The sequence below is a fragment of the Clytia hemisphaerica genome, unplaced genomic scaffold (assembly GCF_902728285.1).
Source record: "Clytia hemisphaerica strain Z4C2 unplaced genomic scaffold, Clytia hemisphaerica genome assembly, whole genome shotgun sequence".
Classification (NCBI taxonomy): Eukaryota; Metazoa; Cnidaria; class Hydrozoa; order Leptothecata; family Clytiidae; genus Clytia; species Clytia hemisphaerica.
The window spans coordinates 618,953-679,824 of NW_027104380.1; the positions used below are offsets into that span (position 1 = coordinate 618,953).

Consider the following 60,872-nt stretch of genomic DNA (forward strand, 5'->3'; position numbering starts at 1 on the left):
AACTTTACTTTCACTACTTGGAAACTTAGGACATAGGTCAACTAATTTTTATGAGGGAGAGGAGACGCGGAGAGGAGAAAGAAAAACAAAAGTTTTTTTGGATAAGGTATTTCAGCCTCTGTATATGAAAATAAATTATTACTTACAATACTTATTGGTGTGGGCTATTCAAAAATGCCAAAACAATCGTATCACATATTAGCAGCTTTCAAAGAATTGATTCGTTATCTAAGAATAGGCCTAATTTGATGAAATATCAGACGGATGAAAGAGTTCACTAGAACAATTTTATAAGAATGAGAGGCCCAGTTCGGGCTGAAACCTAAAAATGAGAACGATTGCAATTAACTAGTTGAAATTTAAGATTGCAGAACCAAATCTCAGAAAACTGCTAATTTCACTTTCACTCCTTACATACACAAAAAAGTAATGTATTAAATACGTAGATCTAATCTAATGAAAAATAACTACTGTTTTTATAGAATTTCGAAAAGGACTAGGACGTGCAAGGACAGTGTAATCTACAAAAAGTAAATGTCATGAGATTAAAGATCTCTTTTCATTAGCATCCATAACTTTGCGCTGAAAATAAAGACTTCATAGAATCCATAGAACGGGTTTCGCCACCTAATAAAATAAAATAATCATTACAAAAATTAATTCTACAAAAAATGATATAAATAATAAGAACGTGTAATAAGAAGTAAATATATCCCTATGCACCCCTTGCAAATTTGATCAACAACAATTCAAGAGGAGTACCTTAATCAGGGTCAAGTAAGTATGAGAAATAACCCCTTCACGTATTTTTGTAATAATTTTTTCAACTTTTATTGGGGAAATATTTCGTCGCGGAAAAGACTGGCCATCCTATCCAAATTCATTCCTCCCGACTACATTTCCCCGTTAAGGTAAGTCGTCCGAATATCCCTACATTAACTTCAGTGTATTTGAAAATGTATCAGTGTAGAAGGGCCATATGCTATACTACGAATCCTAAGGGTTAGCCCCTATTTGCATGGAAAAGATTATGATGTATTCAAAAACCATAAGAGGCGAAGCCCCCCCCCCGGGCACTTAGGTAAAATTGGGTAAAGGGTCCACGTGCCACTGGTCAGGGTCCCTTTCTTAGACTCTGGAGATATCTGACAGGGTCCCAAATTTACTAATTGTGAAAATGCGGACCTGACGGGGTCGATTTTTGGTCATTTTGGACAATATTCAGTGTGGAAATTAGAATAATTTTCAATTTTTTCGTCCACTTTTAGTCATTTTTGCCATTTCTCAGGGTTTAAATGGAAAAATATTTCGATTACTAAACATTCATATCTGATAGGGTCCACTTTTGAAACTCAAGCGGCACGTCCCCTCGGTCGTCAAGGTCAGAGCCCCCCCCCCTCCGGGGGGGGGGGGAGAAGAGTGAATAATTCCATCATTTGTCCAGCTCCTCTCTCCGTCAAAAAAGTGTTTCGTGTCCATATCCACAGTTCAAGTATATGATAAGTGTATTCAACGTTTAAAACATAAATTTTCAAAGTGTATATGCATTCGATTTACATTTCTCATTTTTTAGACATCAATCGGAGATTGCTTGTATCCACAATATAAAGTTTTGATTCTTTGTTTGGTTTATCTTCATATGAATAAAATGTTCCAGAGTGTATTGCAGTTGGACGTTTCCCAGAAATAAAATGTGGATCGTGAATACATATAACAAGAAGCCGGCTGTTTTTATATTCCCATGTTGTTGAATTCTAGAAAGATATTGTACACCATAAAACCTGAAAACGAGAACGGTAATCTAATAAATACTTGTCACAGTGCACCCTTGATAAAGTAAATTGGGGTTTTGCAGAAGGGAGAATATCGAGGGAACAATTTTGGGGTATCAAAACCTGAAAGGAATTTTATGTGATAGTGGCATATCACTTTTTCTAGCGGTAAAATCTCGTGTAGTAATAGAAAATCCAAATATTCGAGTCCACTGTGGTCGTTGTTTATAAAAGGAAAATTTATGCTTTTTGATAAGCTAAAGAATGTTTCGGCATACCTTCAGCATTGATTCGACCTCCACACCTTCCACAGTGCTACCTCAGCACAACGTCTGTTTTCAATGGTCGTCTCTTTTTCTGAAAATAAATCAAAATGTCCACATGGTTTGGCTTCTGCAAGTTGTAAAGAAAAGAAATGAGGAACACAAAAAATATGAGTAAGACGACGTGAGAATTCTCTGAAGTTGAAAAATAAATTCATTGTATAGAGTTCAACCGATATACTAAACATTCTTACCACTTCAGGGTCTGAAGGTACTCTGGATAAGAAATCCAACAATTCGTTATTAGGTATGGCATTTGGTTTACGTATTCTTTTGGTGAATTTGTTGACACCCCATGCCAGCAGAAGGTATCGTATGGGAACAATGTAGAGGACGACTGTACCAAGAAGCAGGATGACCATCAATAGATATGAAAGGAAAGGTACTGACCAATTGAACGTGCTAAAAACAAACAAAATAATTACACATGAAAGCAATTACCTTATGAAAATTATTCAAAATTTGATACATCCTACTAAACCTGAATAAAGCCTTGTTATGGAAAGAGTCAGAGCACTTATTTTGCGATAAAACTAGACAAAAATGTAAACGCCAGCAATTTAAGCAAGAGAAAGGAGAACTACCGTATTACTACGAATATTTATTAATTTTTTTGGATTTCAGGAGGGGTGTTTATTCGAGGGGGGGGGGGCGTTTGAAAGAATGGGGTGTTTATTAAACAATTTATAAAGAAGGTCACTTTAGTAACATGAATTGGAACCTTTTTTTGCCTTCTCGTTATTATTTGAGTACAAATATGTCAGGGAAGTAAAAATGGTCAAAACCAGTTCGAATACAAAAAGAATACAATTATTGTTGCATATCTAAGCTTTTCTTCATATTATAATTCTTTACTGCCACCTGTTTCGAATAAACGCCCCTTACGCCCCTTCTAAGGGGAGGCGTTTATTCAAAGGGGGCGTTTATTGAAAATTTTTCCATAAAGAAGGGAAGTTTATTCGAATTAATACGGTATTTACTTTTTGATTCGTTCACCGAAAGAAGCGACGTCGTCCATCTTATTTTGTACCAGTGTACAAATATTGTTGATGGCTTCCAACTTCTCACGAAACGTCTTTGAACGGCCCTAAAGCAAGTCAAGAAGAAAATAACATATAATAAACATAAAAAGGGTTGCGGAACGAAAAAAGAAATTTCGACATGAACAAACGATTGTCAAACTTTCATTGGTAATGTTTCCCAACAGCAAAGTTAGTGGCCTTTAGGCTGGTAGTTCATCTGAATAAATTTATGAATATTTCTTATCCTATCTTTTCTGTGACTTTTTGAAATAATTATCTAGCCCTTTATATAACATAAGACAAATTTATTAACAATTCAAAAAATGTATTATATATTTCCCTTCAAAATGTAAAAGAAAATAGTGTGGAGTTTGAAAGATGATCTTGAGCTTTTCAGCCATCAGAACCTTTATCTTTGGGTGACAGATGATTAATATGATATAAAGATATACAGATTTTTTACGCAGACCTGCGTTAACCAAATGGAAGGGAGAGATACCTTTTTATTTTTTTCATCATCGTCATCGTCATCATCATCTTCGTCTAATTCTTCCTGAAATGGAAACAACAAACTCCATTCAATCAAACCTCCATCGGAGAGACTTTCTCTTACTTAAAATTGATCAAACCCGTTCGACCCCGGGGGGGGGGGGGTACTAGGTTTGCGAGGTGACGGGTATGTCCGAGCCGAAAATCGAAAATCGAAAATCGACCCTTTGAGAGACAAAATTTTGGTGATTTTGGGACCCTTTGAGAGACTTTTTCCTAAATTTCGGTCCACTTTTTCCAAATTTTGGTTTAATTTTCACCAAATTTTGGTCAAAATTCTTGGAAATCGTGACCCTTTGAGAGAGAAATTTTTGATTTTTGTGATTTTGGGACCCTTTCAGAGACTAACTTTTGAATTTGTACCCCTTTGAGAGACTTTTGAGGAATGAGAAAAGGTACCCTTATGGCTCGCACATACCCGGCACCCATTTTGCCTAAGTACCCCCCCCCCCCGGGCGTTCGACACTCTATGGCTTCACAATCCTTACTGCACATCAAGGAACTTTCTTCAATTGTTTTTTTCATTGTTTGGAAATCTTTGCCTATTTTGCGTGAGATTGATTGCTCGTTAAATTAAATCCAAGCTGGATATATTAAGGCTCACTCACAAAACCACAAATCCAAAAGTTTTTAGGATATTTATCTCGCAATTTTTAACCTCGTGACAATTTATATACACAAAATGTAGCTAACATTTAAGCATAAGCATAAGAAATAGATGGAGAATTAACTCCTTTTGTTTCATTGTACCTAATCATCGGAAGCAAACTGTTCCTTGCAATGGGAACAAGTGATTAATTTTGTGTGCACTCATGGGAATATTAAAGTTCATAAAAAAACTGAATAAAAAGATGTCGGATTTTCAACAACTCAATTGTGAGATAATAGCTTTGTTGATCAAAATAAGAAAAAGCTTTCCGTAACAAGCACAAAATCCTATATTTCTAAGGGTCCCATAAAATCATCAATAAATTTCAAAAAGAATTCTATATTACGATTAGGTAACCTTTCAATTAATCATCCATCAGAATTTGAAAGCCCCCTCCCTTTTAGACGTAAAGATTTCTAATGAAGAGATTTTCAAGGAAAATGTGCTGAAACTCTCAAAATTAGCACAGTGTTCGCCCAAAAATACATCGATACACCTAAATCATAGAACCTTATTTATTGTAACCTTAATTATTTTTGTATCGCGTTTGAAAATTTACATTTCAGTTTTTTGCTTCCAATTATAGGCCAATCAAAGAAAACCGATTTGAATTTAACGATCACTATTTTTATTACCTTCATGATTTTAAGGAAAGGCAGTAAAACTGCAAAAGTTTCTTACCTCTTCTTGGCTTTGTTTGTTGGGTGCGAGCATAAAAACAATATAATTTTTCAGCAAGACCAAAAACAAAATCAAAGGTAACATAAATGCATCGAAATTCATCACTAGTAATATGTAGATCTGAAATAACAACAAAAAAAAAACAAAAAATTGTGTATCAGTCTAAATTAAAATTGGAATAGATGGGCACAATCCGTCCTACCCAATGAATCATATACTAAGAGTGTTTACACGAAAAAAGCCCAACGACCACAATTTAATAGCGACCTAACTCTGAAGTGGTTTTCTAAAGCCAAAATTGAATGCAAAACTGAAAGGGAATGCAGTAATCTTACAAAATTTGTTGATACACAGTCCAAAGACTTACAGTGAAAGCGAAAGCACTCCGTAGCCTGAATTTCCAAGTGAAAAGACTTTGTATGAATTCGCCCGTTGCTATGATACTTCGTATGAGGTTCGTTATTCGATCTACGTTCTTTTGTAACAGCTGAAAGGAGAACAAAGAAAATAGATCGTAAAATCCGGGCATGCGTTGATTTACTGAAGTTGCACATCAACCAAGATTATTTTAGCTCGCTTCGTTTTTTATTTGGTTATCAAGAAATAAGAATGTAAATAATTGATTTCAAAAGAAACGGACATACCTGCCGCCTAAACCTGGGCGCTTCATCGAGAACACGTTCTTCGCGCGGGTTGACCGTTCGAAGACTGGCACGAATAGGATTGTAGACCACGCCTAATGTCATGATAAGATGCCCCTTGGCTTGTGCTTGTAAACGTTTGTCTTTCAGTTGAAACAAACGTCTTTCCCACGAAGAAATCTAGACATGAAGGAGAGTTTTCCTTTCAAGCTCTTACATATGTAATGTAAATTACAATTACATAAAGAATTAAAATCACTCGAATAAGTCGATTATAAAATATACAGGTTGCAGAATTAAAGTCTGAAGACAAATCACGCTTTTACTTGAAATTTTTATGTGCTTGTTACAAGACATTTATTTCTGATTGACACTAATAAAGTTATCAGCGGTAAGTTGTAAGGCAAGTAACATGGGAATAAAATCACGTGAACTTTTACGAGTAATCACATGTTTTGACTGCATTGACATGATTTTGCAGCCCGTGTAGTATGAATTAAATTTTCAAATTTTGAGGCAAATTCAACTTAATCCATAATAGATAAAGAGAATCAGACAAAGAACTCACCGATAACAAAGGAATTTGAACGCGTCCTAAGAACTCTGGTGCACCGCGTTTATCTTCGTCAAAAACCGTGATCTCCAACACCTCGTGAATATCATATACCGGTCTGTAAAATAAGATAAAGAGGAGGCGGGGTTAACAATCAATTAAGACCGACCAAATTACCTCAAACCAAAAACTTGGTGACATATTGTTGATCTTTGTGTGTGGAAAGTGTTCGATATAAAAAGAAAGAGAAATTCATACAATTCATAAACTTTGTCCCATTGCGGGTTGAGTGTTTTATATATGGTGGGCGTGACAAGACGTTGATTTCCCAGTTCTATGACTGCAAATGGATCACTTTGTCCACCGATGTCTTTAGCAGCCAAATTACTTGCTCGATGTAGCTTCAACTAAAATGCAAACGATCCTATTGAACATCTTTCGTCAAATGTTTTTTAATGGTAGCTTCTCAGATTAATTGACTGATTTCTAGCCACGGTAGTGCAGTGGAAGAGCATACACCTACGGTGCGCAAGGTTGATGGTTTAACCCTCGAACGGGTCATACAATAGACTTAGTACAAAAATGATACTTGATACTTCTCAGCTTAGTGCTTGGTAATTAAGAGAAGAATCATGAGTATATGGGGCAATCCAGGGAGAAATAGTGGCGCTCTCCCCTACCTCCTGGTAGAGAGCTATCGAAAGAGGAGCCTTCTGGTCGCCTTACAGACGTACTTACTAATTGACTGAATACTTGAAAGGTTCCACGAAATATAAGAAGTGAACAAACCTGCATCCACCCTACTTGAGACATTGCTTTCGTCGTTTTGAGTAACGAGAAATCGTTTTCAATCTCTTTGACACGTAATGAGTCATCATTGTGGATCTTGATATCTGATGCACTTCCTGAAAATATAAAGAATAATTTCCGTGTGAAAAAAAAACCCTTTGAATACATGTTCATTAAGCAACATTTGAGCTCTGTAATCGTGCAACGAAAAAAGGTTAATGTCGTTCAACCAAGTTGTAGTTGATGCATAGTTAAAGTACAAAGTAAATAACAAAATTGTGATGAAGATACCTTCGTTATTGAGAGCAGTAATGGAAATGTGCAGGCACAAGACACCAGGTTGATCTTCCAAATTCAATTCAACATAATGTGATTTCTCTTTCTCCAAAGAGTCCAGGTCCAAGCTTGTCCTGTTGAAAAGTTAGTGATATCTCGTTTAGTATGGTTTCAGATCAGAGGACACCTTAAAAACGGAAAACTGAAGGTTTCAATAATCTGAAACTGAAATACTAAAGACTCAGATTTGGACTCTTTTCAACAAATCAGGAAATATTAATCGTACAAAATCTTTAAAGAAATACAAAAAGATGAGCCAATAAAGAACACAGACCTTCCCATGAACTCATCTTTACAAAATCATCCATCAACTTCACCAACGTTCATGCAACCGGTACAATATTTTCAAGTAATCAATATTTCATCATTTAATTTTGATTCAGGAAATCATCCAACAAGTACCTGAGAGATTTAGATCTACAAAAATCAGAAAATTAACTTTCCATAAGTGGAGATAATAACAAGTTCTCAAGGCAGGTAGGAAATTTTTCAAATACTTCGACAAACCAAGCTATATCTTAGGCGGTGAATGTTAGAAATAAAATAACCTTACCTTTGATTTGTACTTATCATTTCCAAGTTTGAAGCGTACGTATGGATCACTTTTACCTGAGATAATAATTGAATGATGAAATAATACTCGGAGGGAATAAAACGCTATTTTGATAGAAATTACCACAGAGACCACAGAAAGAAGACTACATAACTCTGAATCGAAAGAGTGACAAGATACCTGTGTGATCCATTGGTCGTAAATTGGTCCCTTTGACCAGGATTACAGAGAGAAGCGAGTCCCATATTTGACTCCTGCTGCTGTGCTTGGAGACGCGTTTGGCGGAACTCAACAATTGTGCCAGCTTTAAAGGAGAAAAAAAAAGAAAACAATTTCACGGAAGAATCCTGAAGAAATCTTGTCGATCTTTTTTGTTGAACTGTAAACTGGTGTCACATAGTTACTCATAGAAACTTTCTGAAAATTCTGAGCATAAACTATTAAAGGAAATCCAAATAAAGATAGAAATGTCTAGATTTAATGGATAGGGATTATCAATTAATTCTGTGAAAAATACCGAAGCATTCGCATCATCACATGGGGTCTTTAATGTAGTCGAGAGGTAAGCTTGTCAGCCTTCGGACAAATCAATTTATCAAATTATCATTGAGGTTTTACAAAACATCCGAAATTACCTCTTTCATGGAAGCCTGTTTTTCAGGCGAATAAAACCGATTCTTTTCTTTAGCCGGATTTCGTAAATAAATTGTGTCTTCAACTTTCTTTAAAGGACTGTTTGAAAAGTACGATGGAAATTTCAAAGCTCCTAAACCCGTTGCATCAACCGACAGAGTAGAGGCCTTCCGACTTGTTAATACTGGGGTTAACGGTTTAGGCTTGGTGAAACTATTCCCTGTAGTTATGACATCAACTTCCTGAAAGATGTCTCTTTTGCTCAGGTCAGTCTCACTTAAGCAACGTCTCTGTGCTAACGGGATTGCGTTCTCGTTGCCAGGTATCTTCAAAGAATGAAAGTCTCTTTTGACTTTCTTTTTAAACAGTTTTGTAACAGAGAATTTCTTTTTGGTAGAAGCTGGTTTTTCAAGCAATTGCATCTCCTGATACGGAAAATTGTCAACATCTTGTAAAACAGAATCATGGTCGCCTTCATTTTCATTGCACAAAGCTTCAGAACGGTAAATTTTATCTTCTCCAGGATCAAAAGCATTTTCCTCGTCAAGGAGAGATGGTTCGATAGCAAGCTCTACATCAAAGTCATCAACTTTCGTTTCTAGGGTATCACTGGCCACCGAACCATATTGGCTAGTTGAATCATCCTCGTCAATCTTTTGTGATATAATATCAACAGACACCGCATTAACATTGTCAATGATTGAATCTTGGCTAGAGCTCAATGAATCCATTATTCTTTCCAGCGTTTCAATATTTGGTGAAGTAATATCAGTATTTTCGACTTTGATATTAATGATGGAATCTTTGTAGGAGGGTTCGATTTCGATGGAATTACATTCACTAAGGTTTGTCAGAGATGAGGCTAGAGTGTAGTTGGAACAAAAATCATCTGCCCTAGATCCCATTAGCATGGCTTCGTGTTTGTCTTTGGTGTCCTCAGGCCCGGATTGGGCCTCTGATCCTTTGTGTATTTTGCTTTGTGAATCACTCAAAGTTTCAAAACCTGCACCGACAGCAGATTTTCTTTCAGTATGGGCAAACTCGCTGGCATCTAATACCCCTTCAAAATGTCTTGAAATACTGAGTTTTGATCTAACATTTTCCTCAACCTTGGTAAAGATAGGCTCCCCTCTTTTTTCTATAAGGTCCGCATAGACCATATCAAAAGAAGCAGCGTTTGGAACCTTTCCTTGAAAGGGAGCGGTAGGGAGAGGTGTCAGATTCTCTTGCAAGTCAACATTGCTCTCTGTTTTGTCTTTCAGTCTTGAGGAAGGTTGAATTTCGTACATGTGTACATTCCTCACTTTATCAAGTTTTTTGGTTCTCATTTCCGATTGATTATGAAGAACAAATTCTTGTTCACAAGATGCACTTTTAGTGACTGGTGAGGATCCAATGACGTAATATGCAGTATTAGATTCTGTCCAGCTTTCTTCGATTCGATTTCGTTTACTCATCCGTAGCAATGGTAAAGTCAGTAATGGAAAATCTATCTATCAATCTACCAATCATTCAAATTGAGAATGACAATGATCAGTCTGCGCCACTAACTCGATCGGGAAGATTCTTCCACAATTGGAAGATTCTTCCGAAATGGGAAGTATCCTCCCGAACGGGAAATTAACTTAACACCCAAACGGGTTAACGGACTTCCAGATCGGGAAGAAGCGAGAAACTAAGGAAAACTCGATCGGGTTGGAACTTCCCGTTTGGGAAGTTTACGCAGTTTTTTCACAATTTAACAAGATTTCTACGGTAAAGTCTACTTTTCTTTCGGTGAAAAACCTTAAAATTTGATGCTTCTTCACCTCCAAAAAGTTTCAACTCTCGCCGGTCATCGTACAGCTTCGCCGAGATTCAGTCAATTTTCAACTTCCCAAAGAGGAAGAATCTTCCAAAACGGGCAGAAAAAAATAGAGTAAGTTCTTCCCGTTCGGGAAGGTTCTTCCCATTTCGGAAGAATCTTCCCGATCGAGTTAGTGGCACAGACTGATGATAGTATTTATCAATTTTCATCTCACTCTACAAAGTTTGCAAAATATTACATCGTATTATACCATTACTGTACGACCCAGATTTCATTTTAAGTTACATTGATGTTATTTTAGTTGACCAAGTAAAATTCAAAACACTTATGAAGTCAAGTTCTTCTTTTTCTGAAGAGGTAAAATGAAGCTGCAGCCGCAAGTAATTTAAAACATCATTTCTTTTCCTTTTGTGTACCTTTGATGTGAAATTACGAAGAAAAAAATCAAATTTTTCAATATTTGAAAAAAAACTCTTGATAAAATACAGCTGCAAAGAAAAGTGAAGGAAACGAAGCAAAAATATTAAAACATTGAAAATGGAAAGAGGAAATTAGCAAAAAAACCGGCAATTTCTATAAATACAACAAGACAAGAACACTCGAGAAATGTATACTACCACATCAGAGGCGAACAAAATTCAACCTTTACTTCAAAATGTCGACAAACTCATTAAACTTATTCGATCAATTTTTCTGTAATAAATACACTTTATAACAAAATCTTCTAGAAAAACACCTCAACATTTCTGATAACTTGTTAGATATAGCATATCAATACTAACGCGCTTAAATTAAAAGGGAACCTAAACACCATTTTACTAGCATACAAATATATTTCCCAGATCATTCAGGGTGCCTGAATTTCGAGGGAAACTCAAGATAAGAAAAATAAAGAATAAGCCAAAGGTATCCTTGTTACCACAGAATGGGCAGAAATCAGGGGTCAGACACATATTTGGCTATAACTTTTGATCTAGATGAATTGGAATTCATCGAATTGGAAAAAAAGTTTGACCACTCATTTTAAAGCATTTTACGTACAAAATCAGGAAAATTGAATTTAAGTTTTTTGAAAACAATTCAAAAATTGTCAATTTTCAAGTATTCCATGGACTTCAAATTTGCCTTCAAATTAGACAAAAAAACAAAAAATCACTAACTAACTAACTCAAAACTTTATGCTGATTATGAAAACAAATCATTTCAGACGATTTTTGCAAAATTTGGGTTTTCCCAAATGTGCCCCCTGATTTCCCACAGCGTACCAGCGCTACTATTTCGGGGATTTCGAGTTCGGATAAACCACAGTATCGAGGTACTCCTTTTTATCACAACTTGAACAAACCTTATAAAAAGTGAAGTGAGTCTATAATTTATATTTTATTATATTTATAATTAAATATTTTACTCACTTCTATCGTTTCATTGGTTGATTTTGGTTTGATGGCTAACTTGAGCACTATTTTGCCCAAATCTTCTTGGAAACCATGTTTATTGATGAGTGGCAGTGATAATTCATGTTCCCTGTTCAAAAAAACGGTGAGAATATCAAGTGCATAACATTTCGAAGGAGTACTAACCCAGCTGGCACACAACGTTGTTTCAACGTTCGTCTAACGTTTAATGGTCGTTGTGAACGTTTGATAAACGTTGAAACAACGTTGTGTGCCAGCTGGGAAACTAAAATTAATACTTCCTGCTTTATATAAATGGTAGCAAAAATAACTATTTCAAGATTAAGAAAAGGAAGAGGTTTTACTTCAGAATCCTGCTACATTTCTTTGCCAGTTAAAGACTGAAAATTAACGTTAATCCCAAGTGGGGCCTATTTTTGAAATCTATAAACCCCATGCTAATTCACAAAGACATAACAACAAGTTCAAGGAATTCGTTTGAAATGAATTGACAAGGAAAACATTAGACACGATGAATTTACTTGTTGACTTCGATGTTGCCAAGAGACACACTAGCTTCTCCCATATCATCATCGTGTGATAGACGATCGAAATCATATACTTTAAAGACCAGATCGGTGTTGACGTCATCGATAGCCAATTGAAATTGCTCGTTCCATGATGGGTTCAAGTTACGGTAGACGATTTTGGTTTTGAAAACACATTTCGAGCGGAGCTTGATTTTGACATAAGGGTCGCTTGTTCCTAAAGATTGAAGCTCGTTATATGTAAAAAAATACATTGGCAAATTTATCAAGTATGACAGTGGAATGATACCTCTGCGAAATACACAGCTCATTTGTCACACATTGAGGTCCAATACACTTAACGTGATGGACAATGACCTAACGTGAAAGGAGGAAGAGCAGTATAATTTTCACCCACCTGTTTTATCTCTTGCGATGAGTCCTTGACCAGCAATGATCTCACCTTCCACTGAGAAATAAGAACAAACGCCACTCTTCCATATCGTGCTCGCCTAAATAACAACAAGAAAGATGGAACTCGATAAAAAAGATTTGTATTGATCGGGTTAGACGCGTAGAATAAAAGGTACAAATTTCAAACGTATCCAAAATATAGTTCCAGGCATCTTTACCGCGACCTGTGTTGGTAAAAATAACTGAATTCCACATTGTGATGACGTGACGTTTGTTGCATCACTTGCTCAATTTGTCGAAACACCTAACTCTAACTCTAGAGCATCATATCCGCAAATTGAGCGGATTATTACAATTCTCAATTTTTAAAGATTGCCAAACAAATCTCCCCAGGGAAATGTGGACGAAAATCAACAAACGTCGGTCCATTATAGTTAATGATGTAGTGCTTAACTATGCAATAGATATTAACCTAAACATGTAATTTTTTAGCTGATTCCGATTTTTTTTTGTCTGTCTAAATTCCTGTAAACAAGCTGCCAAAAGGGTTTATATCAAACAAACAACAAACACAAAATGTCAGGTTCTAGTTCAAGGGAAGTTGAAATTGAGGAATGATATAAGCCGTCAGCAAATGATGAAAAAAGTCCGGAATGGAGAAAATTGAAGACGTATCCCATCACAAGAAAGCGACATTTACCTGGGTTGCAGTCAACAAAAGCTCAGCAACTACGCCATAATCAAGACGACATCGACCTCTCATCACTCAACAAATAAAAAGAGAATAACAAACAAGCTCCAGGAAAAGTTTAACTGATAGTTCCTCTTATCCACACAGTTTGATTTTCTACACAAAAAGATGACTGGATGGATATTATTGTGAGATATCATAAAATTTAAAAAAGATGAGTGAAAAAGAGAGCAAAGGAGGGAAAGATGTATTTTATATCACATCCCATATGTTTCTCTCCCTTTTTTCTTATGTCTAAGTGATCGTGAATATTTAGCTCTTAGTAAGTATGTTCCTATCATTTTCAAAGTTCATTTTCGAAGTTCATTTTCATATTTTCATCTTCACTTAAACGCTTTTTTATTTAACATTTAAAGATTTTGAAAATGAAGTCAAATGATATGAAATTTCGTTATCTCTATTTTCCTTCTTGGTTTATGACGATTTTAAAAACTTTTGTTTTGAAAAAGATAAGATCTTTTCAGAGATGAACGAAAAACATTACGTCCTAAGCATGTTTTATCAAAACGTGCAGAGTTTAATAAGCCTTCACAGATAACTGACAATCTATGACAAATAATGGACTTATTCAAGCCCAAGTTCTTGAAGTATGTCGAGCTTTAGACGTCAATCATAACTTGAAGACTTGAACATCACACTCAGTAGTGTAAAGGGAACCTTGCTTCAAAGCACACTTTACACCCAGCAAAAACTTTACCTTCACTTTTTTAAACCTACCTCAGAAGACTCAGCATCTTGCTCATTTTCACTTTCTTCTTCATCTTGCGATGAAAAGGAGTCGTCCAATATTTCTTCATTCTCACTATTCCCTTCATCTTCATGTGAAGAAGAAAAACGGTGGCCCGACATTCCTTCTGAATGAACGGTATCAAAATGTACGGTGGCTGACAAGGGTGATGGGGTAAATAACTCACTCTTCGGTGGTTTCCAGTGATCTACACTTTCTGTCTCAATTGTTTGTTCAAAATGTTCACTACTTTCGTTTTGGGCCACCAAGGGCGAGTTTTGTATTGGTGCCGGATGAGAGAAATCGGACGTCTTGTTTGATGTACTTTCAATAATGTCTGGAATACTGAAGCCTACAGGTGAAGGTGCAAGAGATCTGGAACTTGTAGAATCTGCTAATACTTTCTTAGGAGTGTCATTGCGATTATACGAGATATTATCTTCGGAAAAAGAAAGAGTTCTATTGAGTTTGGATGTTGTTTTTGTATTTGTGGAGTTTCTTTTACGGTGAGATTTTGACGGTGAAATGCCGTGACGGAATACTTTTTTGAAAGATTGCAAGGTAAATTGTTTCTTCATTTTTCGTATCTTTTTTAATAACTTTTAATGATAAATAAATATCAGAAACTTTCCTTAGAAGCGCACCCTTTTGTAAAATTTATGAAAAACAGTCAAATATTATATTGTCCTTGATTACGGTGAATCCTCTGTATGGCAAAATCGAAAAAAATTTCAAGATATACTCGTGACAACGCACAGAATGTAAAACTACTAACCGATGGAAAGTAATAAAAAACTTAGCCCAGGACACAATATCCCAATCAACTCTGTCTTCCCTAGGATGTATACCACAATCAATAATTGCAATTTTGACATTTTATATCATTAAATCATACAATGTTAATTAGTGTTACAATGGTAGAAAAAAGTTTAAATCGATCAAAGAAAAGCTAATTCAATGAAAGGTTATATAAAGGTCTTAAATTCAAATTGAGATCCATGCTCACCTAAGCTTTTCGAAAGAATAAGTCACTTTAGTCCAAACGAATGGATTTGTATAAAGCAACAGTCTCCTGATACACAAAAGGGTTCACCCTAAATGTGAGGGAGGAAAATAAAACCTTTTCAAGATGGAACAAAGACAGATTTTCCAATGTGGTTTTCATTATAGATTTTTCATTGAATAAGGACATAGAGATTAGAGGGGAATTTTGCGGTTGCCTGAACGAAAACAAATGAAAAAAAAAGAAAAATTCTTCATGAAAACTCTCGTCGTTTTGCTTGAAATTATGAATAATTTGAATTTTTTGTTTTGGATGACCTTGTAAAAACATTCGACTGAAAATTTCTCTCCCATTTTTCATAAGTACTGTGGATTGTAGAGGAATTCGAAAGTTTGAAAGAAAAGAACCACTAAAGTTGTCGCAAAGGAAAAAACTGATAAAGTCTTGGAAAAGTCTTTTAATTCGCCTCTGTTGTTTAGTGGTGAGGCTCAAGCCTCGTTACTTTTGCAATTTTCCCTCATCCTTTTGTTGCGCTTCATTGGCGAGATTTAAAAGTTTGATGATAAGGACCGATGAGCCAAGCCTACTAATGTTCTTCATATCTTTATATGATTTTCAAGAAAGTATAGGCGAAGGAGTGCTTATTTAACTCTATCTCGATACTTTAAAGGGTTTCAAAATATTGTAGCAATATACAGTGCAGAGAGTTGCAAATAATTACCTGACCATGATAAAAACTAGTAACCAACTGATAACAGTTTCCTCCGTTGGGAGGAAAGCGTGATTGAATATTTTGAAAATAAAAGACTCGAGATGTCGCCAATACAAGCCGGTTATAAGATATAACGTGACTGAATCTTAAGCTACCCAGTGGCGTCAAAAGATATCCAAAAGAAAGTTCTAAACGGAATTAATTTCTTTCGTAAATTTACAGTGAGTCTCTTCGCGCAAAAATAACACAATCAGAACAGTGTGAATGTTCTGAACATTGAGCAGTGTGAGTGTTCTGAACATTGAGCAGTACAAGTCAGGTCCAAAAAACACTCGAAATACCATTCAAAAAAATCTACTTGAGGGTTTCAATATAAAACTTTTCCAAAATGCTTTTAAAGACGTTAAATATTGAAATGTGAAAGAATGAAAACCAAGAAGAATAAAGGAAAATTTAAAAAGGAAAAGCATAAAGGAAATCGATAAAGGAATCGATAATTAAAAAATCATAGTTTGGAAGGGCGAGAGCCTAACTACTAATGAGGGAAACATTGGGGGACGAACAATTTCAACGTCGAAGAGAAATATGAATATAAGTAAAATGTCGAAAACTAAAAAGCAAATTCTGATGCTAAATGAATCTAAGTGTATAATTTCATAAGGGTTTTCATAAAGGTGACTTTCATGAATTAAACTTTCAGGAGTAATATTAAAGCTTATAATAAGAATTTCTGAAATATTCATATCCAGGCCACCTCAACTTGTTGTTAAAATGCACTTCACCGTCAAAATCTCCTTTCATTGAAAACTTGGGTATCCCTTACTTAGCATTGAGGATTTCTCAACAGTGACCAACATGTGAATAGAAGAGTTGAGACCAAATTATCTCATCGAGAAAAATGTTTTCCAGACTAAACTTTTGATTTTTTTGAATGATGGAAAATTAGAGTGTAATTCAACAAAAACAAGATTCGCTCATCGTGAAGTTTAAGCTTGCCTATTCAACTGTACATCTTTTGAATTTCTCCAGGAACAATTTTTAAAGGACATTTAAGAAACTGTCTAGAATTTCTTCCTTTTGCACGAATTAGGAAAAAGCTGTAGCAGTAGTTTCAAGCTCATCAACTTCCCCCATCTAATTTGACAAAAGACAACCAGTTTAAACAGAAGAATGAGAGTGAAAGAAAAAAAATTATTTCGCTTCAAGTTCCAATGAGCATAGGCGAAGATATTTTTACTGACAGAAACGAAATGGAGCCGAAATACAAGCAAAACAGGCGTCGAACGAAGGAAGCAAGATGTTATCTCTAACAAATGCACCGATGACTTTAAAATATTGATCTGACGAAGAACTTTTCTCTATCCTGATAAAGAATCTAACTACCTATGACTTATTACTTTTTAGGGGCTCTTTTTTGTTCTTTTTCTTTCATCTAAAAAATTCAAGACCTTTTTGCGAATTATGGAGGGAAATATATTTGGAACAGTAGTCTATATAGAGTAGAGGAAATTCAAAGCAAACAACGCTGATATGTTATAAAAACATTCGCTATATTGGACTCGACTTTATCATCTCCTTTCCGGAGCAGGTACTTCGATCTGAAAATTACAAAGGAACATTAATGCAATTTCCTAAAGGACAAGTTCCTAGACTGACAAAAAACTCGGAAGTTTTTTTATTCTACTTTTTTCAAAACACTACATGTACTTGAGTTCTGTGAAATGTATCAAAAACTAGATTGACCTGACGAAATGTTATTTCAACGACACCATCATCTATAGAAAAAAGAAAACAGTTTGAACGATAAATATCACTCTTACTTCCACTAAGTTTGTAATATCTTCTCAAAGTTTGTTAATCTTTCAAATATGATTCAATTTAAAATCAAAGAGAGAAAGGGTCATATATATTTTCACAGATTGTCAGCTATCAAATCATAGTTTTTATTAAATGATCTAGACAGATAGAGCTCATCTGCCGCATTTTAGAAAGATAGAAAATCAAATTTGTAAAAATTGGTTGCCATTCGCTCTGATCAACTTTTTAGAATGATGAGGAGTAACCAAGAGGTTAATGCTCGAGAACCAAACTGAAATAATAAAGATCTTATTTCGGAGATTTCTTAAAAGACACTTATTTAAAATCAAACTGTTGTTGCTATTCACAGAAAGACCACTGAAGCCCTGTTATCTCTCACGGACATCAATTCACTCCCAACCCCTTTTCTAATCATTTAGGAGAGAGCTGTCCGGAAATTCAAAAGTACCTTCGTATTTTCTTCCATAGATACGATCCTTCCCTTTCCAATTACAACCAGTTTTAAGAAATAAATACTACACTCGTAGAGGTCGAAACTCATATGTTCCTAGTTAGAAGTAAAATTTCACATTTTACTCGGTAAAGGACGTCGTGTTATTGAAAGCAAAAGTAAAATTAGAAAAACTCGAGGTCAACGATACATGAACTAAAGAAAAATCACAGGAAATACCACGACGTCACCACTGTAGCTTCCATGAAGAAGTAAGAAAAATTTTAGGAAAAAAAGAGAAAGCTAATCGAGGAACTCAAAAAGACGTACATATGCCGAAAATTATCTTAAAATGTATCCTGAAAGTTAAGTCCAGTCCTTCAACACATTTAAACCCAGTAATGGAGCTTGCTTTCAACTGTTGCACCATTATATGTATCTTATTAGCAAAGAATATGTCCTTTAGCAGTAGCGTAGTGGGTCGACAAAAATTCGGGCAAACTGGGGAGGCAATTTTCGAATATTATGATTTTGGCGCCTCCTATGACTGAGATATAAATATCTTTTGGGGTATTTTCTCTCTGTTTGGTCGAAAACTGCTATATCTAACTCTAAGGTGTAAAAGAGCAAAAGTCTTATAGCGCCTTTTATATTTTGGCACCCAAAAAAATCGACCGCCCCTGCCCTCCTCTGCCACCACGCTACTGTTCTTCACCTATCATTCAATAAAACGAAGTACTTACTGTTGTTCCAGGAGGTACTTTATCAAACGAACCATGCACACTTCCATCGACCACTACCCTGCCATTGCCGACAGACGTTTTCTTTTGATGATTGTGATGTATGCGTTGAAAGTAACGATCGCTTCTCTCATCCTCGTCATCTTCGTCTTCATCGTTGTTTTCTTCCGATGATGATCGCCGACGTTCGTTCTTCTTCAGATCCCGACCTCGAATGTTGAGCGGAGTCGTGCTGGACGTAATTGATAATATTATGACTACTTAAATTACTGGCTAAACTCTCATTCTCCTCGTCTTCGCCTACAAATAAAAAAAGTAAATAATTATCAAAGATTTGATCTCAAAATTAAAGAAATTTTTCTAGAGCTAAGTAAGTAATATAATGTACATTACTCGAGCACGACAAATCCATTAACATTGTGCAAGGTGGACACAAAGTCCGATGCGGTAACAATGAAGACGCTTCATTAATTTAGCAACCAATGGGAGTATTTCGGCTGGTAGTCGCTAAGACACCGAACTAAAAGATCTCATTCCAATTGGTTCGTGACACGATCATTTCAAAGTCACTTGCACTTTCACAAAAAAAAACTTCACTTGCTTTGCATCTGAAAAGGGAAAAAAGATATTGCAGGATGTGCACATCGCTGCCCTTCTTTAATATTCTCACTGAAAATACTGTCAATGTTGCGAGCTTCGGGTTTCCAAAGGAAGTAACTGGCTAAACACCCTACCTGGTACATCATGGGAAGAGTCGATGCTGTCGATACCACTGGTCAATGTTAAGTACTGATCTTCGTTCCCACCCCCACTCTTGGATGAAGTCTGACTTTTGAGGCTGTCCTGTTTGTGTATACGTGTTCCTAGTTTGCTACCTGAACAAGACAAGATAGAAATTATTGATGGTGAAGCTTAGTGAAGCATGCATGGATTGACTTTTAAAATGTGGTTTATTGTAGCAGATACGGATTGACTTGTAAAATGTAAGTGTTAATTTCTGTCCCCCTGTCCCCTAGATTTCCAATTTGTTAATGGTTCAGCCCATTTCTCAGTAGTATATTCATTCCTTTTTCAAAAGCAAATAAGATAACCGCAATTCAACCTTTCTCGAAACATTTGTGTAAACAATTGGTATGGTACCTTTTCGTATGTTGTGATGGGAAAGATCGGTCAGCGATTTGGATTTGGACTTGGTTTTTGACTTGCGAAGGAACTTTACCGAGGGAAGAGAAGAGGTTCTTCTTCTTGGTGGAATGTTCTCCTGACATCGTCATCCCTGTCGTGTCTGTTGAAGTAAGCAGAAGATACAGATCAAACAATATTTCCAGTGTTTTGGTTATTATTATGTTACGTTAATGCGCGAGCTAAACAAGTTTATGAAAATCTAGTTTTTCCGTACAATACTACTCAAAATATTTGTTTGCCGGAATGCGTAATAGTGTTGCTCCCCCCTGATTGTCTGAACGTTTCCCACTATCAGTAAGATGAAGTGACAAAAATCTCAAGAAGAATCGCGTGAGTGCTTTGATATTTCGTTTAGCTGTTCATCTTTGATGCTACTTTACAGCCTTCTGCAAACCGATTCCATTTTAATGGACGTTTAAACTCGGACCATGGCGTTTTAAATCTAGGCCTGTAGATTTAGAACACCATGCCTTGGACCCTTTGCACCTCACTCGTCGAAATTCCGCTAAAATACCATTTCGACAATGTGATTAGTTTTTTCTCGGAAAATAAATAACATATTTTAATCCATTTCGTAGAGAAAATAACAAGTCACAAAGCATAAGAATGAGTGATCGAGTCTGAAGTCTTTATGTATGACCACATCTTCCCGAAAACTTACTTCTCCTTGTTAAAGATTTCTTCAACATCGTAAACTCTCGCATGATTTTGATTTTTATTATGAACTTGCTGGTGATAAAGTTTCTAAACGTATATTTATATCCAAGGACACTTGTATAGCGTATTTATATTTATATTTATTTCTATAGCCTTGAAAATTTGAGAACACTCTAACAACTCAAACGTTACTAAACAGCTTAAAATGATGCGTGAGAGATAAACCGCATTCTTATCACGGTTCAGTCTAATTTTAGTATGTTTACTTATATGCTTATGTTTAAGAACCAAACCTGGAATTTGAAAGGCTAATCTTCTCTGACTACAAAAAAAAACATTCTTAAATAGTACAGACGTTAAGTGCCATTTAATAACATTGATTTCGAGTGATTTTAAGTCTTTACATCCAGACGTTAGGCTAATACACTAAACTTACTCTTGCATAATGAGTTTGTCCTTCTTGATTAACTATATACTTACAATAATGGTTGGTGAGGTCCAATCCATGACGACAAATAAAGCTTTACGAACTTTAGTGATCAGAAGAAAATTTGAACTTGCACTCGCAAAGCTCAGAAAATCCAAAGATAAGAAAAATATTATTTTGCTCTCAAAAAAGGAACTCAATGAAAAAGAGATCCTTATTTTCCTCTTTTTGCACAAATCTCGTTTGTAGAAAATTTCTTTCAAGCGAAGAAAGCTTGTTCATGTTTAGAATCCATTTTAGAGTTCTGACTTATTGTTTTGATAACATAAAATACGCTGTTTATTTTTAAAAGAACTAGTTAATCGACGGAGGGTTTGTAGTCCCTATATAAACTCCATCCAAAGCTCATCCAAAACATTTTTATCAAAGTCACTTGAAACCGGAAAACTGGCAAGTGAAAATAAAATCGACATTAAACGCATATTCAACAACATACATTAAGGAGGGACTTTTGAAAGATGTGGAATAATGTTTCTAATAAAGAATCTTTTCAAGACAGAAAAACGAAAGATCCCAAATAGAATGTGTAGTGCACAGATGGCTAAAATAAAACAAAAATGTCATGGAAAAAGAAAGATTTTCCTAGCCAAAGCATAAAGATATGTCTGAAGAATAAACACTGCACTCTGAGAACAATTTTTCAAAACCCGTTATCTCATCTTTTAGGTTCATATCATTTCAACAAATCCCATCATCAGACAAATGAAAGGGAACTCTCATTCGAATATTTTCTGGTTTTCAAAATCAAAGATCTTCAAGTGCATGTAGCATCATTAATAAAAGCACATTCGATCACTTGAAGATCAATCCAAGAGCTGTTTAATAAAGTAATCAGACCAAAATTTCATTTTATAATCTAGAAGCTCTAATTTTCACACTCCTAAGTTTGATATAACTGATAATAATGAGAAGACAGGAGAAGAAAACTTTGAAATAATTGGTCCACTTTTGAGAGTTCAAAATATCGGATATATTATATATTATATAGATCAAAGAAAGTGGAACATTGTCTTAAAATTTCTCAAGCGTAGGATACATTTCAACATCTCATCTCATCTCCTAAAGTTTTTCAAAATTTGTCTCTTTTAGTTTTATCCCTAGATAAACCATCTTTATTGATTTGTCAACCAGTCAAGTCATTCACAGGAAAAGTATACATAAAATACGTCTGATGAGAGATATTAAAAGGAATCAATGCCATGGACAGTGAAACAGACATTTCAGAATTATTTTTTCAGACAACCTTTAAATGCCGACAAACTAATAAAACAAAGATATCTTTACATTTTTATTTCTCAAATAAATTCTACCCCGATGGTGTATGAAAAATAAAAAGAATGCACCCTACAGTCAAAGGAAAATCTTTTGAAGAAAAAAAAGAAAATCCTTCAAAATCAGAAAGGAATGAAAAACTAAGGATCACAGAGAGAAATGTGGTATGATTTTTTCTATTTTTCTGTATATTATTTATTAAATTTTTAATAAAAAGCCAGGGCAAACGATTTATCAAGGTTCGTAAGTTTCTTGGTTTCAAACTTTTAAAATATAATTTTTAAGGATAGTTTTAGGTTTAGGCTTTTCTTTTTTCTTTTCTTACATTCCTTATGTTAATGAGGGTGGGAAAAAAAGGCAGAGCCTCCATTTGTAAATCATTAACAAACGTCAAGTCATCCATTAAATACATGATAGAAATTTTAACATTTTTAGGCCTCATCCTCACGCTTAACACTATCTCCAAATCAAAGGATGCGCAATGGGCCCCATCGTATGCGAACATATTTATGGGAGAGTTCGAAGAACGAGAAATCTATCCGTGTACGCATAAACAACAACATCATAAAATACCTCAGATTCATAGATGACATATTTTTAATATGGAAAGGAACAGAAAGCGATCTAAAAGAATTCTTTGCAATCATCAACACAGTTCACCCATAAATTAAATTCACGACGGAATACTCTTATAGCAAGATCAACTTCCTGGACACAACAATAACCATAGTAAACAATCGACTGGATTACAAGGTCTTCCAAAACCCAACAGATCGGTCATCATACCTCCATACTACCTCATATCACCCAAACAACCTAAAACACAACATTCCATACTGTTAAGCACTAAAGGATAAAAAAGATTTGCTCTAACCCTGAAGAATACAACCAATCCCTCCTTCAAATGAAAGATGCATTCATCAGAAGAGGATACAAAGCTGAAAACCTCCATAAACAGTTCGACAAAGCAAAGAATAAAAACCGGGAAGATACAACAACACCAAGAAAAAACAACAAATCGCCTTCATCACTATATATAACAAAAACTTACCACCTATCCACACATTTGAAAAGCACTGGGATATCCTAAATATCAACAAACGGTTTTAAAATACCTCCAACAAGCAACAGTCATTACGTATGGACGCAACAAAAACTTGAAAGATCTACTTGGACAAACATCAATATCCAATAACAAAGTCTCAAGAAAACAACAAAAAATTAAAGGAAAATACCTTAAGCCTTGCTTAACAAGGACAGGAAACCTTTGTTGTAAACAAATAATCAACCTCAATCTTCACCAGCCAACAAACCAAAAGAACATACCAGATTTTCCACAACATAAACTGCAAAAGCACTCGTATCATCTATCTCCTAGAATGCAACAAATGTCACATCCTATATATTGGAAAAAGTGTAGACCCAATTCAACCAAAGACTCAATAACCATAGAAGTAATGCATACAGACCACGACAAGAGACAATCCCAGCGTGTAAACATTTCCACCAAACCAACCACGATTTTAACCGAGACACAAAGTTCACCCTCGTCGAACAGATCAACAAGATAGGTATTGAAAAAATGAAAAGGATAATACTACAGAGAGAAAACTTCTGGATCAAAGAACTGAGAATCCTCACACCTCATGGATTGAACCAAGAACTCAATCTTCTCTAACCGAGCACCTAAGTCTGGTCTACACGTTCATTTTAGACCAAATTCAACCTATCACTATCAGAAGGCCCCATTTACATCAACCTATTTACAAGCCAAAATCGCCTAAAGTGACGTATTTGTCTAATTTGACGTCAAATAATTTTGTATAAAAACACTTTTTTTCTATAGAAATATCATTCCCTTGAGAATGGACCGAGTCTGAAACATGCCGGGAAAAATCAAAATCTAATAGACGCATTCTTTTTCACTGTTCAACACAAGGGTACTTCCATATATTAACTGTTGAACATGCTAACCGCACTGGCTCAACTTCAGTATCTTTAAATCATTTGTAGGCCCAATTGTAAACTTATTGGCTTAAGGAAAATTTTAGTGTTTCTTAAATAGGTTTTAGCCTCGTTTAGGCTAAAAACTCGTCCCCAGGCCCCAACAAGAAAAAAATTTTAAAATGAGACATGTACCCCGAAATATTCACCCAAGGAATAGGTATGCAAAATTTCAGCAAAATCCGATCATTTTTGAAGCCTCCAGGCTGCCCAAAAGTTTTTAGCCTCGAAATATCGAAAAAATTAAAAAATGTGAGGTTTCACTTCCATGAGTCGGCTGATTTTTTAAAAATATGCGCGTGGGCAGTTAGTTTTCACATGATTAGCACAGCGAGCGTTATCGTAATTATATTATGGATATCTTCTCCGGAGCGTTCCGGAGTTTCGGTGCAGCCCTATCGCCAAAGATCTACCTCCGGAACACCGAAAGTGCTCCAGAATCTTCCGGTGTTTCAGAGCATGAAAAAAACGGCACTTTTTACTCCGGACGTTTCTGGAGCGCCGCGAGGGTCCTGGTTCGGCGAAATGGTAGCCGAATTGCCGTCCCATGTTTTGTCAGATAGCCCCAGTCGGGAATTTGCTTTTTAATAGGATGAGACATAATAGAAGTTTTTAACAAAATAAGTTAATCACAATATGCTAGAGATTCCAAATAAGAGAATGTTTAAAGCACAGCTGATTGGCGTGGCTTCGAAACTCTCTATTGTTTCATTAAAACCTCAGTGGGCCTGCGATAGTATCCAAAAAAAATCAATATTAAAAACAAGAGTAGTGCACGTTACCTGAAGAAGAGTGAGTAGGAGTTTTATGCTCGAAAAAACAAAAACATAAATTGGGCAGTCATAAACAAAGATTTACAATGTATTGAGTGGCATAAAACTTTGCACTCAACCTCTGACCCAGAGAAACAATACGAAACTTTTATTAAGTGTATATCAGTTATTTCAGCAAACAAAGTACCAGCTCGAAAACCAAAAAATTCTTATAGAATAGAGACAGACGTATTTTGATGCGTAATAGAAAAATTGAAAAAAATTGAAAAAAAAAGGCATCGAACGAACAAAAACCACACAGAAACTTATCGATATTGAACTCAAGCTTCAACAGTTACACATAAATGAAAGACAAAAGCAAGAACTTGATGCTACTTCAAATATTAAATATAATCCTAAATATTCGTATGCCTATGCAAAGAAGTTTTCAAAGCATAAACTCAAGGTTGGACCCTTAATATATTCGTCAACAAATGAACTTACAACTGACAGTAAACGTATGGCTAACATACTTCAGAACCAATACAGTTCTGTCTTTACTCAGCCATTGGAGAGATATGACTTGAATGAAAATGACAACAACACTTCTCAACTATGTGATATAGACCTCACAGAAGCTGATTTTATCAACGAAATCAACACCCTATCTGCCCCTGGACCTGATGGTTTCCCTGCCATCCTGCTCAAAAAAGCCAGACAACAACTTGCAACTCCTTTTTGTCTTATCTGGAGAAACATTCTAGACAAGAGTCAAACTCCCCATCTGCTGAAATCAATCTACATCACACTAATCAATCGAAGTAAGATACAGAAACATCTTGAAGACAACAATCTTTTCATTGGCAGATCCTACCTGAGCCAACTTCTCTCTCACACGGAACGACTTATCCACCATATAGAAAACGGCAATAATGTGGACGTGATCTACCTTGACTTTACTTTAGCAAGGCTTTCGACAGAGTCAACCATACAATCCTTCTGAACAAAATTAAAACCAATGGCATCAAAGGCAAACTGCTTGCTTGGATCAAATCCTTCCAAACAAATTCTTCACTGATACCCAAAAGGTGATAGACCAAGACTATAGTCAAAGACCTTGAGATCACTTTAGATGTGGGTATGACATGGCAACCATATATTTAATATTTAATAACCGAGATATTTTAATATTTGAGCCTTGAAAAATCTTTTGAAAGATTTTAAGGAAAGGAATAAAAGAAAGATTTTTACAAAAAAGTCTGAAGATTAAAAATTCAGTCTTCCCAGCATTTAGGGATATCTTGTTTGCTTTGAGCCATGTTTGGAGTGATCTTAAATCACGATTGACTCTTGTGCAAATGGAAAGAAGATCATCATTAAAATATAAGAGGTGTGTATCATCAATGAGAAAATGTCATTGTGAAGATCGTTAATGTAAATTAAATTAAAAACAAGCAACATGCTGAATGGACCTACCTAATGATCAACATCAGATGAAAATAAGAAAAAAGTGACAATAATTGTACAAAAATTCAGAATGGAAAAATAAAGCTTGTGTGTTGAATAATGTAAAATGGTAAAAAGGAATTTCCCCAAATACGAAAATCACATAAACCATTCAGGCCCAAAAAACCCTACTTTTAAGCTGTTTTGGCCCAAATTTGCCAAAAAAATTTTCCTTAAAAATCTGGCTCCGTCACATTTTGGGCATTGCTATTTGCATCATTGTGCAAAAAATCAGAAAAAATTATGAGTCAACATTGAGAAAAGCTATATTTTCTTATTTGGTTAAAGGGAATTTCCCCAAAATACGAAAATCCGTCTTTTAAGGCAAATAAGAATTTCCAGGAAAAACCACTTCAGCCATTCTTTAGAGAATCTTGCCCTCCATCTTTGTACAAAAAATCAGAAAAAAGTAATGACAGGATTTTACACAAAGTCCAAAAGACCTATCTTTACAGATCTTTAGGCAGTTTTTGGCCCATATTTGCCCAAATATATTTTTTTCGAAAATCGGGCTCTGAGACATTTTAGGCATTGCCATTTTGCATCATTGTGCAAAAAATCAGAAAAAAATTATGAGTCAACATTGAGAAAAGATATATTTTCTTATTTGGTTAAAGGGAATTTCCCCAAAATACGAAAATCCGTTTTTTTAAGGCGAATAAGAATTTTCTGGGAAAAACCACTTCAGCCATTCTTTAGAGATCCTTGCCCTCCATCTTTGTACAAAAAATCAGAAAAAAGTAAAGACAGGATTTTGCACAAAGTCCAAAAAACCCTATTTTTAGTTTTTCTGAGTTTTTGGCCCAAATTTGCCCAAATAAATTGTTTCTTAAAAATCGGGCTCCATCACGTTCTGGGCATTGCCATTTTTCATCATTGTGCAAAAAACCAGAAAGAACTAATGAGCCAATCCTGAGAAAAGCTGGTAACAGACAGACGGACGGACGGACGGACGGACATGGGTTAATTTATAGAACCTCCACCGGGGTACCTGGAGCTAGGTCCAATAAGAGAGGTCCAAGAACAGAGCCTTGTGGGACCCCCCATGAGGGATTATTTTGATAGAAGATTCATTAGATGAGATAGAAACAAACAGAGATCGGAAAAAAAATGGAAAAAACGCAAAAATTAAAACCCGCGCATAGTTTGCACCCCCCCCTTTTTAATAGGGGGGGATGCCAACTTTCTGGAGGGCCTTTGTAGGGGGGGTACCGAGATCTGCCGAAAAAACTAGGGGGGATGGGAATGTAGGGGGGGATCAAATAAAAAAGGGGGGGTTTGGAAATTTTGGTCAATTTTCTAATCAAATACTCTTTCTTGTTGATAATTTTGCTGGTAGGTGGGAAAGCGAGTTTCCTTCGAAACAGATTTTCTGTAAGAAAAAAGGGGGGGATAAGATTTCATTACAAAAGGGGGGGATGGGTATATAGGGGGGGATGAAATAAACCTAGGGGGGTTCATACCCCTCTGCAAACTATGCCGCGAAATGCAATTTTCCGGATATTTTTTTTCGACCGCGAAAATCAGTTCCCGCGAAAATTAGTTCCAATAAGGTATACTTGGTATATCTTTGAAAAATATTCTCCATATTTCAATCACTCTGTCTGAGAACAAACAAAGGGGGTATCACAACAGAAACCAGAGGCTCAGACGAAAAGGCTACCTTATTGTAAAGAAGAAAATTCTAGGCACAAAAACATTTGGAGAGGCTCGTTATCTGAAGAAGAACCTAATCTTTTAAATCATCTCCTATTCTACATTCGTAATATCACAAACTGCACAAAAATTAAAATTAAAATTAAAAGACAACTTTGACCTTTTTTCTTTCCACACTGCCGGACCACCACTGTACGAACCACTGCTCCCGAATTACTATCCCTACAGGAGAGCGAATTCAAGCGGATTCAAACAGTGTGAGAGAAATGGTGAATTTCCAAATTGGATGATTAAGAGACTCAAAAAAAACATCAAAAGCATCAAAATAAAGTAAGTAGAAGGATATAGGAAGAAGATATGGAAGATTATGACGTAGCCCCAACAGAACCTAAATTTTTTTTTCAAATGTTCCTTTTTGGAAAAATAGCCATAAACAAAGAAAAATCCTTTTACAAAGGAATTCAAAAAATAAAAGAGTGAATTGCGATAACGGTTACCTTGAGCAAGTTGATCTTCCTCATGACCAGTTTCTGGTTCTTCCTCAGAATCCGACGCCATTTTTTATCTTTGTTTGTTTGTGTTTATGATCGGTTCCGCTTATCAAAATTCTGGAAATCCGGAAAAACAAGACTAGATTTGGCCGGTTATTGGGTTGAGAGCGGGAGCTGCTGGGGTGTGCCGTCCGCGACTACAATCATCAAGGTCATAATAACCCCCTAATAAGTAATTATTATAGTATTTGACTATCAAAGGTTACAGGCATTCTTGTTTCCACTGCCAATTTTATCTGAACAGACTTTAGAATTTTATTTAAATCCAAAAGATCCATGCCAGGACAGGCTCCGGTATATAGGCTATATAGTATATTTTATATTTTTCAATGCCGAAAAAAAAAAATATCAAAAGAAATACCCCCTCCGCGCTGGTACAGTTTGCAAAAACAAAGTATGTAAAACGGTTGTTGAAAGAGTGCGTGCCACTCTAGTTCAAGACGGGAAACGATAGCACTCAATGGTCATGGCTCAGTAAAAGAATCTGCCCAGCTTTGGCAAATATTGATTAGTGCGGCCTTCATCCATATCCTGTATGATTGACATGGTTACTTATATTTGTATTTATTATTGAGAGTGCGTTCTGAGTAGATACAATGTGTCCCAAGAAAGTGGAAAAACTTTTTTATACTTGATATCAGGAATATGTAATAGCGAAGCTGGATGAAGGACGAGAATTCCTTAGCGGATTGCTTCTTTGTCTTTTCTATTCTATTGTAAACTGTTCATAATAGAAATCCATATATATTTTGTTATTTTGTTCACATTTTTCATCAAAATATTACTTGCAGAAGATACCCCAAAAGCTTCCTTGTAAATGAAATCTAATTTTATCAGCGTGTGTTATGAATTTGAAAAGCTTTCATGATTCTTTAAAAATTTCGGATGCAAATATTTTGATAAATATTGTTTCAATTGACTTGAAGTTTTTTCTATAATCAGACATACCGACTCGTTATCTGAAAATATCAGTTAGAAAGAGAGGCGCCCTGCGATGGAGCGCGGTATTTCAAATGAAAAAGTGCCATTTATAATCTTACAGAAGAAATTTCTTATAACTTTACTAATGAAAACAATGTTTTTCTTTTTTTAATTGTTCATTCACCAATGTTTTACAGACCCTCTTGATAATTAAAAGTTTTTGATCGTGAAGGATAAATGCATAGCAGCAGAATCGGCTGCGTTTAGACCAGCCTGGCATTTGTAATTGCTTGCAGTATTCTTTTGAATTCTATTGTTCCGCGCAATTGTTCGGTTTGTCAAATGCCTAATGATGCCAGCGTGTTGGCATTACGTTGGCATTTGAAATGCCATTTTGAGCAAAGGAATCCCCTTTTCTGGCATTTCAAATCAAACAAAGGAACCAAAACAAAGAGAAAAAATGACATTTTTAATTTTTTAAAGTATTTGCACGTTTTTTATTCGGTTCTTTCTATAGATTGTAAAATTTGCAAAATTTGCCTTAGCCTAGCCCTACGGCAAAAAGTTTCAGTCTTAGGTCGTGTTCAGATCTGAAAGTTTAAGTTTAAGGTTTAAGTAGTACTTTGTTGATATGGGAATTCAATTATAATCACTTTTCTTTTGTCATCATCGATTGGCGATCTCGAGAAATCTCCTTTCCTAACTTGAAATCATGTCATCTTCTCTCTTGAGATACTTTGAAACAAAAAAGATTTCAGGGAATCCCTCTGCAAAACACTAATTCGTGTTCTTTTAAGCCATTACTGCTAGAGATGCTCCGAGCGTCTCTAAGTCATAAATTTCACGTTCTTTTTTCTTCATTTAAAAAAGGAGCATGCTTTTCACTTGCGAATTCTGATTTCGTCTATTCAGAAAACTGTAACGAAAAAAAACTTTTTTTTTAAACCAGAGGGTGATTCCTTTTTAAACTTTGGTTTAACTAATGAGGAGCGTGCCGTTAGATACAAAAGGAATATAAAAGAAACATGTAGACCTAATTGCTTTAAACCTTGGTCTGAACACGACCTTAATGACTGCAGTTTTTGAGAAATTCCATGCTTTTCATTGTTTGATCTGTCAAAGTTGAACTTGAGGGAATCACCTTTTCAGTAATGACTCTAAAAAGACGATTCCTTAAATGCCATGACAGAAAATACAATGGAAAAGCTATTAAAATCGAATCCCTCATGAGCAAATGCCAAATTACAAATGCCAGTTGGTCTAAACGCAGCCGATTTCACGAGTTTGCAATTAAAAAAGTTAAATTTCATATCAAATTTTAATGTCAGGGTACAGAGATAGAACGAGGCTTTTTCAAATATGCGTTATCCAGCTCCGCTATTACAAATCCATGTTGATATTAATTAAGTAAAATCCTCAAAACTCACCATCTTAACTGGGCTTAAGAATGATTGAAATGTGAAATGCATAGTTTTCTTTTAACTCGAACGTCAAGATGGACAAGGAATCGCTCTTTCTATGGAGAACTCGAATAATAGAAAGATAGTTATACCAATAATAGAGGTTCAGACCATTGAGTTTCAAGCCGAAGGCTAGAGGTCAATCTCTTTGGTAGGATTTGAAGCCAACAAATCCTACCAAAGTTGCGCGGCCTTGAGCGACCCGCCTGGTTTTTACACAAATGACAGATTGAAACTAAAATTTACCGCTTAATTTCGAAAAATATATCACTCGAAGACAAAGGAATTGCTAGATTCAATCCGTCATCAAAAATACGGCGCATATTTTAAGGCTTCAATTTTTCTTGCCTGAGAAAGGTTAGAGATTGACCTCTAGCCCTTCGGGCTTGAAACTCAATGGTTCAGACTCGGTAAACAATATTTTGCAAGAAAGTTAATTATGAGATCGATGATATACTGTATTTGAAAAAAACGAAAGATCACTAAAAAATAATAAAAATCTATTTTCTACAATTCATTTAGACGATAAGACAAGCCAATTTGATTTTTATTGAAAATTTGATTAATACCAATGGATATTTTTCATCAATGTTTGGTATGCAGTTTAATGCTTCTTTTGTTTTTTAGGGAAGTCACAGGCTTGTGCTTTGTTGTTGAAGACAAGACCACTTGGACATCGTTGACAGATGGGTTTGTAGTTGACACATCGAACGAAGACTGAGGGTCTGTGTGGATCGGCAAAGAATGCGTCACCGTGTCGGTTCTTGCACAAAGAGTTCTTGCCTGAATATTAAGAGGATAAATGATTTAAATTAATTCTAGCTTTTGTAATTCAATTCAATCAGAAATACGAGAAAATGTACTTTTAGATGACTCTCATTCATGTCAAAATGAATAAAACCTTACAGCTTAATGGTCTTCGTGTGGTTGTTGGCTTTTGTTGAACGGTCGTTGGTTTTCGTTGGGTAGTCGTTGGTTTTTGCTGCACAGTCGTCGGTTTTCGTTGGGTGGTCGTTGGCTTTCGTTGAACAGTCGTTGGTTTTCGTTGGGTGGTCCTTGGTTTTCTTGTAGAGGTTGGTGCTTCAGGTACACGCACACAAGTTTCAGCTTTATTGCTGAAGATGAGATTTCCTGGGCATCGTTGACAGATAGCACGATGGCTCACACAACGAACAAAGTAATTTGGTCTTCTGCTAGAGAGGCGAAAGATGGCGTTCTCTGGTTTGTGTTTGCATAAAACATTTGGGCCTATAATAAGAGAGAGAGAGAGTTGAGAAAAAAATATCCAGAGAATAAAAGTTCTAACGTTAAGTTCTATGTTTTAATAAGCTGGCTATTGGTCTTCTGATTCATTCCCGCACTTAAGAATATAAAAAGTCCAATCTTCCAACCTGAGAAGTCGATAACACAATTAGAGCGCTCTACGTCAAAATTTGAAACTTATGGAAGTTTTTTTGGACCACCCGGTAGTTTGATTCGCAGATTATAAATGGGACGCCTATACCGATACAAGGGTGTCCTATAGAGTCTAGGAATATGACACTGTCTCACAGCCCCACTGGAACTTTTTTCCTCAGTGGGATAAACATTCCTATTGAATTCCCGATGAGAATATAAATTCTATTGTTCCAGGGTTAAAATTTTCCAGTGGGGATGCTTTTGGAGTACAATTTTTAAACAATGAATTTCGAGTGGGGATGAAATCAAAGTCAATTTCCCGGTGGGGCTGAAATTCCAGGTTTTTTTCCCACCGGGGACGAAATTTTTGCCAAATTTTCCAGTGGGGTCCCAATGGGTCTGTGACTCAGGGGTGTAATAGGGCTTACATGGAACTGATGGTCTTCGTGTGGTGGGCCTTTGTTGTCTGGTGGTTCTTGGTTTTCTTGTGGTGGTGGGTCGTTGTTGTCTGGTGGTTCTTGGTTTTCTTGTGGTGGTGGGTCGTTGTTGTCGGGTTGTCTTTGGGGCTCTTGTGGTGGTGGGTCGTTGTTGTCTGGTGGTCCTTGGTTTGCTTGTGGTGGGTTGGTTGGGATCTGCACAAGTTTGAAGGCGGTTGATGAACACAAGTCCTTTAGAGCACCTTCTGCAGACGGCTTTTCCATTATCACAAGTGACGAAAATGTTTGCTCGTCTGCTACTAAGTCTGAACACTGAACCGTCTTTTTTACCATGGCATGCTTTGCTTGGACCTGATGAAGAAATACAACTTTAGATAGTCAGTAATAATACACGTTTTTTATAAGAACAAACTATATAAGGACATTTAGGCTTAAAACTCAAAAAGTTAGGAACATCCGAAGGCTTGAAAATATTTGGATGTTCTTATAAAATTACGTGTATCCTCATGAGAACAGCCATAGAAAAATAATTAACATTCAAATTATAGAACCAAAGTTAAAGAATCAAAAAGATATTGATATCCTTCTCTTGGTGCATCTCAAGAAAAGAAATTGGATCAGTACTTACATGGAATTGGTCTAGTGGTTGGTCTTTTTTGAGTGGTTGAGGTAGGTCGAGCAACAGTAGTTGGTGCTTTTCCAGTGGTGGGAGGGTTCAAGGAAACACACGTTCGTAACTTATCGCTGAAAACAAGTCCTGTAGGGCATGGTCTGCAAATGGGGCGACCAAAGACACAGGTGACGAAGACACCGGGTTGACCGCTACGTTGGAATGGAACACCATTATCTTTGTAATGACATAAAGATTTTGGACCTGAAAGAAAGTTATTTTCTATTTTTCAAAACTTCGATAAAAAATCATTAGTCGGTCATTTAATTCCCATTTCAAATTTTAGAATGAAATCATTTTGAGAATAAAATATTAAACGTAAATAATGAAAATGTGAACAGATTTAAGTTCGGAAACTTACATTTGTTAGGGTGTCCACGGCCTGCCTCTGATAACGCGCTCACTGAAAATAAAGTAACAAGAATGTTTATGATAATGTGTGAATTTTTAATTTTTAATCAATATCTAAATTCGCTGTATGTAAACATCCAGCTTTCAAATTACAATAATAATTTGGGCAACAGATTACACCATTCGCCATTCAACTGAAGGTTCCCACCTCGATAAGGTTGTGCTCATCATTGATCAAAAGAGAAGGGATAAAAGAAAAGAGACAAGAGACTATATCTTACCCAGCGCAACAATTGCTAACGTTGCCAAAATCTTCATCTTGTTTATTTCTTCTTCTGTTCAAGGAAAATACTTCTTGTCTTTTGTAATCAGATTGATTGTGATGTTTGAATGTGATGTTCCAAGGTGAAAATCTTCCACTATTTATACTTGCTCAGTGAAAGAAAATTTTTTTGCTGACTTATGGGATTACTAAGGGATACTGATTTTTGTAGGGTATTACATAAGGTATGTCAGACTTCCTTACCACAAACTTTAAATTTTTAATTAGACTTGCCACAAACAACCCCTATTAAAATGAAAATTGATTTTCATTAAAATGTGATTTACAACTTGATGCAAATATCATTTCCGTTTCTACTTTTTTCAAAAGGATTTTCTTTTCGAGTAAGCTCCCAAAACTGGCACGGTAAAGCTCCGAGTTACAGCATATTTCCGCGGTCGTTATCCAAGAAAAAAGTTTCTGGATAGATTTTCTTTGAAATTTATCGATTCTCATCAAAATAAAAAGACTTTCCAGAGCATTTTTCCTGCGGAACTTGAACAAGTCAACGCGAGTCAGGTTTTTTTAGTAATATGACTTACAGCTGCCGATTATTGCAGATTAGGAAACAGCAAAGTTTGATAGGAAATTAACACTGTTTCGCATAAGAAACTTTTTGACTTTTGGGGCAAGCCATAGAATGAATCTGCAAAATTACTTAAATTTATTTCCCCCCAAATGATGTTTTTCAGAGAAGTGTAAAGAAATGGAAAAACAGACAATGGAAATGCGGCTCGTCATGTACCATTCCCTTTACCCTAAGGGTATTGGACTAAAAACAAAAAATACCAACCCACTTTTATAAACTTAGCCATATAAAAACCAGCACTCTTCGCATGATGAGCCGTTTTTTCTGAACTTTTTGGACTACCTAAAACAAAGGAGTTTTCAACAGAAAGAATCAGAACACTATGGGTAATCAGAGACGCGCTTTTTCTTTCCCTTTTCATTTTTCTAGTGAGACTTTTTTCACTCAATGACGAAAAATGTACTATCAGAAAATTCTGATGGGAATTATTGGTCAGGGGGACGTCTTTCGGAGAACAATTAGTTTTAAACCCGTACGTTGGTTTTTGTTAACGTTTCGATACATTAGCAAGTATATAATAAATCTTTTTTTTTTTTGTCCCGTTACTTCAATATAGTCGAACGTGCGCAACGCACTGGGCTCAACTTCAGTGGCTTCAAATTATTCATAGGCCCAATTGTAGACCCCCAGATATTTACCCAATGAACAAGTGTGCCAAATTTCAACCAAATCCGACCATTTTGGAGGGCTGTAGGCTGCTTCAAAGCTTTAGCCTCGTTTTGGCAAAAAACTCGTCCCCAGGCCCCAAAAATCTAAATTTTTGAAAAATGCGAAAAGCACCCCCAGATATTCACCCAAGGAACAAGTGTGCAAAATTTCAGCCAGATCGAACAATTTTTGAAGTCTCCAGGCTGCCCCAAAATTTTAGCCTCGTTTTGGCGAAAAACTCGTCCCCAGGCCCCAAAAATCAAAATTTTTGAAAAATGAAAAAAACACCCCCAGATATTCACCCAAGGAACAAGTGTGCAGAATTTCAGCCAGATCGAACAATTTTTGAAGTCTCCAGGCTGCCCCAAAATTTTAGCCTCGTTTTGGCGAAAAACTCGTCCCCAGGCCCCAAAAATCAAAAATTTTGAAAAATGAAAAAAGCACCCCCAGATATTCACCCAAGGAACAAGTGTGCGAAATTTCAGCCAAATCGAACAATTTTTGAAGTCTCCAGGCTGCCCCAAAGTTTTAGCCTCGTTTTGGCGAAAACTCGTCCCCAGGCCCCAAAATCAAAAATTTTGAAAAATGAAAAAAATACCCCCAGATATTCACCCAAGGAGCAAGTGTGCCAAATTTCAGCCCAATCGGACCATTTTTGAAGTCTCCAGCCTGCCCCAAAGTTTTAGCCTCGTTTTGGCGAAAAACTCGTCCCCAGGCCCCAAAAATCAAAATTTTCAAAAAATGAAAAAAACACCCCCAGATATTCACCCAAGGAACAAGTGTGCCAAATTTCAGCCAAATCCAAGCATTTTTGAAGTCTCCAGGCTGCCCTAAAGTTTTTGTGACAGACAGACAGACACACACACAGACACACAGACAGACATTGTCAGATTGTAGCTCAACTGAAGTTGAGAATAATTCTACTACTTCACATACTGAAAAATACTAACTGTAGAAAATTATTTTCGTTTTGCTCTATATCGGTAAACTACCTGCGACACGACGAACATTTTGATGAATTACGAAACTCAAACTAATTGGTCATAATATTCTCGGTCAAATTCTTCCAAAGTCGTTTTTCAAAGTCGTTGCCCGGAATCGTAGAATTCCAAGAAAACAAATGATTTGAATCTACGAGCTCTCGTATCAAAATTCAGGGGACATTTCCCCGTGGCGTTGTTCATGTGTGTGAAAAGTCTATTTACTTTGCTAAAATCGTTTCAAAAATGCGGTCTGTAGGGCTCTGGTTGTGTGCGTGAAAAATGAACAAATCGCAAAATGAATCAGTGATGAGTAAACGAACTTCCGTTGCTAAAACATTCATGCTTACAAGGAAATTAATTTGCAATTAGTTAAGTTTGCAATTAAGTTTGCAGGTTTTCCTTTCAAAACGAAAATGAAATTACTGATTATGTAATAATAAGTGTCTTAAATATTGATCCTAAAACCTTGAGCGAGTGAAAACACAATTAGTGTTTTCTGATACAAAAACCTGCTTTGTCATATCAAATTTATATCTTGTAACTAACCTTCAATTTAGTTACATTAGATCCTAGGAGAAGGGGTACTAGGTTTACAAAAGACGGGTATGTTCGAGCCAAAATTCAAAAATCGAAGATCGATCCTTAGAGGGAATGAATTTCGAAAATTTTGTCCCTTTTATGACGTTTTTGCCACCCTTAGAGAGACTTTTTCCACAAAATTTAAAATTTTAGTGCAAATTTCAAGAATTTATGACCCTTTGAGGAGGTCGATTTTTAAGTTTTGTAATCTTTGAACCCTTACAGCTACTCAATTGCTTTCTAATGATTTTTGAACCTCTTTGAGGGACTTCCAAGGGTGTGAAAAAGGGACCCTTATGGCTCGCGCACACTCGGCACCCATTTTGCCTAAGTACCCCCCCCCCCGGAAAAAGATCCCGACTAATAATTGGAGATTGAATAGAGCGAATATTTTTCTCCACACGTGTCGCCAGGTAGCCAAAAGTAGCTATTACTTAAAACAGATAAATATAGGTTTCACCAACTACATTTTAATTGTTCAATTTCATTGGCGTATCCTGCTTATTGATTTTTGATTTGAAAATTAGGCGTGTAATTTGTCTGAAGAAATGCTTACAATTTCCTGTCATGGAGAAGTTCAGAAGAAAGCAAAAACAAACCAATAAAATGAACCGCAATATTTTGATCTGGTCATTAATGACAAATTAACGAGGGTGAAGAGGTTTGACGGGTTGCTGAGTAGCAAGTTGATCATCTCATCATCATCGTACCATCGAAAAACAGGAGATGTATGTATGATAAAAAAAGTTACGAGGTTTGCATGATCATAATCTCATATATCGTACATTTTATTTTCGTCCATTGGTGAGATCTTTTTTGCTCATTTAAGTGTTAGAAATTGAATTTAAAAAAGGACTGTATACTGGACAACCCGTTATCAAATGACAGGGTTTTTCGATCAATGCTTTCTGTAAAGTGAACTCTCTTGCGTGATACTTTCCTTTAAAATTCTCCATCGACTTTTTGTCTAGAAATTCAATTGAGTCTAAAATCGCGTGTGTCTTTCCATTTTCTGGATTAATAGTCCAGGGAAAGTGTGCTAAAAATGAATACAATTGTGCATTTTTGACTAGAAAGCATGAAATTTGGTACAGTGGTACCTTAGGGGGTAAGAATTATTTCAAGCCTCTGACCCACTTCCGAAACACCTGTTTGTGTATTTTACAGACCAGAATGCCTCCCAGGCAAGAGATAAATTTTTTGTCTTCAAGACATGTCATATGATATATTGTTGGAAAGGTTTTCTCACACTGGTTCTAAAAAACATCACAACATATATCTGAAAATGGAGTTATGGACCACGGAAGTAATTTACAGACCAGTCTGCATGCCCGAAAAATTTTTTTATGTTTGTTCCAAAACATGTCATGTTATATACCGTATGAAAGGTTTTTTCAGATTGATTCTAAAAAACATCACAACATGTATCTGCAAATGGACCAGGTCCGAGTTATGGGCCAAGAGCCATTCTGGTCTGTAAAATACTCTCATGGCCTATAACTGGGACCCAGTCCATTTTGAGATACATATCATGATGATTTTTAGAATCAGTGTGAAAAAACCTTTCCAACGGTATATGAAATGACATGTTTTGGAACAAAAATAAAAAAATTTTTCGGGCATGCAGACTGGTCTGTAAATTACTCCCGTAGATAATAACTCGGACCCAGTCCATTTTAAGATATATGTTGTGATGTTTTTTAGAATCAGTGTGAGAAAACCTTTCCAACGATATATCATATGACATGCTTTGAAAATAAAAAAATGTTTTCTTGCCTGGGAGGCATTCTGGTCTGTAAAATACACAAACAGGTGTTCCGGAAGTGGGTCAGATGCTTAAAATGTTTCTTACCCCCTAAGGTACCACTGTACCAAATTTCATGCTTTCTAGTCAAAAACGCACAATTGATGCACACTTTCCCTGGACTATAAGGGCTCTGACCATAGTGAATTTTTAATATTTGCCACTTACAAATCATAAATTTCTGTAGCCCACAAAACTGTGGCATGTTATACATATTCTGTTAGGCCAATTATCCGTGAGTCTGAAAATTTAAGAATCGCAATGAAAAAATTTGATGATGAAGAAAATGAAGACCTTTTATCGAACTAAAATTACTTTCTCGGAAAATTTTTCTAAAAGCTTATTTGCTTTAAAATCTTGAAAATAGTGCTTTTTGACCAATTTTCCATCCCAATTTTTCATAGAAAAACAGCCATAACTTTTGATGCATTAATTTAGAAAATTCAATTCTTTGCGGACAGTTTGAAAAAACTTCGAAACAAAAAGGTTAATTGCCCATTAAAACTTAGCACTTTTTATAAAAGAAGGTGATGCAACATATTATTAACGTCTGTCCAGTTTGAAAAAACTTCGAAACAAAAAGGTTAATTGCCCATTAAAACTTAGCACTTTTTATAAAAGAAGGTGATGCAACATATTATTAACGTCTTTTTGAAGTTCATAACGTCATTTTTGCAATTAAATTCTTAATTACTCTTAAGGGATTCGATTAAAAAGCAATTTTTAAAGGTAATTGTTTGTTAAAAGTGTTAAAGAACCTAAAACATAACCTTATGTTCAAATACTAAAATCAATTTTCCGACTATGGCCAGAGCCCTTAAAAAATATCTTTCTAAACAAAACCCTTCCCCTTTCAATAATTAACAGAATATTGAAATTAAGATCTACATGTTAAACTGACTGCCACTTCGACTGCAACGAACACGACAAAGAGAAGCATCAAAATTAAGGAGCGGTGATGATTTTCACTTTCAATCATGAAATATTTCGTCATATAAAGAGTATAATAGACAAACTAAATAAACTATTCCACTACGGTCATCGTTCCAATGGGCACAGAACTCTTCTGCAGAAATCCGATGGATAACGGTGGATGAGGAGTGATTTTCTTGGGTGTGAAGAAGCGATTGTGAGTTGTCTTGAATTCACTGAACCCTTTCAATGGTTCAACTATGTGAGATTTTTGCAGCTAAAAAGCAGAAAGGAAATACTCTGTATAAATTTCACCATATTGCAAACCCTTTAAAATTTACATTTAAATTTGGATGCTGGGGGGGGGTTTACTGGGGGGTTTACTTAGGAAAAATGGGTGTCGGGTATGTGCAAGCCATAAGGATCCCATTTTCACTCTCTCGAAAGTTTCTCTAAGGGTTACAAAAAACCAATTCACTCTCTAAAAGGATCGAAAATTCACGAAAATCTTTGATTGGATGGGCCAAAATTGGGTGAAAATCGAGAAAGACTTTAGAGAGAAGTCTCTCTAAGGATCCCAAAAATTTCAATTTTTTCTCTTTAATGGTAGATTTTCGATTTTTGGCTAGGACATACCTGTCAACTTGCAAAACTAGTACCCCCTCCCCCGGATGCAGAATGATACAACGAAAAATGAGGTTGTTGTTACTAACGCCACACTTTGTAATACCTGTCACGCTTTGTAACACACCTTGACACACTTTGTAATAATCATCAATACACTTTGTAATATGAAAAAGCTAATGCACTTTGACATAATATGCAAGTTTAAATACCAACAAATAGTTACTTCAGTATACATTCAAAACAGCCAAAATTGAAGGTTTTCATATTAAGTTTCAGAAAATACACTGGGTAATCAGTTCTAAATACTTAGTAAAATTATGAACAATGAATGATCTTACTGCCTTACTGCTTGCCTAATCATAGGCTTATTGAATTTTCATTTATTATAACGGGTGCGCCACAGAAAAGTTTCTCTCTTTGAAACTAATTTTCTCGAAATCTAAAAATTTTAAAAGAGCCATTCTTATTTCATCGGAGAGAAGAAAGATAGACTTAAATTTTGATGGGTCATTTATTAAATCCGATTCATTAGATCAAAAGTTATGCTCAATTAAATAAAAAAGTTACTTTCGGAAAGTGCTCAAAAAAGTTAAAAATCGACCCATCAAATTAAACAGAAGCATAATTACATGATACATCAGTATTTTCGTTTCAGCCATTAAAATGATAATTAGCTGTCTAAATGACCTTTTGTTAATTAAAGGAAGGTTGAATTTCAATGAAAGTAAGAAAAATCGTCGAAAAAGGCCAAAAAATCTGATAAAATTCATAAAAAATTACATCAAATGTGGGTTTCGAGGTAAATCCAGCCTTACATAGACTTTATCCAGTCTAGAACCAAAAGTCTTAGGAAATTTCTGTAAAGATATTGAATTGATTTCGATGAAGATTTTAAACCCTTTTGACCCTTCAGTCTCAAAATGTTTGCGTTTAGTTACTGTAAAATGCTCTTAATCATGTAAAGACTATTGCGATTGCCAAATTTAAAATAAAAATTTGACAGGTCGATTTTTAACGTTTTCGAGCACTTTCTGAAAGTAGCTTTTTTATTCAATTGAGCCTAACTTTCGATCTAATGAATCGATTTTAATAAATGACCCATCAAAATTTAAGTCTATCTTTCTTCTTTTAGATTTCAAGAAAATTAGTTTCAAAGAGAGAAACTTTTTTGTGGCGAACCCGGTAGAGATGTAACAACCTTGATTTTTGTAACCACTCCAATACGAACAGTTTTATATGGAAATTTGGATTGGATGGAAATTTTCTTTTATTACAAAGTGTGGCAGGTATTACAAAGTGCGTTTGTACAGTTGTTTATGTTAAGACTTTATAAAACGATTTCTTTTGATTTTGAAAATTGCGAAAAAATTCTGATTCTAAGCTCCATTCATGCCAAAAATCCGGATTAACCTAAATTTACCGGTTGCTAGACAAAGAAGCATGAAAACACAAAACATGAAAGCTCTTTTCACGCTGACTGTAGGGTGAGCTATAGACCAGATAAACTTACATTTTGAAGCGCATTTTCGTTCAATTCAAGCTTCTTGGATGGGCTACTTGGTGAGAAATCAGTGCTGTAGGACGATTTACTGTACAAGGTGTCTAAACGAGAATAAAAATATTTAAACATCGATATAACAGAAAATTTTTTGAGAATATTTAGACTTTTAGGCTTTAAAAGAACATGTTAGGTCTGCCTCAAGTGCCACTGGTACATTGTTATCGACAGTTATTGTTATGGACATTATCATCTTAAGAAGACAAGGAGAATAAAGGTCAAATAAGAGACCATGGTGTCTAAAGGGTCGAGCCCCCCCCTTTCAAATAAGTGACCATTGTGTCTAAAGGGTCGAGCCCCCCCTTTCAAATAAGTGACCATAGTGTCTAAAGGGTCTAGCTTCCCTCTTTAGGTAGGAAGACGCACGCCTTAAGCAATAATGCCCCCTTAGGAAATACATTTGGGAATTTAGACCCTCAGGATAATTCTATAGAAATTTCAGATGACAATCAAAAAAGCCCCCCCCCCCTAAACTATACACGGAGTGGATTGAGATGGAGAGAGAGAACACCTACTGTAATAGTGCATTGGAATATCACTTGCACACGTGTTGATGTGTCGAAGCTTTTGAAAACTTTGCTTTTGTTTAGGAGGGAAGTAGCGTTGAACTGTGGTCGTGTAATACTTTTGTTTATCGTTGCCAAGGGAAACATCAGATGACGTATGATTGTTCGAACCATCGATGATATGATTGCGATATGATGATGGTGGCTGTAATGGAGAGTTCATTTCTCATGGTCACATTGAAAATGATTCAAGGAAAAAAAGACTTTTCTACGTAAATGCATAAATAACCCTAATAATAGATGAGAGAGGCTGCATTGTCAGATACTTACAGCAACATAATCAGAGGTAGCAGTGCTGATCATCGATGTTGCCGGCATGGTGATGCTGTTGTAAAACCTCTTCCCCTTCTCTAATATGCCACGGGATAGATCTAGAAAAAAGAATCTTTATGGGTTCATTTGATGCATTTCTACCGGCTAATTTGCCAGAATCATCTAATCAGCCTGACAGTATTTCGCTATCTTTTTGACGCAAAAAAAAAGTTTTGGTTGGTTCGTATTTTTAGGAATCATATCATTTTTAGTTTTCTCAAAATTTTACTGAATAAAACTAACATTTCAATTTTGCTGCTCACCAAGACTAGTTCACGCCAAAATTAATTCCCTGAAGATACAGTTAACTCTCGCTAATTCGAACTCGAGCGGAAGTCTAGTTTGTTCGAATTAGAGAAAGATTCATTCGAATAATTGAAGAAGTATTTTTTGCGGAGGATTTCCCCTTGACGGGGACCGATAATTAGTTTGAATCATAGAAAGATTGAAATGTATGTTGGAATTGGCGAGAGTCCACTGTGTATTGTTTGAAACATCCATTATGATTCTTTTCCCAAAAGATGATAATTACCCAATGGGACGTATGGATGAGATTGGTTGGTGGTGGTGGCGAAAGAATCCAGTCTTTGATCACCAGAGACGAAAGTGGTCTTTTGTAGTGCTTCAAGAGCTTTTGGTCGATTGAACGGTTCGCTGTCTGAAGGGAATTTCCCTTGGAATGAAGTTGATTGAGTTGAAACAAATGTTTGTTCATCACCACAAGGAATAGACGTGGACGGGTACTGAAAAGAAATTATCCTATTCAACAAACTAATTTGCACGTGGCAAAGAGTAAATAAGTCATTTCATGGAAAACAAGCGATACTTTTATGGACCTACCTGGTTATCAAACTAATCAGTGAACATTGAAACAATGATACACAAAAGACATAACTGGTCAAAATACAAAAAAATAAAGAAAATGAAAGCATATCTATTGAGAGAAACTATCAACACTATTGAAAGATTTTTGAAAAAGAAATAAAAAAGCTATTAAGCGCTTTTCTTTATAAAAACCACTATCATGAAAATGCACAGCTTAATAAATAAGGTTTCCAGAAAGCTCAAACCGTCGCACTCTACCGTGACATTTTCTTCTGTTAGAAAAAATAATAATAAAAAAACAATTTGGCTAATAACATTGATATATGCTCATAAATAGTGATTCTTATAGATAAAGATTCGTTTTTCAGCCAAAAAAATAATGAGTAGTTACAGAAAACTCAAATCATTACCCTCCACCTTGACATTTTCATCGTAAAAAAACTAATAAAAATAATAACAAGAAGCCCGTTGGGCGTGAAGGCCCAGCGAAAAGTAACGTGTTGAAAACGAGCGTGCAAAACAGCAAATGTATGACCATGTTGATCAAAGACAGGAAAAATATTTTCAAAGTCACCGCGGTACTTCTCTTGAATGGTCTCCATTCCAACCGGGTCTACAGGCGCAGGTTCACGGTTGAATACTCTCGGGTACCTAAATAAGCTTTGGGGGGGGGGGTTGGAATAAAAATGTCCTAGGTGGAAAATTTCCATAAATTATGCGCGCCCATAGAAAAATATAAAAAATACCCGCAAATATATAGTGAGTGGGCGCTTTTTAACCAATTAGGTGCACTCACATATGCAGGGAGAAATATCCATGCAGGCATGTTAGTTGGACCAGACTGTAAACCAGAAAAATAATCTTTAAAAAACTAGACGGTGAAATAGTTTACAGTCTGCATATCCAGGCCAATAGACCTTTTTTCAAATAGGACGTCCTGTTGAATAATTATGTAGTCCAGCCATAAAAACAATGATAGGGCCATGCATAATTACTGTATCATGCATATTGTAATAATTATGCATGGTTTTATCATTGTTTTTCTACTGGACTACATAATTATTCAACAGGGTGGTCTCTTTGAAAAAAGGTCTATAAAATTCATGTGGTTAATGTGAGTTAACAGTTTAATGTGACAGATCCAGAAATGATCATTTTCACTGTTCATGCGTGCGTTGCAACCATGAAAAATGTTTCAATATAGTTCAAATTTACCCATGAGCTGCATTTTCGTGTCCATTAACAAATTCCAGAATCAGTTTATACTTTTTAAACAACAAATAATTATGTGAGTCGAGTTTGAAAAATCAAGCCACCAATCGTTTAATGCGACAGATCCAGAACAGAAATGGCCATTTTATTTCATCATCATCATCATTGCTCGACCGCAGTCGAGACCATTTTTGGAAAAGACCATTTTATTTAATATACGTAGAATCATGAAAAAAGTCCCAATCTTGTTCAAATTTACACATTGAGCTGCATTTTAGTCTCCAATAACTTAATTCCATAATCAGCTTACTTGAAATAATTCTGTGTCGAGTTTGAAAAATCAAGCCACCAATCGTCAAACGAGACAGAACCAGAAATAACCATTTTCACGCGTAACATCATGGAAAAAGTTCCAATCTTGTTCGAATTTACACACGAGCTCCATTTTAGTGTCCATTACCAAATTCCAGAATCAGTTAACTTGTAATAATTATGTGTTGAGTTTGAAAATCATACCACGCACATGTCCCACCACTGACTGTTTGTTGTTTTGCTTTGGTAAAACAGCGACATATCCAGAAGTGACTGTTTTCTTGTGTCGCATCAAGAAAAAAGTTCCAATCTTATTCAATTTTACACATCAGCTGCATTTCAGTTTATTTATTTCTATATCGGAAGCCATTATTTCCTAAAAATAAAATCTTTTTGAAAACAAGAAGCTAACAAATGAAGGTGATTTTTAGGTAGAATTTTCACTCATAAAACTTTATTAAAACTTGAGCATCGGGCTCCGTCACATTCGAGGGTTTATGGTCATGCACCTTTGTGCCAAAAATCAGAAAAAACTAATGAGCCAATCTCGAGAAAAGCTGGTAACTAACTAACTAACTAACTAACTAACTAACTAACTAACTAACTAACTAACTAACTAACTAACTAACTAACTAACTAACTAACTAACTAACTAACTAACTAACTAACTAACGAACATGGGTTAATTTATAGGACCTCCACCCCACCGGGGTAGGTCCAACAAGCGATACTTTTATGGACCTACCTGGTTATGTATTTAACACATATATAATTGATATCTACGTGAGCGTGACCTTTAAACAATTATTCAAAAATAAATAGTGACGATACATTAAAATTCGTCGTTTGTTTCTTATAAAAAACACGTTTAGAAACCAAAATTTCATGCTCAAACACAAATATTCTTTCATTTTCAAGACTTCGTGAGCAAAAAACACATCTATCTCATCAAAAAAATTAAATAATTTGGCTAAAAACATTGATGTATGCTTATTAAGTGATTCTTATAGATAAAGATGCATTTTTTGACTCGAAAAAATTGTATTGCTAAAATCTGCTTGAGCCATCTTATACCTACGATAATAACCTACTTTTGTGCAAAAAATTCAGAAAAAACTAATAAGCCAATTTTTCACTAAGTCCAAAAAACCGTTTTTAGCCGATTTTCGGACCAAATTTGCCCAAAACATTTTTTTCGAGAATCGGGCTCCGTCACACTCGAGGGTTTATAGTCATGCACCTTTGTGCCAAAAATCAGAAAATTTTAACAAGTCAATCTTGAGAAAAGCTGGTAACTAACGCACGAACAAACATGGGTTAATTTATAGGACTTCCACCGGGGTAGGTCCAAAAATTATTCAAAGGCTTATTCAAACTTTTTGATATGGCGGACTAACAGAAAGGCTGTGAGTAAACAAATTTCCTGAATAAACGTTCGAATCCTATCTAATCGATAACTATTTCCTTACCTTAACCGATTCAGGGATTTTACATTTGGGCGGACATTCTTTTGGAGGATACATGATATTTGTTGATGTTCTGTAGACATCATTTCCACAATGACTTCTCAAGTCACCTTGAATAGTGGTGGAATATTGAGTGTTGGGGAAGCGCTTCAGACTTCCAGGTTGGATTGGCTTTGCAGTGAACCGTGTGGTGTAATCACTGGGCGGCCATCCCACTTTCTCCCGATCACCTGAGAAACAGATCGTACATGATAAATTGTGGTGTTGGAATAAACTGTTGTTCCAGTTTTATCTATTCTACTACAGACAGCAAACTAAAAATGAATAAATAAAGTCGAAAATTCCGTCCCGAAACGGCTGAAATAGACTAGGGAAATATTTATTTGGGATGATATTTGGACACTTTTGGTGCCTTGAATTCTTATGAAATTCTTTTAGCTAGTTTGCTGTTTTTATTCAAAAGTAGAGGGGTTATAAATACTAGAGAAACATCATTCATTAGAGGTTCGTTACTCACCATCAGGGATGCGACTTTTCATGGCTTCCCCTGGTGATTGCAATTTGCGACCCACAATCTTTGTTGGTTTGTAACTAGCTGCTTGTGTCGTTTGAAAAGTTTCAATTCTTCGGTCCTTGTCCATCTTGAAATTGGTTTTATTGAGAGATTTGCAAGCCTTACTTCTGGCAACATCTTTCTTGATGAATTGCTCATGACTTACTGAACACTCTTCAAAAGTACAATCGATATCTTTTTGAAAGATGGTCGCTGCAGGTGGTTTTTTGGCCAGTCCGGTCTTCTCCTTATGTCTGAAAAATGAAGTTAAATTGAAGTATTGCTAGGTGAAGAAAAGCAGTTAACATTTTAATAATAGTCGTCAATTGGTTGAAAAATTTCATTCATATTACAATTAATTCATTGAAGCTTCTTTTTCAGATTGGAAAGCAATGAATAACACAACACAAAGACTTTAACGAACCATAAAAAATATAATTGCAGAGTCGTCTCGGAGGACGCCGGTACGGCTATGTCCTCTGAAAACTTAACGTTTTAAATAACTTTATTGGTGAAAAATTTGTTTGTAAAAAGGACTGCCGATGAATCATTTTTGGTTCCTTCTCACTAGTTATTACCAATTATTTTCTCTGACTTTTTACTAAACAAGCAACATGCTGAATGGACCTACCTGATGATGAAACTTAGATAGCAATAAGGAGAAAAGCAATCATTAAGAAAATATAGCGCTTAGCGAAAATGCATTAAATGTCATCATTGATTGTTGATGGGGGGAGGGGTTTAGGGAAAAAAAGAAATAGAAAGTTCTGTTTGCAAAATTGCAAAAGTTTTATTGACAATTGAATCATGCTTGATGGTGGCATTGTTATCAATAATTTTTTTTAAGTGAAAAAACAAAGGAATGTATGGAAAAAGCCCAATTCAAATCTGCAAAAACGGCGATTTCCGGCATTTTCGGCCGGAAAAATCTTTTTCTCAAAAATCAGACTCGGCCATGTTTTGGGCATTGTTAATACGCATCTTTGAGCAAAAAAATCAGAAATAACTAATGATAAAATCTCGAGAAAATGCCAAAAAACCTATTTTTCCGGCATATTTCCGGCGTTTTCGGCCGGAAAATTTTTTTTTCCAAAATCAGGCTCCGTCACATTTTAGGTATTATCACTTTGCATCAGTGTGCAAAATTTCATAAAAAAATATAAAGTACAGCTCGAGAAAATCAAGAAATACCGTTTTTCCGGCGAAAATGGTCTGCACCGGCGATTTTTAGAAAGTTCCGGCTTCAAAACTCAGTTCTATTGACGATTGAACCATGCTTCATGGTGGGCATTGCTATCAATAATGTTTTTGTGTGAAAAAACAACGAAATAAAAGGAAAAAGTCCGATGAAAATCTGCAAAAATGGCGATTTCCGGCATATTTCCGGCATTTTCGACCGGAAAAAATTTTTTCTCAAAAATCGGACTCGGCCAAGTTTTGGGCATTGCTAATACGCGTCTTTGTGCAAAAAATCAGAAAAAACTAATGATGAAATCTTGAGAAAATGCCAAAAAACCGGTTTTTCCGGCATATTTCCGGCATTTTCGGCCGGAAATAAATTTTTTTCGAAAATCGGGCTCCGTCACATTTTGGGCATTACCATTTTGCATCTTTGTGCCAAAAATCAAAAAAAACTAATGAGCCAATCCTGAGAAAAGCTGGTAACAGACGGACGGACGAACGGACGAACAGACGAACGAACGGACGGACATCGGTTAATTTATAGGACATCTACCCCGGATAGGACCTCTACCCCGCCGGGGTAGGTCCAAAAAGTGGTCTTTCTCCCTAACAATAACGCTGAATGAGTGACTTTTCCCTGACTTTGAATGGAAAATGAGCATTTCAAGGTCTTTTGAAGTTGGTTGTCGTGTATTTTTCATTAACTGGGAGGACCCACCAAGGTTGGGTTCGACACAGAAAATTTTGGAAAATAGAGACTATTTGATTAGATAGAAGCCTTCTGATTTTAAGCATTTATAAAGCAGAATTCCCTGACTTTTCCTTGACTTGGAAAGACATAATAAAATTTTCCCTGACTTTTACAAAAAATAATTTCGAGGTTTCCCCCTGACCAGTGGGAACCCTGTCATTTAACCGACAAGGTACAAGAGAATGAAAAAAAACAACCGCTTACTTTGGAGGGTAATCATTTTTGCAGGTGCTTTGATAAGATTCGTCACTGTGCAACCAAGCTGGTTCTTTACCGATCTTGAAATGCGATTTCTTTAGAAAGGTATGTGTATCGAGAACTGGTGGAAGTTTTGTTTTGACGAGTCTCATCTTTCCTTTGTTTTATTTCCTGCAAAATGAAAAGGAAAAAAGACAGCATAATCACTCAATTATTTTCTTCATTACATCATACTCAACAACGAAGGAAGTTAGGACCAGAATCATGGACATTGGTAAAGTCAGCGGTATTTTATGACAAAAGCAACAAACAAAAACTTTCTTTTTTTGTAATAATTTTACTAAAGAAATTTTGACGACCACATACCTCAGAAGGTTACCATAAAATGAATCATCTAAAGAAAACGTTGAACTTTATTTGACGTCAAAAATGATGAAAGATCGGCGTCACTTTTCTGAACGGAATTACACACCAATGTTGCTTTTCATCGAATTTCTTATTCATGCATTCAAAGGGTCTTCACATATGTAAGGAAATATCATATCATTTGAAACCTTTCGATTATTGAATTAAACATACTTTTCTCAACCAAAAGCAAAGAATATTCAATCCAAAACCACGTAATGTATCTACCCTGAAAGAAAGAAAAATATATAGCTGTTTTTCAGGAGAAATCACAGCATTTTGCAAGTATCTGATATGTTATTAAAAGTATCTATAACTACAAAAATTTACACCCGATTAACTTTTCTATCAGCCTTTCTTGTCAGTCAATTATCGCTCAAACTGAAACCAGCTTAGGAGACAACAATGATATCAAAAACGAAATACGCAACACTAGACTAAATAATGAAAATATGAAATGATTTAACGTGAGGGGGTTTTCGTTACGAAGAGGAAAATGTATAATTTCAGAGGGGTTTCAATTTTTGAGCAAAAAGAATTGACATTATAAATGTGAAATGTCTTGATTAAAAAGTATATACAAGAGTCCAAGGAAAGATACATCAAACATGTTCATCATAAATCATCATTTTAAAAATGCTATATTTTTCAAAAAAAAAGGTACCATTTTATCTACATTTATGTACACAAAAAATATAATATAAATACAATCTTTTTTCTATAGAATGACCAACAAAAAAATCTTGGTTAAAAAATATTTCGGTTAAAAATATTTATTAAAATTGCACAAGGAACGGAAAAATCTCAACCCATGTTTCTCACCAATTGCAATGAGAAAACATTTTCGATAGAGAAGCAAACACAATAGAACTAGACGATATAAAAATTGTGAAAATTTAGTTCCTACCCCATGCATAGTTTGAAGGGAAGCCGTCTCTAAGCACGACACTTGAAAAGTATGCTAAAAGACACAACAGAAAAGATTTGATGTATGTAAAAGGAAACGGTTTAAAAAAGGAAGAGTTTCGCAGCAACAGAAAATGTACGTTGTAAAAATTCCCTGATACCCTTTAGCTGATTTCTCAAAACGGAACAATACTCGACATTCTCGGGTCTTTCTTCATTTGTTGAGATGCCTGGAAATAAAAATAGTGATACAATGTCTAGCAAAATTACTCGACCAGGGCTTGAAACAACGCTCAGCAATACAATACCGGTGGCCCACAAAAACGTAAAAGGAGTATATCAAGGAAGTTTCGACCACAAGGGAATCAGTTTTTTTCTCGTATTATATAAATAACATGAAAAATGGAAAAAATTACTAAATCAACGGTTTAAAAGTTATTCCTTTGATTCTTGGACTGCTTCTGTTTCAAGTTCAAATTTTCGATTTTGAGCCCCCATTTGATATTTGATAAAAAATCGCACTTTGGCCAATCGTCAATTAAATCCATGCCAAAATCTATCCACTAAAGGTATGTTAGTTTTTTAAGGTGGCATGAAAAAAGAACAAGAAGTCTGAATAAATTTAATGTACATACCTTTCTGAATTCTTCTTTGATTCTGGTAAAATTGCCGTAATCGTAAACTGCACGTGCAGTATTTGTTAGATCGAATGGTTCTGTCGAGTAGAGAAATTACATCTTTAACTCAAAACATTACAGAAAAATATTCAATAATTTAAATTGGGTTATTATAATTGGCCCGTAACGCGGTCGGAAAATGAATGTTAAAATATATCGAATCATATTACAAGTTGTGACGAAATCTTTCTTACGAACAGAAAAGAGTTTGAATGGAATAGAAGCGATAACAACACTCGCTCACGGAGACCAAAAAATGCAGATGTGAAAATGAAAAAATCAAAATGAAAGAAAGGATCTGAATATACCCTCGACGCAGATGAATTTATTCTTCCATTCAGCGTTCACACTTTTTGGGATGACGCGACCCAGACGAACGCTCGCTGCGTGGTAATCCCATCTGAAAAAAGACAAAATAGAACATTTCCTTTTCAGTGAAATGAAAGTCTTTTTATTTTCCAGGAAAAGCTTCCGAATATCTTACTTGAATTTGTATGCATAATAATCAAAAAATCCACATAGCAATTCACCCAGGTCTTTAGTGTTGCGCGATCTAAAATGACAGAAACGAAAGTCACTATAGTTGAAGAAAGTTGCATTTTTATCGAATAGGGAGTTTATCAAATAGGTGGAAGTCTCTCTAATCCGATGCGACATAAATGTAGAAATATAGAATTAGGGAAGAAAATACCTAATACTTTGGGAGCAATATCAGATGTTTGTCTGTCGAAATTTTTAAGGGAGTGGTCAGAAAGTCTACTAGGGAGAGGGTCAAAGTTTTTTCCACCCTTATGGGGCTTCGCAAAAAAATGTCGCGTCTTTAGGGCGGGGGGGGAGGTGCCAAAAATATATTAACTAGTTAAGGGGGTGCGAATTTTTTTGGAATTTTTGAAAATATCCTCCACCCCACCCCAATATATACTTTCTGAGCACTCCCTTATATCAGAAACAAAAATAAAACGAAGATTTTGAATACAAATATCGCACTAAGGCTATGAAAGAGTTAGTTTAAGAGAATTTTGACAGCGACCAAATTGACCAGAGAACTTTATGTATACATTCATTTATATTTTTGGAATTACAAAATAAAACAAAGGCATTTAAAAAAATATTTTTGAAAAGAAAGCTTAAAATCAATCTCTATTAGTCGAACCATCAGGACACCTTCCTATTGATTTTTAATATAACCTTGCAGGTTGAAATTTTGTTTAATCTTTAATCGTGTATGAATGACCATGAAGATGCATATTGAATAAAACCTTGTCGACTTTGCTAATGACATCCCATTGATTATACATTTCTACTGTACGAAATAGACATGATGTCACTAACCTGTTTGAGACGAATTCTGCAGGCTCGTACATCGGAAGGTCGTCAATATTTTGTTCAGAGTTAAAATGGTTCTAAAAAAGAAAGGAGTTGGATCAAAACTAAAAAAAACATGCTACATGTTGAATGAACCTATCGGAAGATGGATGTATAAGAGTCTAAGTAAAAATATATAAGTAAAAAATGGGTTGGGAGATTGATTTTGATATGAAGCATCTATCTAAACTTTCAGGTCTGGATTCTGGTCTGTAAAATACCCCATAAACCAGGTGACTGGTCAAAACAATAAAAATTCAATTCGCGTTATCACTATCTATAACTGATTAAAATTTCAAGTTCATAGCACCTTCAATCGTGAGATACATATCAGTGAGTAGTATTATCTGATACAGGGGGGTTAAATATTTTAATGTAGCAAAAGATGGAAAAAATCAGTCTAACAGGTTTGCAGGATTTCCAAAGTGCATACCTCGCCGACAGTCGAATCAAAGGCAAGTTGTTCAGACGAGAGAGGGAGAGAATACTTACCGGATGTTCTTTTTGCAAAGAGATCAACACTGGAGGAGTACAGCCACCTGGAATAACAAATGCTTCAAATATACTTTAATCGGAACAAATCGCGAGCAGAACAAATCGCGAGCAAAACAAGTCGCGAAAATTTCTGGACTTAATTTCGCGAATCAGTCATGATGAGTTAAAAATGACCCTGGAACCGTTTTCGTTTGATCCCTACACTCAATATCAGAGAATCAAACCTAGTGCTAAGTTGGAATCGAACCCTAGCCTACTATAAATGAGTCGAGAACGATATCCACAACACTACTACTCCTACTTAATTATTTAATCAATATTGCTAATAGGTTAGAAATACTCTGTAACAAGAATTGGCCTTACATTGTAGAAAATGGATGACCATAAGGACTAGAGAATAGCTGGATAAAGTACCACAAGCTGCATCGTTGATATTTCTTTTTTTCGCCCAATATTTGATGATTAACACTAATGGTACCAAACGATTGTCGACTAAAACATACAAAACGAAAGTGAGAGTGCCGTAGAGAATCGAAATTCTTCTGGCAAAGAGTAAACTAAAGTTGAAAATTAATTATTGTTTTCGCTAATGAAATCTTCCTAGAAATAGAAAAGCCCCAAAAAACGAGCTGATCCTAGTTAGTACAGCTCCCAATTTAGGCAATGGTCAGTATATTTTTAAGAGAAACGGGACAAAACATTTTGCTATTAAGACACTGTCATCGTAATTGAGACTTTCAACTAAATCGTTAATGAAATGGAAGATAAGAGCCTTATTGCACTCACATTTTGAGTAGGATCGTAGTAAATGTGTATTTCTGATTCCCTGAAATAGAAAATTAAATGATTTAGTCAATAAGTCAATGGTTTCTATCCCAAAAATAAATTCAACAATTGAATTTATTTTTATCTTAATATTTCGGTCACTCATAAATGAAACTAGATATGAAAAAAATATCTATCAAATTATTGATTTTTATCTATATATTAATATCCGCAGTCTGTATGTCTGTTTGTTTTATGTCTGTTTTTTTTGTGTGTCACTTTCGTTTTTTGTGTGTCACTTTCGTTGTTCTCGATAAGTTTGTTTTAATTGACAGTTCGGATAGAGCCTGGTTTAGAATTTATTCAGCCTTTGTTTTGAAATTTAAGGACCATCTTCATTTAGTAACTTTAATTTCTGGTCAGGCTTGTCCACCAAAGGTTTTTCTCTTTTCTTTTGTTTTAAATGATTTCGAATGTGATTAACGATCGTATTTATTAATATTAATGACATTGAATTCTTTTCAAAACAAAACAAATTCCTTTGATAGAAAAGAACATTTCAAATGTAAATCAAAACATAAAAATAAAAAAGTTTGTCGAACACAACAGCATTCAAAGGGCGATAAAAAGCAAGAGAATAAAATAGTCCACCTCTTTCTTCATATAAAAACATTCGAGTCGTCGTTACTGTTAAAAAGTGTGTACGACATTTTACATATCTAAATTCGAAAAGTTAAATTTGACAAGGGTTAAAAAAAAGTAATTTAGTATTTTTTTTAATCTGATAAAAACATAGAGTTGCACTATTCTTTGTGGTTTTCTTTCCCGCTTTTTCTTGGACGGCATATTTAACGCAAGCGAAGCGAGACAAAAATCTACTTGCAGATTTAAAAACAAAACATTTTAAGTCACGGGGACAGTACATAATCCAAATATGGTTAAAAGATAAGCCTATAAGAAGAGGACTAGAGTCAAACTTTGAAGATTTTGTATGCAGACTTTGAGATTTCTTTTTTATATTTGATCGTGCTTTTAAGCCACCTTCAACATCATAAGGACTTTTAGTGCGTTCGGCTACAGCTTAACCGGCGTGCGACGCCGGGTACCGGCTAGTTATTATTAATCCTGGAAATTGCGAGAGAATAAAGAAAGACGAGCCTCGACCAAAATATACTGGTTCTAATAAAACAAAGCGTGTATTAGAAATTGTAAATACTATATAATACTATTGAATAAGACTATCAATGAAGTTAAAAAACTACTCACGATAGCATTGTTTACATTGACGTCACATTCAACACCGCTAAAATGTACAAAACACCAAATGCGGTTAATAATCACTCACTCTATCAAAACCATTTGTTCATCAGAAAAAGGGTAAATAGGTTGTTGAAAATATTGACATGTAACAGGCCAGTGAAAAGCAAACTCACCTGATCTGGTCAACGAACTTTAATATAGGTACTTTGGCTCTGATTAAGATGATCTTCTTAATCGGATCTGAAGTGAGAATAAAAAGGAAATGAATGAAAATCACAAGTTTCTTTGAGCACAACATGTTCACTTATTTCCTGACAGGGGACAATAAAAATTTCTTTTGAAAGTTGCTTTTGAAAGTAAATTATAAGGGGTTGTCTTCGGGGGCATTGATGGGCATTGATGGTAAGTGTCCTTTGAAGGTGAAAAGGTGGCTCAGGAGCATATTACTGAAGATGTCACTCACTAAGGTATCGAAGAGCACTCCTTAACTGGCTCAATATTGAACACGCTTCATACTTTTGATCAATCTAAAAAGATTCAAAGATACAGTTAGCATCTATCCCAAAAAACATCTTTAAATACGTTCTAGTAATCTACAAATGGCGTATCTTTTATTCCCCTTGATCTGCTCACTGGATACCAAATTTCAGACAAAAGTCAAAAATCGATTACCGTATTGCTTCGAATAAGCGACCAGAACGTTTTTTTTGTTTTTTTTGGATTTTAAGAGGGGCGTTTATTTCAGGAAACGTTATTATATAATTTATAAACAAAGTCGCTTTAGTTAACGAAAATTGGAGCCTTATTTTGCGTTTCCATTTTTATTTGAGTACAAATATGTCAATTTAGGGATGTAAAAATGGGTCAAACCAATTTGAATACAAAAATAAAACAATTATTGTTGTATATCTAAGTTTCTCTTCATATTATACTTCCTTTACTGCTAGTGCTACCTGTTTCAAATAAACGCCTCTTCTAAGGGGAAGTGTTTATTCGAAGGTGGCATTTACTGTTTATTTTCCTCAAAGGAGGGGCGTTTATTCAAGGGGGCGTTTAAAAGAAAGGGGCGTTTAAAAGAAGGGGGCGTTTATTCGAAGTAATACGGTAGACAATTCTTGTTTCATTGATTCCAAACAGCGAAATGAACGAAAAAAATTCACTCCCTGATTGGCCTAATTGACAATGGATGTGACCTTGTAGAGTACCCGAAACTTAAAACTATCGTCGATTACGTAGTGTAAACGCTTTTTATCCTGTCGATTGAAATTTTTTATGATGCATCACATCTCGGTCATTTTTAAAAAAGGTCAGAATTTGGTAAAAATATCGAAATCATCTTTATTTCCCTGAGAAGCAGGACAGGACTTTTACAAACGGTTGCGGATTCTAATCTCTTAATCCCATTAGTTTTCGCACCCCTAAAGTAAGTTCAAGGAAGAACCTGCAATGGAATGGGAAAATAAGCTTTATAAATTGTAATTATAAAAAATTGTTTCATAGTCAATATTTTAATAAATTTAAATAAAAATAAATAAATAAATAAATAAATAAATAAATAAATAAATAAATAAATAAATAAATAAATAAATAAATAAATAAATAAATAAATAAATAAATAAATAAATAAATAAATAAATAAATAAATAAATAAATAAATAAATAAATAAATAAATAAATAAATTTCAAGCACCTCTTAACATATTATTCACTTGTAGTTTGCATACTAGATAAATCTTACATCCCGGAAGTATATTTTAACCTAATTAGAGGACTCCTTAAAAGAGCGCCAAGATGAGATTCATTTCTAAATATTTATTACGATTTCTAATTCTTGCACGTTTATACTAAATAGTTCTGATTCAATTTTGAAAATTAGGAAAATATAAAAATATGATTATTACTGATCGATGTTGTGTCAACATAACGCAAAAGTCTGCATCAGAGTTTTTGCCAGCAAATCCATTGCAAGAGGATCCAACAAGGTGCAACGAGGCTTCTGAAAGAAAAAAATCAAGAGAACATGTTATTTTTAGTTAAACGGACAATATCAATTATCATCTAAAGTGAAACATTATTATCGTTAATGAAACATAAGCAATGTTGGTTTGACGCCACCCGACCTCAAATTTCGGAGGTGGGTAAGTCGGGCGGGAAAAACTGTTGGTGGTTTATGCTGTTTTTGTTCATGGAAAGGTTAACAAACTTTTTCATGGTTCGATTTTCACCAGCCAAACTTGTAGAAAAAAGTTGGAAAATAACAAAGAAACTAAAGGCGAACGTTACGAAGGAATAAAGCTAGATAGCATGAGAGCAAGGTTCGAAAGTAATGAAGATATCAGAGAGAGAAGCTATTAACGTACAAGATTGGCGAAAGATTTATTCACTGAATAGAATTGTATACCGGATACCGTAACCGAGTGAAACGATTTAACTTCTTCCTATCAACGTTGGTCTTTCACTCTTCAGTTAGACATATTGTTTTTTTTATAAGCATTGCACTTGTAAGCATATCTAGGCTCAGATATGGGAAGCATATAGCAAGCATTACTTGAGCCTACGAAAAAATGTTTTTTCCTGATTTTTGCTTTTTTTGGCTGGAATTTTAAGGCTTTTCAGTATTTCCCTGACTTTTTGCTTTGGATATAAGCATCCCTCAAGCATTTTTTCAGCCTTATTAAGCTTTCGACCTAAGCATCTCTGAGCCTGTTTTATATGCTTATAAAAAAAACATGTAGCGATAACTACCGCTAACTTTTTCTACTTTAATAAAAACATACAACACTTTTGACCGGGAAGCCTCTGTTGTCAGCGTTTAAATTCATGGAAGGCACTATTCATTTCAACATATCAAAAAAAAATTACCGGGGTATTTTCGTCTAAAAACAGATAACAGGGCAGATCGAAGTTGCAGCTTCTTTCTGAGGAGGTCGTCAGACTGTGAATTTTGCCTTGCATAATCCAATATTTCTCTCGTCAGCTGAAATAAAAATCTTAAATTAAAATGAAAGCCGAACAGTAACATGACAGGTTCGATTGGCCTTTTTTCAATTACTTAAGAACCCATTAATTAATTTTTAAAATAGGATGATGGAAAAATAATGATGGACTAAATAAATTATTCAAAATTGATTGACTTTGCTTTTGCCTTTTTAAAATTCACAACGGTATTCATCAAACCTTCATACTGCGATTTTGATCCTTTTTGACCTAAAAATCTGCATTCCAGATACATCAAGAAAAAACCAAGCAAAAGATTCAGAAAAGCAAAAAAAATCTCAATTTTCATAAACATAGACTTAAATTTCGAGCGGTATCCGAAATTGGGCCGCTTAAAATAAAGTAGTCATTTGGGGATTCATTATAGGTCATAGTGTGCAGAGGGGTCTGAACCCCCCCATTAATATTTCATCCCCCCCTATAAAGGTATCCCCCCTATTTTTAAAATTTTTTGATCCCGCACCATTTACAGGGGTCCGAGCCCCCAGCATATAATTTGTACTCACAGTATTGGGGAAGAATTTTGATGAATAAAATATATTTTTCAGTGTGAATTCGTACCAATAGTCAATGAACTTGAAAACACTAGCAAATAAACAGTAAACTAATAAAAGTAAAACTAGGAAAAATAAGAAATAAGACTTTTTTAACCAAAAAGTTACTATCCCCCCCATTTTTATTTGATCCCCCCCTATAAGCTCAAACCCCCCATTTTAACTGGAAAATTGCCCATCCCCCCCCCTATAAAGCCTTCCTTGAAAACTCGGATCCCCCCCTTAAAAAAGGGGGGGGGGGTTCATACTATGTAGGTTATTGCACTATTTACAGCCCTCTTGTGTAAACACCAGTTTAACTCTTGACTTCCTTTTTTATTACCAAACTTTCAATAAATGTTGCGAAACTGAGCCCGATTTGTTGAAGAAATTTTTAAAAAATGTTTAAAGAAAGATTTTACTTTACCTGGGTGTGTTGCAAAGTTTCCTTCTTCAAGTTTGCATGGTCTGGTGTGGTAGATATTTCAAAAAGATCATTGTTTGTGGTTTCAGCACTCTTTTTCTTTTTTCCTGTGTTGTTTTCATGCTCAAAGGGATTATCAATTCTTCGCTTATTGTTTCTTGAGCGACCAGATTGTGGTGGTGGCAGTGGACTTTTACCATGTGATCTCTAAAAGAAGAATAAAATTACCCTTAACCCCACTAATTTTTATGTTTTTTTTAATTTTTTGCAGAATCTATGCACGAAAATAGAAGGCGTGCAAAAAAGGCTTATATGTGCTAAGTGTAAAAGATCGTACCTGTTGAACAGGGCTATTGTTTTGGAAATTGATATCAGGAAGGGAGTTTGACCGCATCTGTGTCACTAAATTTCCCATCAAGGGTGTTAAAGCGCTGTGTGACATAAGAGGAGAGCCTGACATTATTGGAGAGCCATACGCAGGGTTTGGAAATGTGGATACAAATCCACGGTTGACGATGGGTGTCCAACTTGTTGTTTGTACTTGAGGCTGTAAACTTCTTCGAAGATGTGAAGTGACTACAGGATGGGGTCTGGTGTATTTCCTTGTCTTTTCTTCCACTGTTTCATTTCCAAAGAATCGTCTACTGTGATAAGACATTTTCAATCACTTATTATCATGTATTTCTAAAAAGAAATCTGTAATTTAAAGGAACCAAAAGATAACGTTATATGGACTGGCTTTAAAAAACATATTTTTTAAATGTTCAGATCAAATGGATAGATCAAAACAGAGGGTTAAATAAAGACAGGACTGACCTTGTTACAAAGGGATAAATACAAATAAACCACAGGCAAACTAAGAAAACTAGCTTAGTTAAAATCTGAGCAGCATCATTCAGCATCATTTTGTTTGAAATGTTCAGAAATGTTGGCACATGTTTGTACATGTTCATTTCATTAAAAAACTCTACCAAATGATATTTTTCAGATGCCTCTACCCCTCGGGCATATATTTGAATAAGTTTTCCAGAGGCTCCTGCGGATTATTGCGAAACCCTTGTTTAACTCAAACATGTATGGAATTATCTTTCTAATTATCAGCTGCCGCCCGCAAAGTTTGCGGATATCCTGTGGAACTTCGCATTCTCCGCGTTTCACTCAAGCATGTATGAAATATCTTTCTAATTATCTGCCGCCGCCAGCGGAGCTCGTGGATATTCTGCGAAAAAATACACATTTCACTCAAGCTTTTAGAAAATACACACTTACTTTTTAGTTGTTTTAAAAGAAAAACAAAAAGCAAATTAAGAACAATCGAGAAGTTTTGATATTATCAGTTAAATACTTCTTTAACATTCTTTTTATCACGGGTAATCTTATACATCTTTTAAACAGCCAAAAGTAAATTTTGTAACAAGTAAATAATAAATCCATACCTTTAAGGAAAAAAATAGCTTAGTTAAAATTAAATACATTTATAAAAATGGGATACAGAAAATGGAATAATCAGACCTG

General features: G+C 35.3%; 4 protein-coding genes and 1 long non-coding RNA gene across 5 annotated transcripts; all 5 read right to left on the reverse strand.

Annotated features, from left to right (window-relative positions):
• Positions 1–537: 537 nt before the first annotated feature.
• LOC136819156 (uncharacterized) lies at positions 538–14,727 on the reverse strand. The gene is made up of 20 exons (XM_067075361.1): positions 14,112–14,727; positions 12,648–12,741; positions 12,245–12,467; positions 11,721–11,832; positions 8,504–9,994; positions 8,049–8,172; positions 7,869–7,924; positions 7,590–7,612; positions 7,271–7,389; positions 6,980–7,095; positions 6,449–6,597; positions 6,206–6,308; positions 5,641–5,817; positions 5,364–5,483; positions 4,997–5,116; positions 3,617–3,670; positions 3,076–3,182; positions 2,290–2,497; positions 2,051–2,129; positions 538–1,781 (listed from the first exon to the last, which is right to left on the reverse strand). Exons 1-19 carry the CDS (start codon positions 14,697–14,699, stop codon positions 2,088–2,090), a joined length of 4,026 nt encoding a protein of 1,341 aa, XP_066931462.1. The 5' UTR covers positions 14,700–14,727; the 3' UTR covers positions 538–1,781; positions 2,051–2,087.
• A 4,259-nt stretch (positions 14,728–18,986) lies between these two features.
• Positions 18,987–28,948, reverse strand: LOC136819135 (uncharacterized). Its single transcript, XR_010848395.1, has 4 exons — positions 28,841–28,948; positions 19,965–20,109; positions 19,559–19,699; positions 18,987–19,124 (listed from the first exon to the last, which is right to left on the reverse strand). It is a non-coding gene; the product is annotated as an uncharacterized lncRNA (long non-coding RNA).
• A 2,764-nt stretch (positions 28,949–31,712) lies between these two features.
• LOC136819157 (salivary glue protein Sgs-3-like) lies at positions 31,713–34,543 on the reverse strand. The gene is made up of 6 exons (XM_067075362.1): positions 34,413–34,543; positions 34,142–34,183; positions 33,739–33,984; positions 33,102–33,461; positions 32,182–32,523; positions 31,713–32,058 (listed from the first exon to the last, which is right to left on the reverse strand). The coding sequence occupies exons 1-6, from the start codon at positions 34,447–34,449 to the stop codon at positions 31,880–31,882; spliced, it is 1,206 nt and encodes a 401-aa protein (XP_066931463.1). The 5' UTR covers positions 34,450–34,543; the 3' UTR covers positions 31,713–31,879.
• Positions 34,544–40,001: 5,458 nt separating this feature from the next.
• LOC136819133 (uncharacterized) lies at positions 40,002–50,187 on the reverse strand. Its single transcript, XM_067075309.1, has 9 exons — positions 49,897–50,187; positions 49,537–49,701; positions 47,364–47,653; positions 46,850–47,076; positions 43,564–43,774; positions 42,990–43,090; positions 42,669–42,864; positions 42,106–42,197; positions 40,002–40,245 (listed from the first exon to the last, which is right to left on the reverse strand). The coding sequence occupies exons 2-9, from the start codon at positions 49,680–49,682 to the stop codon at positions 40,081–40,083; spliced, it is 1,428 nt and encodes a 475-aa protein (XP_066931410.1). The 5' UTR covers positions 49,683–49,701; positions 49,897–50,187; the 3' UTR covers positions 40,002–40,080.
• A 694-nt stretch (positions 50,188–50,881) lies between these two features.
• LOC136819136 (poly(A) RNA polymerase GLD2-like) lies at positions 50,882–60,049 on the reverse strand. Its single transcript, XM_067075310.1, has 15 exons — positions 59,695–60,049; positions 59,361–59,564; positions 58,266–58,380; positions 57,305–57,399; positions 55,867–55,930; positions 55,577–55,643; positions 55,410–55,446; positions 54,165–54,204; positions 53,742–53,870; positions 53,376–53,422; positions 52,851–52,921; positions 52,003–52,071; positions 51,827–51,918; positions 51,477–51,556; positions 50,882–51,071 (listed from the first exon to the last, which is right to left on the reverse strand). The coding sequence occupies exons 1-15, from the start codon at positions 60,013–60,015 to the stop codon at positions 51,018–51,020; spliced, it is 1,485 nt and encodes a 494-aa protein (XP_066931411.1). The 5' UTR covers positions 60,016–60,049; the 3' UTR covers positions 50,882–51,017.
• Positions 60,050–60,872: the final 823 nt, after the last annotated feature.

Bases quoted from the DNA above. Each gene is read 5' to 3' on its own strand.
- LOC136819156 (XM_067075361.1), bottom strand. From the start codon at position 14,699: ATGAAGAAACAATTTACCTTGCAATCTTTCAAAAAAGTATTCCGTCAC. The intron at 9,995-11,720 runs GTGAGTAAAATA...GTAGATTGATAG, and splicing joins CAACCAATGAAACGATAGAA to ATAGATTTTCCATTACTGAC. The intron at 3,671-4,996 runs GTAAGAAACTTT...TTTCCATTTCAG, and splicing joins ACAAACAAAGCCAAGAAGAG to GAAGAATTAGACGAAGATGA.
- LOC136819157 (XM_067075362.1), bottom strand. From the start codon at position 34,449: ATGAAGATTTTGGCAACGTTAGCAATTGTTGCGCTGG. The intron at 33,985-34,141 runs GTAAGTTTCCGA...ACTTTCTTTCAG, and splicing joins CCGTGGACACCCTAACAAAT to GTCCAAAATCTTTATGTCAT. The intron at 32,059-32,181 runs GTAAGGTTTTAT...CTTAATATTCAG, and splicing joins CACACGAAGACCATTAAGCT to GCAAGAACTCTTTGTGCAAG.
- LOC136819133 (XM_067075309.1), bottom strand. From the start codon at position 49,682: ATGAGACTCGTCAAAACAAAACTTCCACCAGTTCTCGATACACATACC. The intron at 43,775-46,849 runs GTAAGGAAATAG...ATTTCTTTTCAG, and splicing joins AAATCCCTGAATCGGTTAAG to TACCCGTCCACGTCTATTCC. The intron at 42,198-42,668 runs GTAGGTGTTCTC...ATTCTCGTTTAG, and splicing joins TATTCCAATGCACTATTACA to ACACCTTGTACAGTAAATCG.
- LOC136819136 (XM_067075310.1), bottom strand. From the start codon at position 60,015: ATGTCTTATCACAGTAGACGATTCTTTGGAAATGAAACAGTGGAAGAA. The intron at 57,400-58,265 runs GTAATTTTTTTT...TTTTTCTTTCAG, and splicing joins TTTTAGACGAAAATACCCCG to AAGCCTCGTTGCACCTTGTT. The intron at 55,931-57,304 runs GTAATAATCATA...GAATCTTTTTAG, and splicing joins TGTTGACACAACATCGATCA to ATTGATCAAAAGTATGAAGC.